The 72,089-nt window shown below is 41.2% G+C and overlaps 3 protein-coding genes across 3 annotated transcripts in view; 2 read left to right on the forward strand and 1 right to left on the reverse strand.

The window, feature by feature from the left end:
• Positions 1–9,218: 9,218 nt before the first annotated feature.
• LOC143280911 (sphingolipid delta(4)-desaturase DES1-like) lies at positions 9,219–19,081 on the reverse strand. Its single transcript, XM_076585690.1, has 3 exons — positions 18,864–19,081; positions 14,763–15,505; positions 9,219–13,197 (listed from the first exon to the last, which is right to left on the reverse strand). The coding sequence occupies exons 1-3, from the start codon at positions 18,943–18,945 to the stop codon at positions 13,039–13,041; spliced, it is 984 nt and encodes a 327-aa protein (XP_076441805.1). The 5' UTR covers positions 18,946–19,081; the 3' UTR covers positions 9,219–13,038.
• Positions 19,082–19,140: 59 nt separating this feature from the next.
• LOC143280910 (transcription factor YY2-like) lies at positions 19,141–38,101 on the forward strand. The gene is made up of 9 exons (XM_076585689.1): positions 19,141–19,623; positions 23,660–23,807; positions 24,471–24,528; positions 25,132–25,290; positions 26,683–26,852; positions 33,008–33,073; positions 34,040–34,069; positions 35,299–35,346; positions 36,409–38,101. Exons 1-9 carry the CDS (start codon positions 19,176–19,178, stop codon positions 36,452–36,454), a joined length of 1,173 nt encoding a protein of 390 aa, XP_076441804.1. The 5' UTR covers positions 19,141–19,175; the 3' UTR covers positions 36,455–38,101.
• A 9,605-nt stretch (positions 38,102–47,706) lies between these two features.
• Positions 47,707–72,089, forward strand: part of LOC143280912 (rab3 GTPase-activating protein non-catalytic subunit-like) — a 55,867-nt gene continuing 31,484 nt past the window's right edge. Inside the window, exons 1-18 of the mRNA XM_076585691.1 lie at positions 47,707–47,943; positions 48,955–49,152; positions 52,891–52,975; positions 53,398–53,445; positions 54,078–54,153; positions 54,444–54,545; positions 55,136–55,235; positions 57,358–57,459; positions 59,210–59,358; positions 60,663–60,742; positions 61,280–61,366; positions 62,138–62,277; positions 62,854–63,202; positions 64,050–64,132; positions 66,638–66,702; positions 67,732–67,822; positions 69,100–69,254; positions 70,963–71,019. Coding sequence (XP_076441806.1) covers positions 47,820–47,943; positions 48,955–49,152; positions 52,891–52,975; positions 53,398–53,445; positions 54,078–54,153; positions 54,444–54,545; positions 55,136–55,235; positions 57,358–57,459; positions 59,210–59,358; positions 60,663–60,742; positions 61,280–61,366; positions 62,138–62,277; positions 62,854–63,202; positions 64,050–64,132; positions 66,638–66,702; positions 67,732–67,822; positions 69,100–69,254; positions 70,963–71,019 — 2,091 coding nt within the window. The 5' untranslated portion in view covers positions 47,707–47,819. The remainder of the gene's footprint in view (positions 47,944–48,954; positions 49,153–52,890; positions 52,976–53,397; positions 53,446–54,077; positions 54,154–54,443; positions 54,546–55,135; positions 55,236–57,357; positions 57,460–59,209; positions 59,359–60,662; positions 60,743–61,279; positions 61,367–62,137; positions 62,278–62,853; positions 63,203–64,049; positions 64,133–66,637; positions 66,703–67,731; positions 67,823–69,099; positions 69,255–70,962; positions 71,020–72,089) is intronic.

Genomic DNA, 72,089 nt, shown 5'->3' on the forward strand with positions numbered 1-72,089 from the left:
CTGAACTCTGTCAAGAGTCAATGGGACGCCGCAAAGAACTGTTCACCAGATTCCTCCATGTCTGATGGTGTGTGGCTGTAAATGGTTTCCTCGTCCCTTCTGCAGTGTTCTTAGTCCATCGTGGTTTGTTGTTTTTGGGGTGGGTTTTTTTGTGTGTGTGTGTGTGTGTGTGTGTGTGTGTGTGTGTGTGTTATCTTCAGTTTAACGTCTATTCACTATAAGTGTTTTTAGACGGAAAGGAGTAAGGAAGTGGATAAAGGGAAGGGAATGCATGTGAATATTAGTGTAAAAAGTATTCATGTTATGTATCAGAGGAAAAGTATAATATAAGAAAAAGGTCTAAAGAGATTGTGTGTGTGTGTGTGTTTTGGTGGTCTTCCCCACCGTTGTTCCCTCAACAGTTCCTTGGAGAATTGATTTAGAATTAGCAAAGCCAGTGGATCTTGTTCGATGGCTACACCAACGTAGTATTCTTTTTCTAAACTGATGTCAGCTCTTCATAATGGTCCAGTGCGCTGCGTGATGGTTTGAGGCACTTGTTCATTGTTGATATGATCAGTGTATCTGATGTAAAGAATGTTTCCATAGCACCTCGTTCCCAGGGCTTTCCTTTTACTCCATTTTCCCACTGACATCTGTACAGCCTTTCGTGTGATTTTTTTTTTTTCGTGTGTGTGTGTGTGTGTGTTTGGGGAGGGAACCAGTGAGAGTGGCTAAGTAAATGACACAGCGGCCAGACAACCTCCCCCTGCCCCCCCCCCCCCCCCCCCCCCCCCCCACACACACACACACACCCCACTCCGGTGGTAGAGACTAAGTTGTATCCTTTTGCTCAGTTGTCAGCGGTGCGTAGACAAGTGTGGATTTGGCAAGGTCTTTCTCCACTGTAAACCTAACATGTAGGAAAATGTGGATATGGCACTAAGGCCTGTGTCTGATGGAGTCTCACGTCGGACCGACGGATGAGTAGGCAGGCAGGCTTATCTGTCGGTGTGTCCTCATATGGAAGAAGAGGCCGATTCTGGATGCGCAGCACTTCCCACAGGTGTTGCAAGGGAAAACGTCTCCAGAAGTTGAGCCCTGCTTCCTTCGCTCACGCTTCTCCTTAATGGCCAGCGTTCTCTTGTTTTCAAACGTCTTTATGCCACTAGAGCACAGCATCCTCCAGCGAGAGCGGTCAAGGGCATCAGTTTCCCAGGAAGCAATGTCTATGTCACAGGCTTTGAGGTTTGTCTTCAAGGTGTCCTTGAAGCGCTTGCAGGGTCTTCCACGTTCACGGTGGCCTTCCTTCAGCTGGCCATGCAAAAGCATCTTCGGGATCCTGCTGTCTGTCATGCGGACAAGAAGTAGAACTAACTTGTCGAGAAGTGTGGATATGGCAAGACCTTTGTCCGCTGTAAGCCTAACGTGTAGAGATGTGTCGATATTGCACGACCTTTGTCCAGTGTAAGCCTAACTTATAGAGATGATGATAATATGGATACTTACATAGCGTCTGTCCTCGGTCAGATACCAAGCTTTTGACGCTTTACACAGTCATGTTGCACAACAGGCTGCATACATGTATAGCTGACTAACAGCTGACACTGGGCGCTCGTCATTTATTTCCTGTGTCATTCAAGCAGGTTTCAGTCACGCACGCACGCATGTTACATTTTACGTGTATGGCCATTTTGTTTATTTACCCGCCATATAGACTCTGTTTTCGGGGGTGTGCATTCTGGGTATGTTCTTGTTTCCATAACCCACCAATTGCTGACATGGATCACGGGGATATTTAACGTGTATTTTTGAGTGTGTACTATTTACGATTGTGTGCTATGACTTGTGTGTGTGCGTGCGCGTGTGCTTGTGTGTATTGTGGGTTTGTGTGGGGGAGGGGATAAATAATTTTTGATAATGTTTGGTATCTTGTGATCTTTCTTTTCTCTCTCTCTCTCTCTCTCTCTCTCTCTATATATATATATATATATATATATATATATATATATATATTTCATATGTGTTTGTAAACGCCTAGGGCTTATTTTCAAGATCAGGCGTAAATGCTCATAATAATAATAATAATAATAATAATAATAATAACGTATGTGTTTCAATATCTGCGTGCGTATACGGCAAGGACTTTGTCCGCTGTAAGTCTGTGAGGTTAAGTATGAATATGGCAAAGCTTGTCCACAGTAAGCCTAACATATGGAGAAGTATGGATATGGCAAGACCTTTGTCCACTGTTAACCTAACGAGTTGAGAGGTGTGGACATGGCAGCGTCCTTGTCCGCTGTAAGCCTAACGTGCAGACAAGCGTGAATATGGTAAGGTTTTTTGTCCACTATAAACAACGTGTAGAGAAGTGCGGATATGGCAGGGTCTTTGTCCACTGTAAACCTAACTAATGTGGTGAGAAGTGTTCATAATTTTATGACAAAGCTTTTGTCCACTATAAACCAAACTAATATGTGGGTAAGTGTGGATACGGCAAGGCCTTTGGCCGCTGTAAACCTGTGTAGAGAAGAGTGACTATGGCAAGGCCTTTGTCCATTGCAAGCTAACGTGTCAAGCGTGGATATGGCATGGTCTTTGTCCACCGAAAGGCAAACTAACCTATAGAGAAGTGTGTTGAAATGGCAAGATCTTTGTCCACTGTAAGCTGTGTAGGGAAGTCTTGATATGGCAAGGTCTTTGTCCGTTGTATGCCTACATGACGGTGTAGAGAAGTGTGGATATGACAAACTATGCAACTAATACGTCGAGAACAACTATGTAACTAAAACGTCGAAAGTGTGGATATGTCAAGGTCAAAACTTACGTATAGAGAAGCGTGGATATGGAAAATCCTTTACCACTGTAAGCTTTATTACCGTCGAAAGTGTGGACCATGAAGCAAGTTTTGTCAGCTTTGTGATGAAATAGTGTTCTTATTGAAACAAGGGAGCCTGGTCAAACTTTGTTTTGTTCTGTGTATGGAATGCAAATACGTTTTTTGAAAGTCGCTTTTTTCCGGAAACGTGTCAACAAGTGAGGGCAGCTTACTGCGTCAACGGTGCTTCAGTCATATAAGATCGGTGAAACTACGGTGTCCACTGATATGGATCGAAAATGAGTTTGGATGGTTCGTTAATTCTGCCTTGAAAATCTGTTTTGAAGATTTTTTTTAAGCCAATGGAAGCAGTTCTCCACAGTTCCACCCACACTACTGCTTCCGACACTACCACCCATTCTCATCTACTCCAACCCCTACACATACTCTCTCTCTCTCTCTCTCTCTCTCTCTCGCTTGCTCGTTCGCTGTCTCTCTCTCTCTCTCTTGCTCGTTCAATGTCACTCTCTCTCTCTCCCGCTGACAATGATTTAATCGTGCATAAATGGCGCTCTTGCAAAGACGCCGCAAGGGAAAGACACACACACAAACACAGAGACACATACACAGACACACACACACACTGTAAAAATAATAATAATTATATATATATATATATATATATATATATGAGAAGAAAAAAAGAATAAACACTTTCAGGTTGCACAAGCAAGGCACAGAGCTGAAAGTCCTTTTCACACATCAGGGCGAATCTCGCTCCCAGCCTAGATATACAAAAATACTAAACAAGCCCTCAGACACACACACTTACTCCCCGATATTTAACAAACCCTTCTGTTATGAACATTATTATTAATATTATCCTGAACGCCAAAAAAAATTCATTGACGTCATCAGTACCACCGGTCACGCCAGAGTTACGGACAAAAACGACCGTGTTGTGAGGCGAATCACTATACTTCGTGCGTGAGTCAGCGAGCCTCGCGAAAGACCTATGTACGTGCGAATGAGGTCAGGGTTTATGACTTGCTCAAGCGGACTTTGCATTTCACACAAGCTGACTTGGCGTGAAAAGTGCAGAAAATAACCTTTTCACAGGTGTACACATACCTAACTGAACGTGAATGCAAACCTGCTGGTGGGGGTGGAGAAGGGGGAGTAGGGAGAGGAGGGGGGCGGGGGGGGGGGGGGGGGGGGCAGGGGGTGGTCGTTGCCTGATCCTCTCCTGTTCAGCGACTCATCGTTGGTGTCAGTGCATCAGCTACGTTTATTTGCAGCCAGATGGGCCAGCCAGTCAGTTCAGGATCAAGTTTACCTCCATGTAGTTATGATGTAGACACCACTGCTTTCATTCATCAGTATTTTTTTCATGTCAGTACTGTTCATGTTATAATGCCACTCACAAAATTTCAATCTGCAGTAGTACATTATCCATTTAATCTTTCTTTTTTTCCATATCCAAGATGGCATATTTTTGGGAAAATTCTTCATTTTATTTTTTATTTTTTCATCAATTAATAAACATGTGAATTTCCTATACATTTTGTGTGCGTGTCCCAACAACCCCCTTACCCTGTCCAACCCTAATCAACCTAGGTGTTTTTCCGTTTAATATATTTATGAACATTGTTACATTTCATTCAAATCATAGGAACATCAACACCACCAACTGCATTCATGCCATCACCCACATGACCTGGCAACCCTAGTGGCCAGAGAATGATCATGAGAAGTCAAATTTTACACTTCTCTGTTCAAAAAGATTTATGCCCCTAGTAGCCGGCACAGAGGTGACATTTCATGTTCCCCATTGGAACACACACACACACACACACACACAAACCCCAGCCAGGACCATGCCCTTCTTCAGACAGCCATCTGGAATGACAGGCATCCAGGACTTTGCTCTCTTGAACAACAAACTTTCACAAAACCAAAACCCCAGTATTGAACAACTTGACCATGAGGATGCAAGGTAATGGGTCGTTGAACTCCACTCTGCTCACTCTGCAGAAACAGAGGCAAGTGCCATCATAAGATGATACATGTGCACATTGTTGATGTGAAGCCCTGCTCATTTTTTTTTTCTTCTCCAGATTAAAAAGCTCATCTTCAGTTTTGACCCCGCAGTCTCCTCAACACTGCCTTCTGAACTCCAGGATTAGCTTCAACTCCTTAATGAGACTGCTCCAGATTTGACAAACTAGTTACTGAAACTGGGTAACAAGTAAATTTGAGCTTTTTTGATTCAGAAATATGTGTGCACAGTCTCTGGTAACGCATGGATGACAGTATGTGCCATAATCAGTTTACTGTATGAATTTCAAAGCAAGACCTCTGTTGTCATGTTATGTGAATAGTTGCCACTAATATTCTGTTTGTTGATAATTTACAGTTTAATTGCAGATATTGAAAGTGGCTTGGGTGGTTAGTGAGTGTAGCATAGGCTGAAAACGAACAAAATAAATCTAAGCATGTGTGTGTGTGTGTGTGAACAGTGTGTGTGAGCACATGTGTGCTAACAATGTATGTGTGTCAACAGTGTGTGTGTGTGTGTGTGTGTGTGTCAACAGTGTGTGTGTATGTGTGTCAAAAGTGTGTGCGTGCATGTGTGTATCAACAGTGTGTGCATGTGCATGTATTTGTGTGTCAGCAGTGTGTGTGTATGTGTGTGTGTCAACACTGTGTGTGTGTGTGTGTGTGTGTTGCTCCATGTTCCTTGAAAGACATGTTTGTCTTAATGTGTGTTTGTGTTAGGCACACACATAGGCACGAGAGAATGAGACCACATACAGGCAAAAAGCAAACACTTTGGTTGAGAGCTTGTCTGGATTTATTTATAAATCATAATAAGTGTATACAAGCATCACTAATAAATTAACACCAAATGGAAAACATTTTTTGCCCACAGGTTTGTCACTAAAAAAGCAGGGTTTTCTTTCATTAATGTCACCATAAAGGCTTGAAAGGGTCATAAGTCTACATGCTTAGTTTATGGCTGAAAATAAAATAATATGACAATATGAGGAAATGTATACAGATACAACTTGTTTTACTGGAATTTGAAAAAAAAAAATAACTGGGTGGTGGGGGGTAAAAAATGGGAGAAAGATAGAATCAAAGCATTAAACTGGAATGGATATTATGATTCATAAATTCCATTCACAGGTTCCATTAATTTTTTTTTCAGAGCTCAGTTCTCTGCTGCAGGCAAAACAAACGTATTTATAAGCACACACACTTATAAATGAAATATAGAGAAGTGAGTATTCTCTCAGCAAACACTTAAGTTCACATGGTTTATTTGTTGTCACCCCCATCCCTGTTTGTTTTTTTTAAGTTTGTAACAACTTAATCTGCGAGGCTTCATCTGTAAGTTCACACACATACACACTTGCACTCTCTCTCTCTCTTCTCTCACATGACTTACTCATTCACAAATACACAGACAAGAGTAAAATACAACACATATCATTTATCTTGTGGTTTCAAAAGAGTATTGTACATCATACCCAAAGAATTGTATAACATCATATTGAGTACATTTTTTATGTGACTTTTTCACTTTTACCTCAATAAAGTAGTTTATATGAATCCCTGCTTACAATTTTGACTGAGATTAAACTCCAGAAAGTGAATCATGCATAAACTAATAAAACAAAAAAGGTACATTTATTGAATACTAATTTACTAATTAACACAAACTCCCATCACAGTGGTAACCATGTGTATTACCCTATATACATGTAATTTAAGTTAAGTATGATTCAACACATAGCACGGTGTTTAAAAATTTGTCACATAAAAAAAATTCTTCGGTTTTCCTTTTCTTTAAATGAAATTAAACAGTATTATAACTCAGAACACATTTGAAACAGTCACTGCATGCATGTCAAATATACCGGTGGACTTGACAACAATCACACTATGCACTTTGCTTTGTTCAGTTATCAGAGATCTGCTTGTTCAGTTGTAGTGTACAACTATCATCCACAAAGACATCCACCTGTGTTAAATGCAGGCTGTTCCCACATCAGGAACAGTGCATAGCCATACTAGTGCCACCACTTTTTCTGAATGTGCATTTGTTCATATTTTTCATATCAGAGTGGAGTTTTCCCCAGAATTTTATTGGTCGCCTCTCATCATGGGCTCTCTTGTATGCGCTGTGTTCATGTGTGCAGCACAATGGATCTCACTATATTGCCTCACCTCACTGATATCATGCCTTCAGATGATCTTAAACAATGCTGTCAGTGTCATTTTTTCTCAAAAAGTTGAAAAAAGATCATGTTATCCCACTCTTGCTTCAAATTCATTGGTTGCCCATCCAGTACAGAATTCAGTACAAAATTGGCATATTGGCTTATCACCATTTTGAAGGTTCCCTCCCATCTTACTTAACTTCTGTCCATATTTACACTCCATCCCATTCTCCCAGGTCTCCTGGAGAAAAGCTCCTTCCAGGCCCAAAAGTCTCTTCGAAGAAATTTGGTCAAAGAGCTTTTCAGCATCAAGCACCTTCTGTTTGGAATTCTCTTCCCCTGGAACTCTGGCTCTTTCCAACTCTGTCCTCTTTCAAAAGTAAACTGAAAACCCACCTGTTCAAAATAGCCTTTGGATGTGACGAAGCATAGTTCTTTGTCTCTTCCCACCCTGTGTCCCCCCACGCCCCCCCCCAACCCCCCATTGTAGTATCCCTGTGGTGTGTGTGTTTGTGGGTTGGTGTTTAAGCGTGCGCACATGTGTGTGCGTGTGTATTCTGTGCCTTTTCCCTGCGATTATTAATATATCTGTAATTTGTAGTATTAGTGGATACAGACTTTGTTTTCCACTTCTATGTCTTCATGTGCTCTTGTGTGGTATAATGCACTGTTATATATGTACCGTTTCATGTGACGTGCTTATTATTCTTGATTCTTAGAGCCCAACTATGGGGAGTTTGTGCCATATAATTTTAATTAAGTAAAATATTCTTCTTCTTCTTCTTCTGCGTTCACTCGTATGCACACGAGTGGGCTTTTACGTGTATGACCGTTTTTACCCTGCCATGTAGGCAGCCATACTCCGTTTTCAGGGGTGTGCATGCTGGGTATGTTCTTGTTTCCATAACCCACCGAACGCTGACATGGATTACAGGATCTTTAACGTGCGTATTTGATCTTCTGCTTGCATATACACACGAAGGGGGTTCAGGCACTAGCAGGTCTGCACATATGTTGACCTGGGAGATCGTAAAAATCTCCACCCTTTACCCACCAGGCGCCATCACCGTGATTCGAACCCGGGACCCTCAGATTGACAGTCCAACGCTTTAACCACTCGGCTATTGCGCCCGTCAAAATATTATTATGATTATTATTACTAAAAGAACACTTACAAGCACACTTCACATATACGCAATATTGTTTATACAGTATGTAAAAAATGTACTTCTTTTTCTAAACATGTGTAGGGTCTGGAATACTTTTTTCTCTTCTCAGAGCTCAAGTCTCAAAGAGATGTACTTAAGCAGAAATTAATATATCACAATGTCAGTATAAGATGTCAACACACTGTAATTGTAAAATCAAGATGATGCAACAAAACATCACATGTGCTCTGTAATTAAGACTTTATCGACTAGCAGACCATACAATTCTCAGACCAGAAACAAATAAGGAGACATAAATCTTGGACTAAGGAAAATACTAGATACACAGTGTGAGGAACCAAATTATAACACAGTATGAGGCGAGGACACACACACAAACACAAGAAAAAGAAATCTGTAGAAATACATTAATTCTGACAAGCAACTTCATGGAGGCTTGGTTGTTATTTTGTTCTTTTTTCTTTTCTTTAATTGGTATATAGCAGTCATGGACAAAATATATATCTTGAAAAAAAAAGTTTTAAATCATCATTACATCTAGTCATGAAAAACAATGCAGTCATACACTATCTTTTTTTTTATTGTCAAATTTTTTTTATTTTTTTTTAAACATAAAAAAAAAAAAGAAAAAAAAAGAAAAGAAACTGTCAGCTGCAGAAAAGAAAAGTGGATTGACAAAGCATATTCACCGCAGACTGAATGCCCATTGTTGTTTTATCATGTTTTTGCTTTGATGTAAGGTTCTCTGGATTGTAAGGATGTTTCCAAAAGAATACCTTGTTCAGGACCACCAGAGGTGTGATAGAAATCATGGCAGTTCTGAGTTCCATGTGGATGCAGTTAGAACACATTTTCCACAACAGAAACAATGGCAACAACTGACAGGTTTCAGTTTCAAAGAGACATCAAAGCATGTGGACTGATCCATATATGCTGTGCCACAAAACAAAAAAAAACCAAAACACACACACACACACACACACACAATATATATATATATATATATATATATATATATATATATATATATATATATATATAACATATATATATATATTGGGTGTGGGGAACACATGCCTCACCTATGCATAAGCCAAGATGTTCGTCAGGCCATGACAGCTACCAGAAATGTATACATACATAACACATATTAAGTTAAAATAACAATGGCCACAAATTTTTCAAAGCTAAACATTCCACGCTGTTTCAGTATTTGTTCCTTAAACCATGCAAGATGTGGCGGTGCGACAAACGAACAGAACTGCCAAACTGATTGTACCTGTGTATGATGAAAGAACAGAACTGCCAAGGTGATTGTACCTGTGTACAAAGTGATTGTACAAGTATGCTACAACCTGTACATAAATGTATGAACATAGTCACATTACAGCTTGCAAATGAATTCAGCCAACTGCCAATTCGATGTACACATTTTCACCTTGAACACAACATTAGCCAACCCCAGAAGGTGGAAGGAAGCACAAGCTGATTTTAGACACGCACACACAATTACTGGTACATTCATACTATACACATACTTTTGTTTTCACTATCTTTTTAGACAAAATGTATAAATCATGAAAATCTGGTTTAATACTTCATAGCTGATCACTTCCATGCTCCCAAGAAGAAGTGACAAACATGTTATTTCACTTAAAAACTTGTTAATTACTACATAGTGAAGTAAGTGACTAGTTTTGAAGTAGCTCTGCTTCAGAATATTCCCTGCCCTTTCCCTATACTCCTTGAAGATTTCCCACAGGGCCATTGTTGCTTATTACACTCAGTTTCTTTTGTTCTTTTTTTAAAATTCCAGTAAGTATTCAGTTAAGACAGTTTGAAAAAGTAATGCACCTCCACACCTCACCCCACTTTGATTTGTGATGCCATTATTCTACATGTATACACATGCACCACCAGCAGGTCACAATATAAAACTAAATTCTTAAACATGTACCCTCTCTCCCTCTCTCTCACTCTCTAAAGAGAGGAGTATGCTAAAGTTAACCATTGCCTTTTATAACGCAAAGACCTGTTTGATGAGGGAAAAAGTTAATGCGATGATACTGATTCTAACAATGCCTTTCACACTGCTGTTCTTTGCAATTTACAAAGATATATTTCTGGACAACCACCAAGATGTTGTGGTGGAGGTCAGTTACCAAGTCAGGATTCAACTGTATACGAGTTGAACAATTTCCCCACTTAACCCCAGTTCCCCAACAGCAACTTTTCATTTCTATTTGGAGACGAGTGCAACAGCCGAGTGGTTAAAGCGATGGACTTTCAATCTGAGGGTCCCAGGTTCGAATCCCAATCATGGCACTGCTGGGTAAAGGGTAGAGATTTTTCCAATCTCCCAAGTCAACAGATGTGCAGACCTGCTAATGTGAACATATTCACGCAGAAGATCAAATATCAACATTAAAGATCCCTTAATCCATGTCAGCGTTCCGTAGGTAATGGAAGCAAGAACATACCCAGCATGCACTCTCCCCTCCAAAAACAGAGTTTATCTGTCTGCATACAAGGCAATGATAAAAACAGTCAAACATGTAAAAAGTCCACTTGTGTACAAACAAGTGACTGTGGGAGTCACAGCCCAAGAACAAAGAAGAAATAAATTTCATTTTAAGACTGGAAAACCAATAGATTTTGGCAAGAGCTGCATATGGTTCCAATGAAAAGTACTAAACCGTTGTATCAATAATGAACACACATGACGAAAAATCAACACAGCCCTAAAAAGGGATTAATTAAATTAGGGAAGACTGCATCACATTCGTGTATGGATTACAGACTCAGTGTAGCAATAACAAATTATGAATACTGCATCACAATGTATACTTCCAATTCCACTATTTTAGAGAATTCAAATTGAAACCGCACACCTGCACAGTATATAAAGTCACTGAACACGCATATTACCCTTGCACACATAATACATGTTTCACAGGAGCACCAGTTGCATCAACCTCACACAAAGAGATAGGTGTGGAAGAGGATGCAAAAAAATAAATAGATAATATAATAATAATATTCTGAAAGACAACAATATAATGCTTAATGTATGTCCTAAGTTTCTTACTAATAAAAGAAGTATATAGTAAGTGTTACCCACACAACATCAATTTGATGTGTGTTTTAACACAATTTTGACATTTAAACATGATACTTGTGCAAACTTCTAAACTCTTACAAAATTATCCATGTGGCAAACCTATCTATCAGGCATGCTGTTTGCGCACCTCCATCCCTGCCCGTTAAGTAATGTTGCAAATGTAGCACTAAACAATAATCATTAGACAAACAAGCAGTGATATATAACTGAAATAACAGTTTATGATGACATAAATAAACAAACAAAATTACAAAAACAAAATACTGTAACCAACCACATGCTTCAAATTAAGTACAGGTAAAAATAAAAGGAACACTTGTAAACACAGACAAATAATTCAACAAGACTGGACTCCCAAATTGTAATCCTAAAAACTTCTTACTCTTGAGATTCGCATAACAGAAAATTGCACACAGCACACTTTCATGATGTGGTTTGTAAAACAAATCTCACTTACTTTTCAAAGAGAATCTTACATATGAAATTCAATCACACAAACAGAAGCAGAAATCAAACTATAAACTTTTTTTTTTATACCAACATGCACCTACAAATACACAAGGTCGTCACATTACATGACACCAATACAGTACAAAGATTTTTTTTTTTTTTTTAATATTAATCATGCACATATTGCAATTTTCTGTTCTTTACCCTTTCCCCCCAACCAAAAATTCTATTAAGGAACCTTTTTGTAAAGATATAAAGGCACAATCTTCAAAGCCACACTTCATTCTAATCAAACGACAGAAGAAAACAAGTATAAACTTAAAAGAAATAAAACATCTTTTTTTTTCCCCTACAAATATGATAATCATAATTTATTTGAATAAAGGCATGTTAAAACTAGCAAAAAAGTAACAAGTTAGAATCCTTTATCTGCAAAAACAAGCTTTTTAGCAAAAAATCAAATCAAATAAATATAAATGAAATGTAGAATCTAATTAAAACTTTTCTCCAGCAGTATGTGAAATGAAATTAATATGTTTAGAAACTAAATATATATGAACGAGCATTCATCTGTAAAGAAAACCTTGCTAAGAGGTCTCTTCCCAAACATACGTGCCTGTCAATACTAATCGTATTCACAATTTCTTTGTCAATGCACCCATGGGTGTGGGTGTGAATGTGTGTGCGTGTGACTGTGTGAATGTACATGCACAAGTACGCTGACAAACTCCAATATGAATATGAAAGAACAAAAAAATCGCAGACATTGTATTTCTTCTTCTTCAAGTTCAGTAACCACAACCAATCTGCTGATTTATTTGCTACTTTTATGTGGAGGGATATTGTATTTTCCCTTTGCAATACAAAAACAAAAACAAGAAATCCAGTTTATAGTGCTTAAGTAGAAAATGCAATTTGTTGAGAACTATCCTAAATCAAGAACAGCAACAAAAACAAACCCTCACTGATTAATGCCTTTCTAATTTTATTTTTCTTAAATTCAGTTAATATAAGACAATATCAGTGTCAAAGCTAAGATCATCAACGCCTTTTTTGGTTTTTTGTTTTGTTTATCTTCTTTTCAAGAAACAGAAGAAAATATTGACATGAAACCTAACACCATTTATGCCTTTCTTGTATTGTTCTTAATATTCTTTCCACATAATATAAGATAATATCAGTCTCAAAGCATACATAATATTCTTACAGCCAGACTGCCTGTCCACATGGGGCTTAAAAAGGTTACTTAGCTCTCAAGTCTCTGCTCTCCGGGTCTCACATATTCTCTGTCTCTTTCTCAGCGACAATTTTGACAGGTCGTCGTATGCGGGAGTAGGGGCCAATGTCAGGGTTGACAACAAAGTCCCAGAGGACCTTCACCCACGAAGTGTGGCATGGCAGGTTGTCATAGTACTCTGGAGCAATCTTGCGCAGCTGAAAAAAAATTCACCCTCATTTTGACATAAACACACTTTGCTTTCTAGTACAGTCGTTGTAATGAAAGCACAGAACATCAGTCTCTCACTCTTACATGCACAAACACCTCTTAATAATTATTCTACTTAACAAGATAACTGGAATATATATTAAGCAAAAACAATACAGTCATCAAATGATAAAAGAATGAAATTTATTTTCTGATTAATTAATAAGAAAAATAATGGTACAAACAGTAACAAATATTTCAAACCTTTTTAAACTTAAGTTGACAAAATAAATTATGAAATAGTATTTCATCAAAATAAAATCTATGAAATAAAGATCTCAAATTAGCCACCTCACCCAAAATTCATGTCAGTGTACAAAAAAACTGTAAAACCCTCAGTTAATCCATATCTTCTCCTCATTCATCTGAGTTAATCTTTAAATCCACTACATCATGAACAACAACAAAAAAACCAAAAAACAACTATTAACACTAACAGCATCAATAAATTACAAAACACTAATACAATAACAGTGGCTCCATGTAGCATCAGTTTTTACACTGAAAGTGAAATTACAATTTTATATTAATCTATTTTAGTAGTCTGTCAGATATGTCAACCATGGTAATATACTTACACCTACACTACAGAGAGACCAATGAAAAATGCATTACCTTGCTGATTACAGGTCGCCTTTTTGATTTTGAAGCTTTACATGATATATGTATTAATTAGCAAGTTTCTGGAAGCTTTATTATATTTGCTACATTAAAGAACATAAAAATTAACACAGATAACATAACTTATTACTTAACGCAGAAATGCAATACACAGACCACAGCATTCACACCAGTGTGGCAAATATACAATGGGTAAAGTAAATTATTTGAAACTAGAAAAAAGGAAAACAATGATGTTGTTTTAATTTTTACATTAAATGCATCAGTTATTACACAAATTCTTAAGGTCACATCTTTAGGCTGAATGCCAGTTACATTCTCAGCAACATCAGATTCTCTCTTGTTATACCATACTCTAAGTCAAAGATCAAAATCAATGTTAGCATAATTCATGCCAATCATGTATGTGTCAAATACATTTTGTTGAAGGGTGTGGTGTATACGTCTTTCAGTTCTGCTCAGGTATTTCCAATACAAAGTGTTACAACTTCAAGTCTTCAAGGTGTATCTCTGATTATTCCTCTCTTTATTCCAGAAATAAAATTCACATTTGCAATAATCATATTATTCTACCTGGAATTCTTCAAGAAACTGTTGTGATGCAATAATAATAATAATAAAAAAGGTTCACTGAAATGCATGCCAATATTTATAAAGAAAATAACTGTAAAGTGTAAGTATGATTCTTCTTCTTTGTTTGTGGGCTGCAACTCCCACGTTCACTCATATATACACGAGTGGGCTTTTATGTGTATAACCATTTTTACCCCGCCATGTAGGCAGCCATACTCCGTTTTCAGGGGTTGTAAGTATGATAATACATGAAAATGTTTCTTTGGGGAGTTTCTAAATTCTGCCCCATATATACATAAAAAGCAGCTACCACCCTTACCTCTGGCAGTTTAGATCCAGCAATGTAGGGGAAGTCATGGTGCTCATTGTGGTAGCCCACATTCCAAGCCAGCAAGTTCAGGGGACCATAATAGGAGTAGGTCTCGTAGCCCTGGACAAACATGTAGTGCTCAGAAATGAAATGGCCAGCCATCGGATGGATCCCCATGGCCAAGAAGGTGCCGATGATCAAGTAGACAAGAGCCTTGACACCAAGAAAGTACAGGATGGCAGCATCAAAGGAGAACTGGATAATGATGTTAATCACTTCCAGGCCCGTCAGTGGTTTGGGGCGAATAAACAGCGGCCGGAACGCATAGAAGTAAGGCTGCAGGAACAACCAGATCAGCTTGGTCGCAGTGTGCTGGAAGAAGCGACACTCGAACTGGGAAGGAATGTCCACGTCTTTCTCTGCATCCCCCTGGTAACGATGATGCTCCAGATGATATTTCTTGAACGAAACTGACATGGGCAAACCTATAGGCAAATTTGCAAAGTATCCAAAGATTCTGTTAGCCATGGGCATGGAATGACCAAACGCCAAATTGTGAGCTGTCTCATGAATGGCCAAAGACAGTGAGTGGTTGATGGTACCACCTAAGCAATAGGCCAGAGCAATAACAGTGAACCATGCTGCATCACTAATGAGGTAAGCAGATACACACTGGACTAACACCATGGCAGCCACAATGTATTTCATTCGAGGGTCTGGTCCCATCAGCTTCTTCACCTCAGGATATTTCTCTGCAAACAGAAAAATACAAGAATTATTTCTAGACATTAATAACATTATATATATATATATATATATATATATATATATATATATATAATCTTGGTAGTCAATCTCCAGTTTAAAAAAACTGGACGCCGCACCATGACCTGTTTGGCTCATTAGATGATGCATGTTATGCGATTATAGATTAAATATTAAATCCAGGCCCAGATGTCTTTGTTATTTCATACAGTAATGAAGAACACAAAAAACCCCAGTCTTGGTTAATCTTTTAACCTTTAAAACTGTATTTTTGTTTGGGGAAGGGTGGTGGTTTAAAAAAGCTCTCATCTGCCTATATTGGTCCAATGTACAGTCTCCAAAAGGAAAGTTGGTTTGCACAGCAAGCGACAGCTGTTTTGCACTTAGAAGTGCTCATCGGGTTTGCTACCTGCTCTTGACTGTGAATCAGAGAGAAACCACTACTCAACTAAGGAGAAATTTCCAATTGCTCAGCAGGGATTTTTTTTCAATAAAGTAATTGTCTCTCAAGTGGAGTGATGGCCTAGAGGTAACGCGTCCGCCTGGGAAGCGAGAGGATCTCAGTGCGCTGGTTCGAATCGTGGCTCAGCCGCCAATATTTTCTCCCCCTCCACTAGACTTTTGAGTGGTGGTCTGGACGCTGGTCATTCAGATGAGACGATAAACCGAGGTCCGGTGTGCAGCATGCACTTAGCGCACGTAAAAGAACCCACGGCAACAAAAGGGTTGTTCCTGGCAAAATTCTGTAGAAAAATCCACTTCGATAGGAAAAACAAATCAAACTGCATGCAGGAAAAAATACAAAAAAATGTGTGGTGCTGTAGTGTAGCGACGCGCTCTCCCTGGGGAGAGAGCCCGAATTTCACACAGAGAAATCTGTTGCAATAAAAATAAATACAAAACAAAAAAAATACAAATAACCAACTTGAGCAACACGGAAAGTAAAAACCAGGCATATAGATAAAACAAATGTTCTAAAATTGTCGTAAAACCTGCACTTAGAAATTACAAGACACGGCTTACGGGGGCCAGTTACAATGGATAAAAAATCCACAGGGGACGAAAATAAAATCTTGGTAGTCAATCCCAAGTTTAAAAAACTGGACACGGCACCATGACAAAGTGTACAAACTACAAAGTGTACCATTAAATGCCATCTTCATAATATAAATGTACTTGTGCTAACATGAATGGCAAACAAAAGATAAGTTATACCCAATACACAACCAAATTTTTACTTTTTTAACTGCTAATTTCATTTCATTTAATACTTAAAAGTTAAATCTATGGATAAATTAAATTAAATTTACACCTAAAATTACTGGTAGACAAGACAAGAAAAGAAATTAAAACCCTTTTATGGATGAAAAGAAAAATAATGAGAAGCATCAAAAAGAATTATAAACTGTATAAGCGTTTCTTAAGAACAAAAACAGGTCACTCCTATTTATGTTATGTAACAGAAAGGAATAAGTGCTGTAAGTTCATTAAAAAAAAAGCTATAAAAATTTTTTTTTAAATTAAAATTTTTTTAAAAAAGTATGAAAGAAACATAACAAAAAAACTGTAAATATAGCCCAAGAATGTTTTGGAAGTATGTACAGGAAAGAACTAAGCTAAGAACGGGAATACGAGTACTGAAAAAAGATGGTAGTTTAGCAGAAACACATAAGGAAAAAGCATAAACTTTAAATACTTTCTTTGCAAGTGTTTTTATGAAGAGACTGTTACGAATTTACCTAACAATGGAGAAAGCTCCAGATTGGGAAATATTAATGTATGTGATCTAAAGGTCACCCCTATGGCAGTGGAAAATAAATTAAAAGCTTCAGACCCATATAAAGCACAAGGACCAGACCAAATACCTTCAAGGCTCCTAAAAGAGTTGAGCAAAGAGTTGGCTATTCCATTGAGCATCAGCTATAATAAGTCACTTGAAAGTGCTTCCATACCAAACAACTGGAATACGGCTGAGGTGACACCTATTTACAAGAAAGGGTCAAAACAAGAACCAGGTAATTATAGACCAGTGAGCCTATCATGTATAGTGTTTAAGATATTTTTAATCTTTTATAATATATTTATATACACTACAAGAATAGTCTGACAAATAGAACCTTTATTTTAATGTTTCAAAGTGTAAAGTAATGCACATAGCGAAAAAATATCCAAATAACAATTACCATATGAAAATAGAAAACACGACACAGAATACTGAGAAATGCCATAGTGAGAAAGACCTAGGAATAATGTTTGACAATAAACTGTCCTTTGATACACATACTGATAATAAATAAAGCCAATCAAATGACTGGTGTAATTAAGAGAACCTTCAATTACTTAGATAAAGATATATTTCTCAATCTATATAAAGCATTAGTTAGATCGCATGTAGAATATGGTAATATTGTGTGGCATCTATAGCAATAGAAAGGGCCCAAAGAAGAGCAACGAAATTATTAAAAGAATGCAAGAATATGAGATATCAACAAAGACTTACATACTTAAATCTACACTCACTAAAAAGTAGAAGAGTAAGAGGAGATATGACTGAAACTTATAAGATATTAAATAACATAAATGATGTAAATGCAAGACAAATCTTTAGAATGTCAGACTATGATAGAACAAGGAACTCAGTAAAGAAAATTTGTTTAGAACACTGCAACGCCAACATTAGAAAAAATTCATTGGTTAACCGAATTACACAAACATGGAATGCACTACCAACCAAAGTTAAACTTGCACAAAATACTAAAACGTTCAAAAATCTCCTTGACACCAACATCATTTCAAAAGAAATTATTTTTGATTATGATGAATAAAACAAAGTTTCTTTCAGAAATGTACTTGCGTACCCCGCCCAACAACAACAACAACAAAAAAAGAAGAAAATAAAGAAGTGAAGATGAAGATTAGATGGGGACATAAAAAGACCGAGAGGTCTAGGCAGATGACTTGCCAGTCCCTATACTACTACTACTACTACTAAAGCATTCCGAATGAATTGTGAAGCATGCTGATTGAAATACGGGTGGGATGGGGTGAGGGTTGAGAAGCAAATGCCTGATATATATATATACACACAGACCGATCCAAATGCTGCCCCTCCCCCCAACCTCCCCCACAAAGTCGACATATAAGGTTTAAATTTTTTATTTAAGCAGCGACACAACAAACTGAAAAGAACATTTTTAAATGCATAAATAAGACAGTAAAAGTATAATATCGTCTGAACACCCCGCCATCAGACTTGTACTGGTAACGTAATTTGTTCGTGCTTCTGGCGACTCGATTACCAAACTGACATGCATCATTTATGTAATAATGAGTCAACGGCCATACCTAGAATTTCCTTCCGTCTGGTTGCGTGAGGTTCTTCTGTGTACACCCATTCAAAGTCTGAACGTGATACATGAGCTCCCATTCTTGAACAACGGTTGCGGCCAGTCACAACTGTCTGAAATGATTAATCCGATCACCAGACGAAGTCTTCAAGTCTGAAAGTTCTGCAGACCCTCGCCAACGTACAGACGGCTATCAAAGACCGGCAACTCGCGCTGGAGAAGAAGGGGGCGAGCGGGAGGAGGGGAGAGGGTTTCCTACGTGACGTCACTGGCGGAAGCGGTTGTTATCTCAACGCAGTGGCAAGGCAAAATGGCGTCCGTGATCGGTTCCGAAGTGGAAATTGCAGAGGTGGAAGTGGAAGCTATTCCAGTTGAAATGCCTATAGAGGCTGTTGTTGAGACAGACGAAATTTCTGTTCAACCTATGATAGCTTTGCAGCCTTTACCTGAGCCTGCAGTTGAGGAAATAGTCTTACAAACACGTGAAGAAGTTGTTGGAGACCCAAATCTTGTGTACGCGGACAGTATCCCTGTTCCTGCTCCTGAAATCGAAATCTGCACTGAAGAATCAGTTCCTACCAAAAAGGGGAAGGGAGGGAGGAAAAAAGGAGGAAAGTCAAGAAACCTGGTCACTGCGACAGCGATACAAGGAATCGGTGACTTGGGACTGGATACAACCCCAGCCAAAAAATGGGAACAAAAACAAGTTCAAATCAAGACTCTAGAAGGCGAATTTTCTGTGACAATGTGGGCGTCAGGTTAGTCGTTGAGACATTTTATTTCTTAAGGAAATGTTTGTTTTACACGTTGAATACATGTAATGTAAACACCGGTTTCATTTACAGTAAACAAACGTCTGTTTCTTGAGGTATCAACCGAAAAAACACAAAAATATTGTTAGAAGTGTCGCAAGTCCAGTATGACGTCAGGTAGTGGTTTGCGGTATCATTACCATATTCGTGTATTGGTTTCTGTTCGTCATGTAAGTCATCCTGTGTCTGTTGTAAGACTTAAAGTTTGTTTTCAGATTTGTTTTGAAAGATCGTCAGCCATCACGAGTTGCATGGGCGCCGCCATATCGGAACATGGCGGTGACAACAATAATGGCGGTGTAGCAATGGCGCTTGTCCGCCATGTTTGCTCGCATGTGGGATAAAGATGGCTTCCAGAAAGTTCTTAATTTGGCAGCGTTGTGCCTGCTGCAACCTGTTTATGAGGTGGTTACAGTATTTTATGCTCGATTAAACTTAGTTTTAGAAATTTTGCGTTCGTTTTAGAGCATTTTATTGGCGATATCATAAATTATTCGGTCTTTCTTGTTGACCTTCCAAAATGACCTTGAGCGATTTTCTTGAGCTGACAAATCTTAGCAACCGCACCGGATTGGCCACCTATACCAAACACGTGACAATGCAGTATATGTACTTTCGCTTTCACATTGTCCTTTGTTTTCCTTTCAAAAAGCAATTTGGGGATGGACTGGTAAACAGCTTGCTTCTGCTGTTTACTGAACATGTGTTTTAAAATACTGTTTTTGGTGTACAACTGTTTCACTGCATATGAACATTTCTTGATGCATTCATATTTTGTACTGTTGAGTTTTTCTGTTCCTTTGAAGAATTTTTAATATGATGGTTTTGGGTGCTTTATTATTTTGTTTGGAAGTGGGTTGGCAGTAAGATAACGTCTTTTATGTTTGCTTCTGTTGATTTGTATATGTATTATGCTATTTATTAGGCATAGAGTGTTGGCCTAGAGGTAACGCGTCCACCTATGAAGCAAGAGAATCTGAGCGCAACAGTTCAAATCACACCAGCTGTCGCCAGTATTTTCTCCCCCTCCACTAGAGCTTGAGTGGTGGTCTGGAAGTTAGTTATTCGGATGAGACGATAAACCGAGGTCCTGTGTGCAGCATGCATTTAGCGCACGTAAAAGAACCCATGGCAACGAAAGAGTTGTCCCGGGCAAAATTCTGTAGAAAAATCCTATTGGATAGAAAAACAAATAAAATTGCAGGCATGAAAAAATACAGAAAAAATATGTGGCATTCTCAGTGTAGTGACACACACTCCCTGGAGAGAGCAGCCTGAATTTCACACAGAAAAATCTGTTGTGACAAAAAGAGTAATAAAATAATCCCCCCCCCCCCGAAGCTTAGTAAGGGGCTGTGTGGATGGTATTGGGGTCTTTCCACTATCCCTGAATTATTATAATATATATATTCACCTCTCTCATTGTTTTTGTCATGAGCAAGTATTTAGTGTGCTTTATGTTTTAGCTGGAAATAGTTTTTAGATTTAAATGTCTTTGCATTATTTACATCATTCAAAGCACCCAATAGACTCCACATGACACACTTTGGACAGTACAAAGGGAGGTCATTCCATTCAATATTTTTCATTGCCAAATGTTTTTTATGTTTCAAAATTAGAATAACAGGCTTCATAAAGCCTTTCCATTGGCTCACATGTATAATCATATTATTAATGCAAGACTGTAATAACCCTCTAGTTTGTATGTGTGTATGGCAAACTATAAAAAATATAAAAAAAATTATATGCTCTGGAAATACTTTGACATCATCAAATTTGGATTGAACATTGAAGAATGATAAATCTTCCACACATGGCAGTTAGTACAAGGGTATAATTGGTCTGTATTAAACCATTGTTCTGGATTGTGAATAGTTCATTTTGTTTAGCCTCCAAATCTGTAAGTTGTTCTCGTCCTTGGCACATTTTTGGCCGATTAAATGAGTGAGAGCTTTGATGTGTTAGTATTAAAAGTATTGTATTTTTTGTCTCAACAGATTTCTCCGGGTGAATTTTGAGATGCCCTCTCTGGAGAGAGTGAATACAACATTGCTTTTTTTTTCTTTTTTCTTTTTCCAAATGTGATTATTTCACTGTCAATGTGGATTTTTATCTTTTTTGCTGGAAACAACCCTTTCATTGCTATTGAACCTCTATTTTTTGTCTGATCGAAAAAGAGTACCCAGACCATCACTCAGATTCTAGTGAAATGAAGATTAATGACCCAGGTCCATAATATAGAACTTGAATCTGTAGTGTAGATACGTACTGGTTTTCTCGTTTGACCACCACTCCACAAATGCCCAGCTGAAGACATTGGCAGTCTCCATGAACAGCCGACCTTTACCCACCAGGCAGTACCAGGGGGAAAAAACTCTTAACCCCTCAAGTCAAGTTAAGTGCCAAAGTGTGTAATATGAACATACTTAGTGACATCAAATATCAATGAAGATATCAAAACATTTGATCTGGAATAGTACATCTCTAGATCATTATTTCAGTTTTCGTCTGATTGTTCTGGATATTGATTTATGACTCAACGCCACTTTCTACTGCTTTTTTCTTGGTCTTTTTGGGGTTAATAATTTAATCTATCTCTTGTCTGGCAGTAGCACACACTCCCAAGAATTGAATCCGACTTACTTCTGCCTGTTGTATCACACATGTTTTAATATTGAATTTGAAGCATATCTGTATTTTGCTAATGTATTGTACAGGGGTTTTTTTTCAACACTGTAACACAATGTTAATAGTTTGCAGTATAGTCATTAGTTGGGTCTGATGCATTGTATCAAACACACTGAATAGACTGCTCTTGGCTTTGTACTAACTCAAAAGTCTTTTCAGCCTGCTAATGCTACTATACCACCAGTAGTACTGACAGAAGCTGAAAGGAGGGAAACATATTCTTCATTTCTTGACTTTGCATTTTAGGGTAAAGACGAAAAATTTAGATACCTATTAAGAAGTATTGTCTTCAGCAGACATTACCAGGGATCAGGTTCGACATCGGTCATCGGTCATTGACGCATTTAATTTTGAAATGACCTATTGTTTTTCAAGTTGCCAGGTCACATGACTTATTGTTTTTATGACCAGTCGGTCAATCAAAGTAACCATCTCTCTCTCTCTCTCTCTCTCTCTCTCTCTCTCTTTAACGATCGCTTTGTCGTCTGCTCCTACAGGAAATGACTATAAACTGGTTTATTAAAATACGGATCCGTGACGAAATGAAATCCGAAACGAATCTTTATCGCTGCCTTTCGCGAGCTTCGGGGAAATCGGGCCTCTGTGGGCTCTCATGGCAGCCCATCACAGGGAGGACTTTCCCAATTTGATCAAGCTGGCTGCGCTTGCCCTGTGTTGCCCTGTACAGACAGCAGATTGTGAGAGGGGGTTCAGCGCACAGAATCGAATTGACAGCCCTCAGAAACAGGCTGAACCCCCTCACACAAAACAAGCTGCTCTCTGTCAAGGTGGCACCCGCAGATGCCCTCGGTGCATGGAAGGCTGCAAAACCAAGGGTTGTCCTTGCGTCATCTTCCCGCAAGGCATAATCGCCTGACAGCAGTAAATGAGCCAGTCGTATATGTTTTCTAGTCAACGCAGAAGACCAGAACATTGCATTTTCTTATCAGAAATCAATGACATTCTTAACTTCTTTTTTTTTCTAGTCAATGAATGACCAGAATGGCCAATGTATTACATTTTCCTTTTATTTGTGCATTATTAAAGTTTGAAAAAGCCCGGGACAGGTGATATTTGACCTATTGATTTTCAAAATGACCTATTGATTTTATGTTCTTCCGGTCATATGACCTATTGTCTATTGAATCCAACCTGATCTCTGCATTACTGTTCTTGAAACTTTGTTTATATCTGTTGTTGAGTACCCAGACAAGAGAGAAGCTAAACACATTTTATGGAGTGCAAAGCATTCCAAGCCTTTGATTTTATGAAGAGTTACCAGATATTTGTGCAGGTACAGACGATGGCAAGGTGGACGACGATTCACTTGCAGGGGACTCGGACGCAGACTTTACAGAGTACATGACTGGCAAAAAATTACCTCCTGGCGGCATACCTGGTTTAGATCTTAGCGACCCAAAGCAGCTAGCAGAGTTTGCGAGGTAAATGAGTTCAAGGTTCACATAGTTTTTTAACATTATTTTTTTATGCCAGTTTCTGTATACTATATTGTGGAGGAGTTATATAAAAAATACGTGTATATATATATATATATATGTGTGTGTGTGTGTGTGTGTAGACGTGCGTGTGTGTATACATACACTTGTTATTGTGTTGTTTATGATTTTCCCTTAGTGTTATTTGTGACTTAGCTTTTCTTTGTTTTTTTAGGTTTAAAATGACATACCTAACAATCTTTTGTGTAGTTGTGTAAATTCAGCCATTCCCACTGAGGGCATTAAGTAATGTTGAATGGATGATTTGCAAGTATGTTAGTGGCTGTTTGTAATTTGCAACATATGTTTTATTCTCTGCATACATAAGATTCAGACACTGGGTGAGCTTTTTTTTTTTTTTTTTTTTTTTCAGTATTAAGTAAAGTCAAGACAACCTGGGTTTCTTATTTTTTTAGAATTTGAAATTAAGTGATACATCTACTCACTGTGACTTGATTGAATATTTGATGAACATTTGAAAGAAACTTGGAATATATATTCATTGTTATTGATCAGCTAACCTGCTGTTCTGTTGTTTTGAGCTATTTTATTTAGTTATTGAATGATTATATAATAGAACAAACACTTTTTTTCCCTTTGGAACTCCAGGATAAAGCCTCGTAAGCCATCTGATGATGTACCCAGAACTGTACCATGTCCTCATAAGGTGAGAACATACTTCTGGAATATGTTAATTCATTAGAGTAATGGGTAGTTTTGTCTTTCACAGAGCATTCAGGACATGAGTTAATAAAAAAAATATGTTTGTGTATATAGCGCCTAATCAAATGATTTTGCTCCAAACACTTAACACTATATAATAACAGTTTCAATAGTTTCAATAAAAATACCATCCATAGAGGTATGGGTATGAGTATGTGGTAGCTGTATACCAGTAGGGAAAAAAATTGTCTGTGTGTGTGCACAAGGGTGAATGATTATTCTTTTATGAGGAAAAATTTTTTTTTTCTTTTAATAACTTTTTCAAAAAATTTTCCAAAGACATGTATGCAATACAAAGAACAGTATGAAACAAACAATATAAAACAAACAGTAGCATCCACTACAGAGAGAAAGACAAAACAAAAACAAAAAAATAATAATAATAAAATTAATGAGGAAATTTTGTTTTCAATTTGTATTCATTGTCCAAATTCTCCTTCTCTTAGGTATCCACCAAAAGGTGATCTGTAAAACTGCTGTACACAAGCTGATGAATTTTATCAAATTGTCAGTCTGTGTATTTAGAAGATGCAATTTTTGTGCACAGGGATGTAACAAAATGTTCCGTGACAACTCAGCCATGCGGAAACATCTGCATACCCATGGTCCACGTGTTCATGTCTGTGCTGAGTGTGGCAAAGCGTTTGTGGAGAGCTCCAAGCTCAAGAGACACCAGCTTGTCCACACTGGGGAGAAACCCTTCCAAGTGAGTTTGTTTTTCGTGAAATGCAGTCCAATCATCCATGATTATAATGAACTATTTTGGGTAAAGCTTGGATGCTGCTGGTTGACACAAAAAGAAATGGATTTGTTATCTTAGAATAATTTTCCTGTCCTAAGAAGGCCATTTAGCAACTGTTTAGCAGAACAGGCTTGGCCTGTCTGCATTTGCAGAATAATTCAAGCCCAGTAGAGTGGATGTTATGTAGACAGCTTGAAATCGCCTGTTAACATCTCATTTGTTGGGCATGTAACAGTGGATATACCTCATTTCTTCTTAATTGCAGTGTCACATTTCATAATTATAAATGATTTTTCAGAGAATCTTTGGAAAAAAGTCTCAGAACTGCACCCCTGGGTTGCATAAACAATCTTAGCAGCACTAAGTTTGCTTAGTGTTGAAAATTTTCCAAAGTCTATGTTAATTTTGTATAGTAAGGCTTAAAATTCCTAACATGAAGCAAACTTTGCACATGGGTGCAACTCTTGTGTCTGAGGACAGAAATCTGCTTTTAGATTTTCATTTAAAAAAAAACGGAACCGTTTTCTGGAGAGAGAAAAAAAGCCGAAAGTGCCCTTCTGTATCGTTTGTCAAAGACCTGACAAAAACAGAAACGGAAATGCTCCATTTGTTTAACTGATAGAGAAAAGACTGGGAAGAGAGGGGCTTGTCAGAGCGACTATATCATTGTCATGGGTATCCTGACAGTCAGTTGAAGTGAAGCCTGCAGTTCTCAAAATGCTGATGACAGGAGGCAGTCCTTCCATGGCAGATGTTGATGTCACTGTGAAAAGTAGATTATGCCAACACACACATGCATGTGCACATGTGAGCACTTACATATGCACTCAAACACACAAATGTGCGCACAAGTGCAGATACATGCACACCAATGCACATGATCACCATCCCTGTCGAGCCCCTTGGGTGGTGGGTACATCTGGCTGGCCCTCTGTGTTCATTCAGTAAAACTGCAAATAGTTGCCATTTTATGTAGCAACTTCATGGTGATGGTCAGTTTACTTTATTTAGATCAGGGATCTATAATTAACTGAATTGCCAAAAGCACACATGCATGCTCAGAAACAGTTGATTTTAATGCGTGCGCAAACACGCACATACACACAAGCAATGACCTGCACACTGACTCAGGAGGGAAATTAATGTTCTTGTTTATTAAGAAGTATTGAACTCTGCTGTGCAGACATTGGTTTAGGTCCTGTTTTATTATTTATGCATTCATGTATCCTGTAAGATTTTCTTGCAGAGCAAGAATTATGTTGTGGGTCCCTGTTTTTTTTTTGTTTGTTTTTTTGTTGTTGTTGTTTCGTTTTGTTTTAGTTGTAATTGATAGTGCATTTCGTTCTCTTTTTGCAGTGCACTTTTGAAGGATGTGGAAAGCGGTTTTCTCTGGACTTCAATTTACGAACACATGTAAGGATCCACACAGGTGACAGACCATACGTTTGCCCATTTGATGGCTGCAACAAGAAGTTTGCCCAGTCAACAAACCTCAAGTCGCACATCCTCACGCACGCCAAAACCAAGTCAGTTTGTTATGAACTTGTATGATATTTTGAAAACTTGTTTTAATCACACATACTTAACCGTGACCCAACTAGTGCAGACTCCGGCAGGGGTCTGACATTCCTGTCCTGTGCAAACTACTATCCGCCTATGCGGAGAAAATGAGAGAACTACGGCCGATAACCTCCCGGAAGTAGGTAACGTCCCCTTTGTCCCCCTGGTTATCGCCCTCTTTTTCCGGCAGCCATCTCGACACCTGTACCTGTGCACTTCATACGGCTAAGTTTTTCGCATTTTCTACCTGTCTATCGATTCTTTGGCGTTTCTGTTTTGTGTCCGATTATGTCTTCAAACAGGTCGCACAATTATGTAGCCCGATTGGGAGATCGGGCTAAAATTAAGGCACGATCACAATCGATTCGCGATCAGTCTGGGCCCTCTACCTCTGCCGCTCTCAGCAACGCCAACCCTACGCCACCCCCACTTCCTCCGCTACCTCCGGTCGACTCCAGACCACCACTACCCACTACGCCTCCTCCGGCGACTTCTACAGGTTTGCTTACCAATACACAGGTCAGTGGTGCCATTCACAATCCTTTTTTCGATTCGCGATCGGACTCGTCGCGATCCGCGATTTCTCGGCTCTGCCAGTCGGCAGTACCCGAGTCGACCTCCTCTATCCCTTTCCCCATGCCCTCAGTCTCAAGGGATTTTTGCACAAACCCTTTGGGGAAACAACGCAAGTCACTTGCTCTGGATCCGCACACTAGTCTGGGCCCTACGTGCGATGCGTCCGTGGTGGCGGCCGTGACATCGGATCACGAGCCCCCCACGCGGCATGCCTCGACCGTCTCGGATCCTTTGGCGACCGTGGCGTGTAGGGATGCCCTCCCATTGTGCAGGGAGGAAGGTGGACCACTAGGGGACACGCTTGCCCATACGCGTGCACCCCTCCCCTTGTCACGATTTTCCAATCCAAGGGAGGCAACTCCTGCTTCGGTCCCCTTATCGGTGACCGCCGCAGTTACTTCCCTTGCACCGTCACTGCCCCTTGCCTCCAGTGCAGGCGCGTGCACGGTTCCACCAAGCCATGCAGTGATGTCCACATCTGCCATTTCTCCAGCTGCTGCTGTTTCCCAGCCACAAACGGTCTCACAGCAAGCTGCTCAAACAAACAATCAGCAGCTCATTATCAGCTTGCTGCAGCAATTATGCTCCACTGTCCTTCCTGGTGCCACACCTTCTCCTGCTTCTGCTCCTTCTTCTAATGCAATACCACCACCCCCTGCCACCCACCAGCAGCTACCCTCCACTTCAGCAGGACACACTCAGAGCACCCAGGACAGCCACACTGGCCACGTGCCCAGCACACAGCCTGATCCATCACCCTATGCCACTGAAGAGACTTTTTCTGATGGTGACACAGACTCAGAGGAACCACCTTCAGAAGAAAACCAGTTGGTTTCCCTGCAGGAAGCACTAGGACACCTAGCTTCCTACACTCCAGACAGGGTGGAGACAATTCATGCACCGGGCACGCCTCAATCCTGCGGTGCTATGGAAATCATGGGCATCCACAGATCCTCCAATGGCCCTCACTATGCCCTCACACAGTCGCCCATGGTACTTGATGCCCTGCATAGTACGCTGGCACGCATCAGGGGCCAACCCATCAGCGAGGTCCCCTCTGATTCTGTACCCGATTTCCCTGCAGCAATGGGTCGAGGCAAATTCTTAAAAACCCAACCCAGACCCACTTCAAAACCCCCACTGTTAGCTCCGGGTCCTATCCCGCAAAGGCCCCTGCCTCTTTCTCAGGAGGACCTACTACTACTCCCAAACAATTCGCAGGCCAATCGCTCAGTCACAGTGACAGACAGATTCTTGATGGACCTGGAAGAAGCTGCAAGGTTGTCCCTTGAATCAACTGCAGCCATAGACAACTTCCTGGCGGGCCTTGCCACAGCACTGATGGAAACGCCAGCTGACCCACCAGCCGGCCTTGACATCTCGGTCTTCTCTCCCTTCGTACAGCAGATCGCCCAGCTCCTTATGCGCTCTGCCAATATACAAGCGCAGGCCTACATGAACGTGATTTTGGCCAGGAGGGACGCTGTGCTCGACCACTCTCCATACGTGCGTTCTCTGCCAGAACATGCTTCCCTCAGAGCGCTTCCTCCCGCCGACGGTTCCCTTTTTGGTCAAGGCTTCCCCACTGCGGCCATCAAACGCCGCGCAGACTTGGGTAGGGACCTTGCCCTCGGCGCAGGCCCTCTCCGCACTCAGGCACACCCGCGGCATGCTCAACGGCATCAGCCCTACACCTTAAGGCGTAGCAACATTACCTCCTTCCGACCGCGCCCGCGCCAATCCACAACCTCAAACGCCAGAGCACAACCCAGGCCACAACCCAGGGGTCAGCCCAGACCGTACAGGCGCCAGCCGCACTCACTCCGCCCTCCACGCAGGCCAGCAACCAACTCCACTCCGGCCCACCCCCAATGACTTGCCCCCGCCCTTCACCCGCCACTCGCGCACCAACAGCCAGCAGGAAGCCTGTCCAGGCACATGCCAGCGTGGCTGTCTCTCCCAGCATGCGAGTGGGTCCTCCGGGTGATAGGGTCGGGGTTCCGCCTGCCTTGGCTCTCCTCCAAGGCACCTCTCACTCTCTCTCCTCCTCCCTTCCCCCCCCCTCAGGGCGACACAGCCTGCTCAGCCCTGCGGGACGAAATACTCTCTCTCCTCCACAAAGAGGCCATAGAAGAAGCTCCTCCTCTCTCCCCGGGCTTCTTCGGCCGCATTTTCGTCGTTCCCAAAACATCCGGCGGATGGCGGCCAGTCCTAGACCTTTCGCCCCTAAACAGATATCTCCAGCACAAATCATTCCGCATGGAATCACCTGCGTCAATCAGGGACTCCATCAGACAAGGCGACTGGGCAGTCTCCATAGACCTCACAGACGCTTACTTCCATGTCCTTGTTCACCCCAGGGACCGCAAGTGGCTCCGCTTCTCATGGGAAGGCAAGTCCTTCCAGTTCAGAGCCCTTCCATTCGGCCTGGCTCCAGCCCCGTGGGTCTTCACCAGAGTGGTCAGGGAACTATGTTTGGCCCTCAGGAGCAAGGGCATACGCCTGAGGGTCTACCTAGACGACTGGTTGATCCTCGCAGAGAGCAAGGCCCTCTGCCAGCATCACCTCAACCTCGTCAGGACCCAGTGCCAAGCACTGGGCTTTCTGATGAACACAGACAAATCGGAACTGGAGCCCTCTCAACAGTTCGAATTCCTGGGTATGGCGATCGATTCGGTATCAATGACCATACGTCCGGCCATGCCTCGCCTCCACAGGCTACACAGCCTCCTTTCTCATCTATCACAGGCAGCCTCGGCGTCAGCCAGGGAGCTTGCCTCTCTACTGGGCTTCATGGAGTCTCTTGCTGCACTGGTCCCCTTGGGCAGACTACACAAACGCCCATTTCAGCGCCACTTCCAGAACAGGTGGTCCCAGTCTTCTCAGACGTGGGACACCCAGATTCCTCTAGGCACATGGTTCTCACAGTCGACCCAGCGCTGGATGGACATGCAATGGCTCAACGCCGGGGTTCCCATCTCGAACCCAACTCCAGATGCAGAACTATACACAGATGCCTCCAACACGGGCTGGGGTGCCCACATGGAGAACCACACAGCGTCGGGGACTTGGTCCCCACAGCAGCAAGCATGGCACATCAACAAACTGGAACTGGAGGCGGTCTCCCTTGCCCTCCAGCACTTCCTCCCCCACGTTTCGCGCAGGTCGATCTTGCTATGCACAGACAACACGACGGTAGCATGTTATCTGAACAAACAGGGGGGAGCTCACTCTCACCAGCTGTCCCTGCATGCGGAGACAGTCCTCCTCTGGTGTCAGGAGCACAACATCCACCTGACAGCACGACATGTCCCAGGCAAGCTCAACATTCTAGCAGATTACCTCAGCAGATCCCACACAGTGCTTCAGACGGAGTGGACCCTGTCACACTCAACACTTCAGCCGATCTGGGACCATTGGCACAAACCACATGTGGATCTCTTCGCCACAAGGTTCAACTTCCGCATCCCCACATACGTCTCCCCAGTCCCAGACCCGCAGGCCTGGGCCGTGGACGCCCTGTCGATCAGCTGGTCCAACCTTTCGGGGTACGCCTTCCCCCCACTGCCAATCATGGGAAAAGTCCTCAGAAAGGCAAGGCTGGAGAGTGCCGTCCTGATTCTCATCGCACCCCACTGGCCAGCACAGCCGTGGTTTCCCGACCTTCTCCACCTCACTCACGTCCCCCCACTCCGCCTTCACATCGGCAGACACTCCCTAGTTCAGCCCCGCTCAGGCATTCCCCACGGAAACCCAGAGGTTCTCAACCTACACGCCTGGCTACTGTGCGGGAATCTCTGTCAGCACTAGGCGCCTCTGATGACACAGCCGACCTCGTATGCAGGTCACATCGCAAAGGCACTCAAGGCGTTTACTCTGCACACTGGAATCGCTGGCTCTCCTGGTGCTCTACCCACTCAGTCAATCCCACACACCCATCCAACATGGACCTCGCCAACTTTCTCGCTTTCCTCTCCTCCTCCAAAGGCCTCTCCGCCTCTGCAGTACGCGTCCATCGCGCTGCAATCAGCTCCACTCTTCGGCAACTAGGCGGACCCTCTTTCTCAGATGACCCCCTGCTTAGGGCATTAGTCCGAGGGGCTTCCCTCAGCCACACACGTACATCCCCTCGGTCCCCTTCTTGGGACCTGTTTCTGGTACTACAATACCTCCGCAAGGCACCCTTCGAACCCCTTGCTATAGCTCCCTTCAAGCTACTCTCAATGAAGACACTCTTTCTCGTCTCACTCGCCTCAGGCAGACGTTGTAGTGAGGTCCATGCCCTCAGTGGCGTCACACAGGATATAGCCTTTGAGCCGGACGGATCTATCTCACTTAGGTTCCTCCCTGAATTTCTTGCCAAAAATCAGACTCCCGATACACCCTCTCCCATTCTTTTCATCAAACCGCTCTCTTCCATTCTAGCCCATGATGACGAGGATAGATTCCTCTGCCCGGTCAGGGCCCTGCGCATATACCTCAAAAGGTCGCGTCCTTTCCGAGCGTCCAAGCGACGCCTCTTCATTAGCTGGAACCTAGACCATCCACGTGACATTAGCAAAACGTCGCTGTCTCGATGGATAGTCAATGCGATCAAAGGTGCATATGCAGACGTAGGTTTGAGACTCGATGCCTCCTCAGCCAGAGCGCATGAAGTCAGAGCGTGGTCCTCCTCTCTTGCCCTGGCGCACTCAATACGGCTACAAGACATCTTAGATGCCGCCTACTGGAAAAATCCTGCCACCTTCATCGACTTCTACCTGAGAGACGTCGCACGCCTGCGGGATGATGGCTCAAGAGGCATCGCTTCTGTGGTAGTTGCACAGCAGGCTATCGCAGCACATAGACAGTAGAACAGGCTAGCCCGCCACCTTGTCGCGCTATTCTGCACTAGTTGGGTCACGGTTAAGTATGTGTGATTAAAAGGAAATTTTCTATCTAAAATTACGTTTAAATAACATACTTACCGTGACCCAAATTTAAGACCCTCCCGGCCTCCCCGCTTCCTGTTCTCCCTGCTCGCTGCGCTGCTGATGGCATATTGCCGTCAAAAGAGGGCGATAACCAGGGGGACAAAGGGGACGTTACCTACTTCCGGGAGGTTATCGGCCGTAGTTCTCTCATTTTCTCCGCATAGGCGGATAGTAGTTTGCACAGGACAGGAATGTCAGACCCCTGCCGGAGTCTGCACTAGTTGGGTCACGGTAAGTATGTTATTTAAACGTAATTTTAGATAGAAAATTTCCTTTGTCAGTTTTGCTCATTCCGTTTCTTTCATTCCCTATTCTTCCATTAATCTGTTCTTTTAGGTTGTTAGGAAGTTTTTCATTCCAAATTTGTGTGTGTGTGCATGAAATGCCTATGATATGGTTCCTTTCATTTTGTTTTCCTTCTCTGTGTCAACCTTTTGGCATTTTTTTTTCATGGCAAGGTCTATTTTTCATTAAATTATGATGACATGCATCAGTTCATAAAACAAGAAGATGTTTGAAGATGCATTGCACTGATTCCTGTACATTAAACACTGTATTGGTTCTGTTTTCAGAGTTGATCGATCATCCAAGACGATGCTGGTGTTCTCAGATCAAGGTTCATGTGATGGAGATCAGTGGTATGTGCAGTGTTCTAATGTTGTCCAATCAGTTTGTGTATACAGTGTAAATTGGGTTCCTGTTGATGTATGAGAGAACTATTGAGAAAAACATACATGTAATGATGTACATTGATTTGTTTATGTTTAGATGAAGCAACCAGATCTTTACATCAATATAAGCTTTATTGATCATTTTGATCCCCTTTATTTATGCAGGAGACATACTGTAAGTAAATAACCATGTCTAAAAGTGGAATTTCATCTCCCCTGCTGATGTGCATGCACTCAAAAGAGTTAGGAGTTGTTCGCTTTGTTAGAAAGGAAGAAAGTAATGTGAGGAGATACAGAATTATTTAGAACGAGTTTTTAGAAGGGCGAAGCAGCCGAATGGTTAATGCGTTGGATTTTCAATGTGAGGGTCTAGGGTTTGTACCTCGGTAACGGAGGTGATGGGTAAGCTACCGGGTGGAGATTTTTCCGATCTCCCAGGTCAACATATGTGCAGACCTGTTAGTGCCTGAACCCCCTTCATGTGTATACACAAGCAGAAGATCAAATACGCAGATTAAAGATCCTGTAATCCATGTCAGTGTTTGGTGGGTTATGGAAACAAGAATATACGCAGCATGCACACCCCTGAAAACAGAGTATGACTGCCTACATGGCGGGGTAAAAACAGTCATACACATAAAAGCCCACTCGTGTACATACGAGTGAACATGGGAGATGCAGCCAAAAACACAGAGGAAGAAGAAAGAGTTTTCCTTTTTCATTATTGAACTCTGTATTTTGTCTTGTTTCTTGATATTCAATATGTTTAAACCATAAAGAGAATTAATTCATGAAGAAAATATCTGTTATAGCGCTTATGAACTTACACAAGGATGGGAAATGGGGCGGATTTTCTTTGTAGAATAAGATCTTTTTTTATGTTTGTTTGTTTACTTCCTCACCATTGGGCTGCATATTTTTGTGTGTTTACAGGGCGCAGTCTACATACACGATTGGCACACCGTAAGTTGGTTGGGTTTTTTCTTCTTCATTTTCCAGGGATTTTTTTTTTTTTTTTTTTTTTTTTTTTACTGAATATATGTCTTCATTTAAATGATACAGAAAAAGGCTCATTCAGTGTACCAAGGCACTGAATTAAATTCTTGGGGCATTTTGCTATAATTTTAAGGGTCCATCAAGCAAATGAGAATATCATGGACATAGGTAATGTCTGTCTCTAAAAAGAGGCCATTTAATACAAATACTACAAAACACTGACTTTATCAAATCAACCAAATAAGAAAATATATTGTTAGTAAAGACAGAAAGATTTTTTTTTTTTTTCTTTTTTTTTTACTGAGCAAAACAGCAAATACTTCAGATCTGTGTATATTATTGACAGTTATGTGTGTGTGTGTGTGATACACTTATTTGATCGTTTTTCAAAGAATGAGAACAAAATAGATAAATGTAAATGTCATTGTGTTGATTTAATCACAAAATAGGGGACCAAAAATAGCGTTGGGCCATTAACATCAGTTTTGATATCATGCATTTTGGAGAGCAGCAGGATCCCATCAGACAGAAACCATTCCTTTAGGGCATGGATGCATGAATGGAAGTTTAGCAGAGTGGCAAAAACTGTTAAGATAAGTGTGATATGTAGCTTATGTTCATGAGGAATCAAAATTGAATTATAATCCAAACTCCCCATTTTGAGGAAAAAGATTTTCTTTTTGACTCACTTGTGTAAACAAAGTGAGTCTATGTTATAACCCAGTGTTTGGTTGTATGTCTCTTTGTCCATGGTAAACTTTCACATTGCCATTTTCTCTGGGAAATACTCTGCCAATACCAAATTTGCATAAATATAGTAGGAAAAAAAAATATTCACAGTCATATCAATAACAGGTTGTACGTGTCCGGAATTTAGCCATATTTCCAAATCATTAACAGTTTATTTCGTTGATGCTCGATCCAGATTCTGAAAACACTGTTACCCCTTTGCAGCTGCCCGAATAAAGACAGCATGTGTTGAGAAGACGCCATGACCTCGTTTTTCTTGTTCGCAGTTAAAAGCAAAGAAAAATGCAAATTCTGGACAGAACACATGCAGTGACACTAACTACCGTAAAGTTCGGTCTATTGAGCGCACTGGTATATAAGCCGCATCCACTAAATTTTGGAAGAAATTGAACATGAGTTGATTTGCATTGTGTAATTAATGTGACAACCGTTTCATCTGCTTTCAGAACACAAGGATTGACTTACGTCACTGTACCAGAGTCACCAAGCTGGGGGTGAGATATTTGTGTTCCCCTCTTATATTTAATAGCATCTCTTTTGTGCTGGGCTTTCTGGAATACAAAAATACAGGATTATTTCATGAAATGTAATCAACAAGGTCAGCATTGTTAGGATTTCCATTGACTTATCAGGCGCTTTCACTAGTTACAGTCCATTTTTCAGAGAAACTAACTTACCTTACCTGCCCCATAGAAGAGTGGGTGGGGGTCTGTGGACGCACAAATAGTGAAGGGGGCAGATGCTCTTACAGGACTTTTAGTGCGTCTTAAGTTTAATGGTGCTTCCTGCGGTCCATGACACCACCAATGAAACCCCCTGTTGATGACTAATTGCTTAGTCTCTTGAGTCAGGTTAAGTGAGGAACATTCCTGTCCATGTTGTCCTCTCAGAGTGGAGACCAACATGACGTCTCACCAGCAGCCAGCAATGACTGTTCCATCACTGTTGTTTGCTATTATGGATGTAAACTGCTTGGATTGAAACTCTGGCAGAATGCTCGATCATGACTGTGTGTTGTGGATATATGATGAGTGTTGAGAGAGAGTCTTTGGTAGGACTTGAAAGACAGGACAAGGAAAGGAAAGTATGCATTGGCATAGGGTTCTGATGATCTGTTTTGCCTGGATTGGTTTAAAGTGAAGCAGTGAATTATTTAACATATATATTTAGTTATATCCTCCACTCTTCTTGGATGAAGGAGCAAAAGGATTATAAACTTCTTTCAGCCTTCAGATAAATCTGCTTCTTTCCTCTATCACTTCCACCCACTCACTCTCATACACATGTGTGCATATGCACAGAGATTATTTTCACACACATGCATAAAATCTGTTAATTCACCAGTTTGTCAGAGTCCTTTGTAAAATGTGTCATGAACTTAAGAAGGGGCTTCAGATTTCACACAGCCAAAGTTATTTGAAATGTTTGTTCCCTTCCAGTGTGCAGCAACTTCAGCAAAATCAATTTGTATCTTCCATTTATTTGCTTGTTTGTTTTTTATTCAATGCTTTGAGGTGGTTATAATATATAATCATTTTTTAATCTTGTGTGTGCAGGGGCCAGGTGGAAAATCTGACATGGGATGGGGAAGTCACCATGTAAAATGTGCCATGCTGTTCAGTTTTCTGTTGGTCCAGTTGTGGTACTGTTCGGTGGTAGCCTGTGCTGTATAAATACATCAACTTACTGTTCTGCAGTTTTGGTGGGTGGATGCTTTTCTTGAAGGTGTGGAACCATTACAGAGCATGCTGATGAGAAGTGAATGGCACCATTTCTACAGTTACATGTTCTCAGGAGTTTGGGACTTCTGTGTTCAGTCAGTGGACAGTTTCTGAGGTTGCTAGACTGCTTTTTTTTTTTTTTGCTTTTTTTTTCTTTTTTTTTTTTCCCTTTAGCTTTGTTTTTTTTTAACTTTTCAAAAGAAAGTGCACACTTTTGGAAAGCATTCAGAGTATGGTTCAAGTATTGACTATACCCCCACAAACATTTCAACAGCATTTAACAGTTTCTGATGGTGTTGTGCCTATTCATTGTGAGAATGCAGATTTGCTGTTGAACAAGAGATGAGAAGAATGTTTTCTCCTTGAACTGAGGTGGGGAAGAGACATACAAGACTGCCTGTTGGAGATTTTACAGGATTTTATTAAAAACACTCATTCAGGCCGGACATCTTTAACCAGTGTTTGACTATTTTGTTTCAGTGAGAAAACACAGGTGGGTGAATGAATCATTGAATTAGTATATGCTTTGCATAAGAGAACTGATTGAACAAACTGTTTGATCAGAGTATTCAGCTCTCCTAAATGTTGCCATGAAAGCAAATTCATTGTGAGACATAATTATCATCCCCCCAAAAATTAAACCTCAAATGAAGCATGCAATTTTTCCAGCACAAATATATGCCGCATACACATGTTCAAAATGATGTAAAATGTTATCTTACATATAACAAAAAACGTTTGGATACGAATGAAGATGGAATCAGCGCTTTGGGTTTATGCAAAGGTTAGGTGTATATGGATCAGTCCTCACACCTTATACCACCTTGAAACTGAAAGTGATCATGGGAGTTGCAGCCCATGGATGCAGAACTATGGTTGAACAAGAAAGATGTTGCTAAGAAAGTTTTTTTGTGTGTGTTTGTGTTAGGAAATCAGAAAAGCATGCAGTTTCAGGGAACAACATGTCTTGGTCTCCACCAAGGGCATTGCCCAATGGGCCACTGCCTTTCATCCTCCACAGCTTTTTTCTAAAACACATACCTGACCAAAACAGATTTGTATATGTAAACACACAAACAAGTGAATCAGATTGAGTGTATTAAAAATATACATATTGCAGGATATTGAAGATAAATGTAAATGTAGGTTCATGAGAAAACAGGACAAAACAAGAAAGACTGATCAATGTGACTTGGTGGGTATACTTTTGGGGGAATGGAGGGGGTAAACATTTTGTGAAATGATGAATGCAACACTGTGCTAAGTCATAGAAGATTGTGCCAAGGAATACTCCAGGTAACTGACATTTATCTCCCTCTCACTGCCTCCTCTGCTTACCTCTGTGCTGTTTATATATGTGTGACTGTCAGTGAGTGGGTATGTTCATCCATTAAACTCCAAAAACATTTTTTTGTAGGTATAAGTAGTTATAGAGAATGTTCTAATGAAACTGTTCACATTGCACAGTAAATATTTGGAATTTGAAACTTGTGTGCATATTACAAAATAAATACCTTCAACACTGATATTCTCCGCATCCATATTTCTGGTAGACAACACAGTGTTTATGGGAGGCCTGTTTAGAGTGCTGTGCCATTTTAATGTTGAAAGGATCAAACAGTTGAAAATATAACATACTTCATGTTATGGATTTGTCATTTTTAAATCCTTGAATACAAACACCCACATACTTTTCTTGCATTTCTGATGTACTATACCACAACTTCAAGCCATTGCTGTTGAACATTTTCCATCAGCTTGCACAGATCTGATAAAAAAAAAATAAAATAGATGGTACAGAGAAATAAACCCAGAAATGTCGTTGGGAGCAAAAAAAAGGAAGTACCAAGCTTATACAATCATATCCTTCATTTGCTTTTTACACATGTCAACTTTGGAACTGTATCTACTCATGTTTTTCTCCCAGAAGCATTGTACTTACTCCTTTAATTGTAACCCTCTGCAACCAAAGACCCAAACTTAGTACCATTGGTAAATATTTCCAGCCACAGGCATGAGAATCTGTCCACTCCCATTCAGACAGAGGTGTCAAATATCACCAACGGTAAAGACTAACATGTCAATATTAAAACGACTGAACTATTCTGATTCAGACAAATCAGTTCACAGAAACAGTATCAAGCACGTTGCCATGTCATGTTGAATGCTTGCCAGATGCTTATTTGATAAACACAAGCCAGTTGGAGTCCTGTAATCAGAATCCAGACTAGGCAAAAGGCAAACAGCTGTTACCAATTTAAGTTATTCTTTGAGCTGGAAACTCTGAAAGGAATGAGAATCATGCCAGGACAATTTTAATGGTGTTTCCAATCAAAAAGGTTGGAAATTCACAATCTATGCACTTCTCAAAACTACCAGTGAAGGTTGTTATAATTGGGAAGAAAATAATAGTCAATATCTTGAGTCGATGGCAATAAAATTCTCTCTCTGTCTCCTGGCTTGCGCACTCACACACACAAACACCTAAGCATGCAGGCACACACTCATCATGCAGTACACTAATCACACTTAACACTCACATGAAGACAGGATCACATACACTGACATCAAAAAAGCTCCAACAGCAATGTCAAAGTGCACACTCATAATATGTGGCATACACATGTGAACTGCAAGCTGAACAGTCTGCCAGCTAAAATTTTCACTTGGAACTGGTACACAAAATCAGGCTGTATACGTAATGCAATATACTGGTCTTCCTCATATAAGATCATTCTTCAGACTATTGACCATGATCCAAGCCAGAGAAAAATTCATTTGATCAAAATTCGAACGAGAGATATTGTTTCCAATACATCTTTATTCATTAATTTCCAAATTTATCTTTTAGACCATCACAATAAAACGCCTATGACTCCACTCAAACCAGGAATTGAAGAGCTGCCACTCCTGTTCAAAACGGAACTACCACTACTATTACCAGCAATAGAACACCTCTCCATTCTCATAAACCAGAAACAGAACAACTACCTATTCTCATTAAAATTAGCCTGCAAAAGTAAAACCTATATCCTCTAAAAGTAAATACTTGTCAACCCTGACCTTGAGCAAATGCCAACATGTTAATATTCATCAACTCCAGCAAAGGAACAATGAGTGAACAATACTGATAGGTTATTAATATTCACTGATCAGCCCTGACTAAGAAACAATGGGCGAATGCTGAAAGGTTGTTATCTTCAGTTCATCTTTATACTGAAATGAGGAATGGGCTTGTATCTAGATCAGAAGGTTGTATGGTCAAATTCTGGATGCCCAGAATAATATATATAATCTGATTTTTCACTGCTCTTTTAATATTGGTGGTGAGAGCGTATAAAAAGGTTAACATAATTATGAACACAATGCAACGGGGTGTTGTTGTTGTTTGTTTGTTTTTTTTTTGGGGGGGGGTCTTTTTTAAATATCTGTCATCCAGAAACACTTTGACAACAGATTTCGAAGAAAACAAAAGAAAATATGTAGCTTTGGTTAAAATTGTGTGATAATGCTGCAGTCAGCATAAAGACCCTTGCAGGCATGGGAGAATATTTAAAGCAAACACTTCTCCAAAATTCACAAGTTCCATGAAAAACAAAAAATTCCCCAATCCATACACCCACAAATGAATTTCTATGTGGATAAGTAGATTATTTTTTATATGATTTGATATGAACCCATGGATACAGCACCAACCACAGACTATAGCGTCACGCCCTCACATGCTACACAGATGTCCTAATGCCAGGCAAGCTGACTGGGTCATTGTCCATGTCAGCAGCCTAAAATTTATCACTACTATTTCTCTTTGAAGCAGAGTTATTAACTGTAAGGTATCGTCCCTTTCAGTGGATGCTGTACAACGATCCTGGGATCTTTGGAGATACAAGTATTTCATCTGGTGCCCGTAAACGCTGGGACAACAGATCGATCAAAAGGCAGAACATTTCTGTAGTTTTCATATACATCTCTGACTGCCAGCATATCTGCCTGTCTTTGAATTTCCCCATCATCTCTCACACATCAACATGCACAGCCTGCACACACATACATGCATAAGCGGACATATTTGGGAGTACTGACACTTGTCCCTATTCTATTACTACCACTAAACCGCCCGCCGCAGGCCCTTGATCAAGTCAAGCATCGTCTATCGATCTGTTTTTGTACGCCAGCAGGAAACCGTCAATGTGTTGTGCATTACACATTACAGAAGATATTTGAGAATGATTCCTTCAAAGCGTTTCAATTCATAACTGGTATGGGTGCAGTGTGATGGTAATCACCAAGAGGTCGGTCAGGCTGCATTCTTTGGAACAGGACGCAGGCTTCCACTGGACATGTAAGTCCTACAGGGCATCGTTTTTAAGAAGCTACAAGTAGAGAATACAGTGGCTGAAAATACTGGACAGCTGATAGGCATCCTATAAATTTAGTGGGGATATTCAACCGACAATGATCTCGACTCATGACTTTTTTGCCATGGTCTTGCTTCCAGACGTGAAAATGGATATGTATATATACTGTGCTCTGGTGCTTCCATAATGCATTGTCACAGTGCTCATCGGCTCCACCCCATCTTGTTTTGCCAGTTCTAATACAATACACGTTAATTACTTGTCTCTTCCACTAAATTCTTACGTCAAAACATGACTGATGTGCTATAAAATCCAGCTATTAAGCTGCTCGGAAATGGCCGAGTTTGTTTGTTCCACTATATTATTTTTTTTATAATTATGATTCCGGCGGCCCTGACAATCATGTTCAGTGTTGTGCATAATGTTGTTCAGTACTGGTGTTTTATGTGTCAGAACTGTCAGCTAGGTCCATCGATCTGCTATTGCTCACAATCAGAATATATTGACTTGTAAATTACATTGTTATTGAGGTGCACTTCGTAATTAGAAAGGGCCAATGGACGCCTATACGTCAGTGAAGACAAGGAAATGTGTGAATCGAAGACAAGAGAAATAGTAAACAATGAATGAGTATGATCTATTGTTACTTTATCAAACAAAGGTGGCACATCCTTCAAACCACTGCTCACCCTTCTTACATGCAGTGTCTGTCTTCGTGCTGATGGTATGAATAATTTGCACTCCTGTTCCTCCGCCGGCGTTTTAACGGGGATTCACTGGACATGCAGCAGTTCAGTTGCCGACAGTTGAGTTTACTGACTTGCAGGATTGTGCCCAAATTAAAGGTCAAGCTGTTCAGTGCTGGGGTTTTGATGCCGGGGTTTCACTGTTCAGCGAGCGTGGAGTCCTGAGAGTCTGTGCGGGTGTGAGGTCCACTCTGTGCCATGTTCCAAGGATACGGAGGAGCCCTGGCTGTGCTTGACTTGACTCGATTTGCTCGTGGTTGGGGCCTTGTACTATAACGGTGCGGCTGAGGTCCTGGTTCTTCGTCTGGAGTTCCAAGTGGTAATCCTGGCTGTATGAAGAAGGGTGCAGTCATGGCTGTACTTCTGGCACTCCAAGGGGAACCGAAGTCGATGCTCGCAGCAGCTTTGGTTACATTCGTGTTTAACGGTCGACACTGTCACCTCAGTTGATATCAGTGTCAGCGGCCGACGGGGACAACCCATCCCAGGAAAATGGGGGAGATGACCTGTCTAACATAGTAGTGTGACACTGACACTACCAGAACGAAACCACGTTAACCTTCACCGTACTTGGTTATTTTCCCACTTATCCATATTTCGTGGGTCTCACAGACCCACACTCGCTAAAGAAGGAATCCAGAGCTTACCCCCTATTCATACATCGTGGGTCTGACAGACCCATACAAATTAATGTGGGCTTTTCCAACTTCAATAGACTGAGCAACACGTTCCTGTCATCAGATCTTTTCCCACCCCTCTTCCGGCCAATCAATAGCAGCCTCTGTATGTGTGTGTCTGTGTCTGTGTGTCTGTGTGTGGCAGACTCTGTATGTGTGTGTGTGTGTATGTGTGGCAGCCTCTGTATATATATATATATATATATATATATATATATTTGTGTGTGTGTGTGTGTATTTGTGTGCGTGCGCGAGCGTGTAAGTATACACGTCAGAAGAGCTCTGTGCGCGCGCGCATGTGTGTGTGTGTTCGTGTGTGTGTAGAGGATGAGGTATGTGTGTGTTTGCATGTGTACTGTAGGAGCAACGGAATATTGGAATGTGCGGGTGTACACACACACACACACGCACACACACGCACGCACGCGCACGCACGCACGCACGCACGCACGCACACACACACACACACACACACACATATATATATATATATATATGTCATCGTCAGGAAAAGGGATAGGCAAGATGTACGTGTAACAAAGACCATGTGCGGCGCCGAGTGTTGGACAGACCATCGGCTTGTAGTCTCGAAGCTGAATATTCGAATCCAGCCCAAGAGACGCCCCCAAGGCCAGAAGGCTCCAAAACGGCTTAACATCGCTAAGCTGAAAAACATCACCATCAAACAGTCCTTTGTGGAGCTGCTGGAAGATCGTCTGGAATCCGCCTCTCTGGACAACCAGAATGTGGAGTCTGACTGGAGGACCCTGCGTGAGCTGATCTATAGTACAGCTTCAGAGACCCTGGTACCCATGACCAGAAAGCACAAAGACTGGTTTGATGAAAACTGTGATGAAATCAAGCAGCTTCTGGATGAGAAACGCCGTCTGCATCAAGCCTACCTGAGCAACCCAAAGTCCACATCAAAAAAGGATGCGTACGATGCCATCCGCAGGACTGTTCAGCAAAAGTTACGCCAGATGCAGGATAAGTGGCTGAGTGACAAAGCTGATGAGATCCAGGGATATGCTGACAGGCACGATATGAAGAGGTTCTATGATGCCTTAAAAGAAGTCTACGGCCCCACATCCTCAGGATCATCCCCCCTCCTCAGTGCAGATGGGAATACCTTGATCACCGAGAAGGAGAAAATTATCGAACGCTGGGCTGAGCACTTCAACAGTGTCTTAAATCGCCCTTCCTTCATAAATGATGAAGCCATAGACCGTCTCCCACAAGTCCCCATCAACGAAACACTGGACGATCCGCCAACACCTCTTGAGACCCAGAAAGCAATCCATCTGCTATCCAGTGGCAAAGCACCTGGCTCAGACTCCATACCAGCAGAGGTCTACAACGATGGAGGCACTGTGCTGACTGAGAAGCTCCATCAGCTGTACTCACTCATGTGGAAAGAAGAGATGATCCCCCAGGATTTCAAAGATGCATCTATCATTCACTTGTACAAGCGAAAGGGGAACCGGCAAGCCTGTGATAACCATCGGGGCATTTCCTTGCTCTCCATCGCAGGCAAGATACTTGCCAGGATCCTACTAAACCGCTTCACAGCACACCTTGACCAAGGTCATTTGCCTGAGAGCCAATGTGGATTCCGGAAAGAGCGCGGAACCACCGACATGGTGTTTGCTGCAAGGCAGCTGCAAGAGAAATGTCAGGAGCAAAATGCTGTTCTGTTCTCCACCTATGTCGACCTCACCAAGGCCTTCGACACCGTGAGTAGAGAGGGACTGTGGAAGATCATGGCCAAGTACGGATGCCCTACCAGCCGCCGTGGCGAAGTGGTTAGCGTCGCGGACTGACGGCTGGGAGGACGCGGGTTCGAATCCCAGCGGAGGTGGGTTTTTCGGCCCGTGGCCGGCTCCTACCCAGAGTTGAGTGTGCTGTGGGCTTAAATGGGGAGACTGGGACCACACAGTCGAGTGTCATCCACTTCAAGGATGCGTCTTTGGGTGTGTTGCTCTAATTACCTGACCAACACTGCAAGTGTCTGTATCTCTCGGGCCTGGTTAACGCCGGGATATCATTATGACAGGAAGCGTAGAGTACAGCCTTGTCACGCAGTCCCAAACCAAAATGGACCTCCATAGCAACATCGTCATCATCATCGTCATCCTCCTCCCCCTTCATCGTCATCAATATAAACAAAACAGTCTCAAAGTCTGTGACCTTTCATGCCCTGCTCTCATGGTGACCTCAGTTTCGATACCCCTCCACTTCCGTGCTTTGGGTGAGTCCTGTCAATGTCGTCAGTGTCGGCAGATTCATGGGGGGGCTGTTGTTTGAGGGACGTGGTGGTGGTCTCCACTCTGGGAGAGACGCTCGCTCAGTCTGGCTCCGCGACTAAGCCATTATTGTCGTTAGTAGGGGGCTTAGTAGGTGGTGTCCTAAGTACGTTAAAACAGAACAGGCACCACTGAACACCACTGAAGTGACTCAGCAGCAGTGCAGGGTCTCCTCTGGTGTGTGGCCTCCAGGCGACCTAACATCGATGGTTCCCTGTGGACTGCCGACGCTGGGACTGCGACGGACGAACCCGGGTGTGGCCGTGTATGGGGGAATCTAAATGAGCGGCGTGGGAGTAATGCCACTGAAACGGCGCAGATGATGGGGCAGCAAAAAAAAAAAAAAAAAAAAAGTACGGATGCCCTCGGAAATTTATTTCCTTGGTCAGCCAATTCCATGAAGGCATGCAGGCTCGAGTCCAGGACAATGGCGAAACATCTGCTCCTTTTGCTGTCACAAATGGTGTCAAGCAAGGCTGCGTCCTGGCTCCAACGCTGTTCAGCCTCATGTTCTCTGCAATGCTTACTGATGCCTTCAGAGATGGCGATGTTGGAATCGACCTAAAGTATCGAACAGATGGCAAGCTAACTTGATGGCAATTAATAAACTTGATAATCATCAAAATATAACTTGCCTGAGGCAATGACACCGGTAGCCTGCTGTACTGTTGTGTTCTCCGTGAGAGCCGGATGCGATGTGCCAGCCAACTACAGAAGCAGTGAGGTAGCCTATGTGTCATCAGTCACGTACGCACAATCACTTCGTTCCACGTAGTTCAAAGGGATTATTGGTTTGTTCCCTTCTTTTGCGAGTATGGGTCTGAGAGACCCACGAATTACGAATAAGGGTACTTAGTGTTTTCTCTTCTTTGGGGAGTATGGGTCTGTAAGACCCACAACGTAGGAATGCAGGTAAAAATTTTCACAATTACGTAACTGATTAACTAATCAGTTAAAGTGTACAGTAATTTACTAAAATGATGCATATGTTGTGACAACAAAAGTCATGAAATTTCAAATTAATCGGACACCAAATATATTTTAAAGGCATTTTTTAAGGCAAAAATGGGTCTGTCAGACCTACAAAGTACGGTGAAGGTTAAGATGGGCAGCGAAAACTGATGCCAATTTTCACTGACTAATTCGAACTCCAGCCGAACAACATTAGGACTGTGAGCTCCAGTTGGCACTCTACCAAAAGAGCTAACCAGGCCCCCAACAACAGCTGTCGCCAAAGGATTTGTGTGCTCTTGATCAGCTCCACGTCCTGTCCCTTACAAGCAAATATTTTCTAAACCATTTGCAGGCTGCAGGTTGTACAACAGCAGTTCAGTGCCGTTTGTTTTCAGTCGGATTTATCTGGCTCAAAATAAACTGTATTGATAAATGAGCAAATTTTAAATGATAGATAGTACATAAAAATATGTTTTGCTCAATACGCACTGCAAAACATTTTGAAAAAACTTTAGTATCTGGCAACAAACAAAAGGGAAATGGTGTTGACGCATTTCGTAAACAATACCGTGACGACACGCAAAACTACATTCTAGCAACAACAAAAAAAAAAAAAAAAAAAAAAAAAAAAAAAAAAGAAGAAAAGAAGAAGAAAAAAAAGAAGAAAATTTAATGATCCCTTCAGAAAACAAACAACCTTGACTATTAAACGGTTGAGGCACCGTCATGGGCCTGTTCGTCGTCCGAGATCTATTAAACTTATGTGCATGCGGCGTGCGGGCAATGGCAAGTACAATGGTGGTTAGCTCTGGCAGGCAGGAACATACACTGACAGAAGGCAACTCCGAAGTCCAGTAGCTGCCCGGGCGGCTTTTAAAAGAGTCAACAGATGGTGCTGTCACCACAGAGTTTGGCCGAAACTATTCCAGATGTTAACAACTCTTTCAGAGAAGTAGTTTGCTCTGATGTTAAGACGACACTGGTGTTTTTCTAATTTCAAAGCATTGCTTCTCAAAAGTATTTTAATGTTTCAAAGTGTAAAGAAATACACATAGGAAAAAAAAAATCCAAATAGCAATTACCATATGAAAATAAAAAACACGACACAGAATATTGAGAAATGCCATAGTGAGAAAGACCTAGGAATAATGTTTGACAATAAACTATCCTTTAATACACTTATTGATAATATTATAAATAAAGCCAATCAAATGATTGGTGTAATTAAGAGAACCTTCAATTACTTAGATAAAGATATATTTCTCAATCTATATGAAGCATTAGTTAGATCGCACTGTGTAGAATACGGTAATATTGTGTGGCACCCATACCTTAAGAGACAATCTATAGCAACAGAAAGGTCCAAAGAAGAGCAACGAAATTATTAAAAGAATGCAAGAATATGAGTTATCACTGAACAAAGACTTACATACTTAAATATGCACTCACTAAAAGGTAGAAGAGTAAGAGGAGATTTGATTGAAACTTTTTAGATATTAAATAACATAAATGATGTAAATACAAGACACATCTTTAGAATGTCGGACTATGATAGTACAAGGAACTCAGTAAAGAAAATTTGTTTAGAACACTGCAACACTAACATTAGAAAAAAAAAATCATTGGCTAACCGAATTGCACAAACATGGAATGCACTACCACGTAATACTAACACGTTCAAAAATCTCCTTGACACCAAGACCATCTTCAAACAATTTTTTTTTTTTTTTTTATTATGAAGTGTACTTCGGCTTGCGTACCCCGCCCAACAACAACAAACGAAACCCACTGGTAATCTTCCGTTCATTTTTTTTTATAGAACTGACTCGAGTTGACGAATGGTTTCAGCAGCGAATGCAGGTTTTCAGTAAATGCAAGACAACAAACAAAAGAAGAAAAAAATAAAAATAAAAAATGAAATGGACGAAGTGAAGATGAAGATTCAATGGGGACATAAAAAGGCCGAGAAGTCTAGGCAGATGACTTTCCAGTCCCTATACTACTACTACTACAAAGATAATGTTTCCCACACGGCAGCTGGTCGAAAGAATCGAAAGTAGCTTTCTCCCAATGTCTTCCGGTGTGAACACTCAGTAGGTGACGTCATCTGTCATGGCTGATGAGTGGTGGGTGAGCTGTGTGTTTACAAGAAGCATTGTGGCCGTTTTGTTTACCCAAACTTGAACTTTATAAGTGACTGAAACCAGCATGTCGTGTCAGTTGTCAGTGTTGTCAAGATTCCAAGACCTGACTGCAGTCAGGCGTTTCTTGTTCCCGCATCTCAAAGACAATTCACCCAAACCTGCTGGGGAGCAGCAGACGCCTGATGGAGGTACTGCTGCTTGTATTTGTGCTGTGTGTTGGAAAATACGATACAAGAATTTAGAACCTTTTCTGTCACTACTTCATTGACTCGACTCATCTCTCTGTGTGTCTTGAAATAAAATCCTGTTCCTTTTGTTTCGTTTCGTTTCTTTCAATCTCGGCCTGTCTGCTCACGAATGAAGCACGCAGTCTCTCTCTCTCTCTCTCTTCTCTCTCTCTCTCTCACATACACCACACCATGATTTGGTGACTTAGGGGTTGTGGGATGGTGGTTGTGGCGATTTCCCCTCATCCACTGAGGAAAAAATCAAAAACAGAATCATGAAAGTGCTTATAAGACTAGAACCATATGTCATGTGGAAGACACACACACACACTCTCTCCGTCCCCCCCTCTCCCTCCCCCCTCAACCTCCTCCCTCCCCTCCTGTCTCGATCCTTCCTCCCCCCTGGCCCCTCCCCTTCTCTATTCCTCCCTCTCACATGCACACACACTCACAGTGACAAACATCATCAGTGTGCTATGCAAAGGTCAGGCATTTCCATTAAAAATTTCTTTTTTCTTAAGAGAAGATGTGGTGTACCTGTAGTGTATATATGGATCAGTCCACACTCATTGACACCTTGAAACTGATATCACTCACACATACACACACGCACGCACTCACTCAAACACACACACACACACACACACACACAAATATACACACAGACACACACATGAAAGAAACTGACAGTGTCAGTGTGAGTATTGGGGGTACATGACAATTAGTTTGCAAGTTGAAACTTTGTCGAAAGCAAGCTCAAAGAAAACTGATGAACAAATTTTAATTAGTGACCAAAACCATATGCATAACAGTGATGTGAAGGGAGTCCAGTGATGAGCGGTGTTTATGGATGGGGAGGGGTGGGAAGCAGGATGTGGGTGGAAAGGAAGTGTTTTAGTTATAAAAAGGAATTATTGACTTATCGGAAAACACACGAAGCAAACACATAGTTATCTCAGTATCTGTCAACAGATGCAGAAGAATGGGGCGATGATTGGGGATGGAGCATTGATGAGAACACAGGCGCCAGCCTGTCGAATCCTGTCCAGACCAACGTGGAAATGGTGGATGATGGAGTGTACAAGTGGCTGCAGAACAGCATTGTGTCTCTGTCACCAAACAATGACATCATTGCCGTGGCCAATGACGACAAAATATGTGTGCTGACACGTACGTTCATTCTCCTTCATAATATTTGTTATGAATTTGTATTTATTTATTAAGACTTCTTGCTATAGCGAATATTCTTGAAGCCCTATGCGCTTTACAATAGCACTAAAAACATTCACTCAAACATCCCCACACAAACATATGCATATAATTTGAAACATAGGTAAGAGAGAACAATTAAAAGAGGTCATGTCAGTTGATTAAATCAAGAAATGCAACAGGTATATAAAAAAAAAAAGAAAGATAAAAATGAAATAATGATAACAACAAAAAAATAGTTGAAATTGAAAGAACACAAGCATGTGCGCATACGTATATACGTAGGTACATACATACATACATACACACAGAACACACGACGTGTATGCGCACACACACAAGCGCGCGCGCACATGCGCACGTGCGCTTGTACGCACGCACGCACGCATGCACCAACAAACACAAGCCACATACCCAGACACACTGCTCACGCACTCACTCAATGACACACACACATACACACACCTACAGGCGCATACAGGCGCATACACACACGAACACAGATCAACAATCAAATAATGCAAACTACTACGACATTACATAAAAAATAAAAAAAAGTTCCTGCATAGCATTTCCCTGAAGAAACAATCCACATAACATACACAGATCAAAACTAGAAAGATGAAGCAAATGTACACACACACACACACACACACACACACACACACACACACATGCGTGCGCGCGCGAATGACAAACATTTGAAACACATAGGCTACAACATTACATGATAAGCAATATTCATCAAACATTTCTAGTAAAAATGTATGTACATTATTACATTTATGAAATTAAACCTGAAAATGTAAAAATGTACGTACTTGTGAAAACACTCACACCTCTACCCCGCCCCCGCCTGTGACCTTGGAAAGAAAAGAGAGATTGCTGACAGGACGATAGTTTTTGAGGGTGTTTACATTGAGAGTCGGCTTCTTGAGCAGTGGTGTTACAAGGGCTTTTTTGTACACATCTGGGAAAGTGCCTGACTGAAGAGAGTTGTTGATGATAGAGGTCAAGGCTGGGAGGAGCACATCAACACATTCAACCAAAAGGGATGTGGGGATTGGGTCAAGTGCACATGTTTTGGGGCTAGATTTTATAATGACTTGCTAAATTTCTTCCTCTGTGACAGGATGAAAACTGTTGAAAGGCGAGGAAGAGTGGGGTTTGTCAGCAAAGAGAGGATCGGGTACAGACTGGCTAAATGTTTCGAGCTCATCTCTAATTGTCTTTATCTTGGTAGTGAAAAAATCAGCGAAAGCATCAGAGAGGTCATTAGGAGGAATGTCAGTTGGTAGGATGAAGTCTCTGCTCCTGCCAAGGAGGCGGTCACTGGTTAAGAATAAGTTTTTGACAGATGTACTGGCTTTGATCTTTGAGCTCCAGTACTCTTCTTTGGCATTCTGAACAATATCAGTGACTAACTGTTTTGCTATTAAAAAGATCTGACTGTCCACTGTCAGACTACTCTTGCACCTCTTCCTCTTAGCACGTGGCGCTCTTTCTTGGCGTCACGCAGGATGTCGCTGACAGCTGCGTACCACAGGGACGTGTGGCCTGAAGGCACACGCTTCTCTGTAGCTGGAGCATGTCTGTCGAGCAGTCCGCGCAGGCCATCATCCAGCTGTCAGGCGGAGAGGTTGGGTCCAATGTCATACAGCATGTCCTGGACGTCAGCCTTGAAGGAGTCCCTGTCGATGGCCTTGATGTCCGGCACTGTGCAGTAGACAGGCTTCCTCTTGGGGTGGGACACTTTAAGCCTGCAGAGAACAGCGGCATGGTCAGAGGAGACCATGTGGTTGAGCTGGCAAGAATGGATGAGCTGATCAGCCTCTCGGTGCAGGACCCAGTCAAGGATGTGGCCGCTTCTGTAGTAGGTAGCCTCCTGCACACCCTGTGTGAAGTCGAACCTCGACACAATGTCCAGCACCTTGGAGGTAAGTGGATCGGCGGGCACGTCATAGTGCACATTGAAGTCGCTGACCACCACTGACGTCCCACATAGGAGGTTGCAGTAGTCGAGCAGGTCTGGCAGCTCTGTCAGAAATGTAGAGTTCAGAAGTTTTTTCTGTTTGCTTGGCAGTGGTATGTACAGACAGAAGAAGTGGATGTGTTGGGGTGCTGTCAGTGTGAACTGAATCAGCTCACAGGAAGTGAGAGTGAAGAGGAAGGTGGAGGTGATAGTGATGGGGAGACAGGTCACGGTAGAGGACAGCAAGTCCCCCACTCCGTGTTGCACGAGGGAAAGACCTCAGCTTGTAGCCTGGCGGAACTAAGTCAGCACATTTGTTTTCATCGCCACTAGTTTTCAGCCACGTCTCTGTTAAAAATAAAACATCCATATTTTCATCCTTGATGAAGTCCACAATCTGTGTCCACTTTGACTTTGAGCCGACGGACTGCGTATTAAATAGGCCCACAGTCATTCTGGTGTTTTGATGCCAACCATTGATGGCGATGACGTTGCCCATTTGAGTGTGCCTGGAGTCCAGTAAGTGTGGTGGAGTAGCTTGACCGTCAATCTTATTTGATGTGTTGATGCCCTTAATGGCCTGTATCGTGCGAGGTCATCAGCTTGGTGGTGGGCTGCAGAGCGACAGAAAACATCCACTACAGTCTCAATTCCTCTGCTCTCCATACTGATGAGCATGATGGGCTGAGGGGGGAGACCGTTTTTCACAGGGTACAGAGGAAAATATATTTAAATGCTCAAAATTCTGGTAAAACTCATGAGTTCTGTTAGTTTAATAACTTTTTGTATGTAAATAAAATTTAACGACTGCAGGCGCCTGTGTTCAATGACGCTTGTTTCACTGACTGAGTGCACGTGCGCTGCAAATAACATGTGTTTAAGCATGCTCATGTGAGGAGTTCAGCAACATTCGATAAGGTCGTACTGCAAACGTGCCTACGAAAAACTCGTGCAGCAGACACAGAACAAAATGAACATCTGTTGACCGTCCTTGAGTGGTGTTGATATTTTGTTCCCTTCTTCAACAATAGTAATTAATAAAAACAGTAATTGTGGACAATCTACCAACCCTCTGATACAACGAAAAACTCTTTCACTTTCACATACCGTCCATCAGCATCAGTGTAGTTCTCTTTTACTTTTTCTGTGTGTCTGTGTTTGACATTGTACTAAAGAAATATTACAGGTGTGTGTGTGTGTGTGTGTGTGTGTGTGTAAACTTTTGTACATTCTTTTGTGAATTTGGGTTCTGCTTAGATCAGAAACCTTCTTTGCTGTTTTCTTTTCAAGGAGGGTGTGTGTGTGGGTGTGGGTGTGTGTGTGGGGGGGGGGGGGGGGGATTCAGTTTATTAGATTATAGAAATTCAATTTTTGAATTTGGGAACAGATTCAAAGTCTTGTTTTAGATCCTTTTTTTTTCTTTTCTTTTTCTCTCTCTCTTTAATTATTTACTTATTTTTTATCCTTTCGGTCTTGCTTTCTTCCCTGTGTGTTAAGAGTATTCACTTGAATTGAAAATGGAATCAGATGAATTATGACCCTGGATAAGTATTGATTTAACTTGTCAGTTAAATTTGTGTATTATCTCTTGACTTATAAAATGAAACATTGACAAGACTTATAAAATGAAACATTGACAAATGAACTGTTTGCATTTAAGGTTATTTTTATACGGCAAGATTAAGCCATTGTTGCATGTGATGCATAAATTATATATGGTTTTATAGAAAAATGGGACCCACAAAAGAAAGGGGAAGAAATAGACACCTGGCTCACCACTGCTTGGGAAAGTAGCATTGCCCAAGATGAAGGGTAAGAATATGTGCACGTGAAAAGGTATGTGTGTGTGTCTGTTCTGCATGTGTATCACTGTATATGTATCACTGTGTGTGGTGTGTGTGTGTGTGTGTGTGTATCACTGTATGTGTGTGTGTGTGTTTATGAGTGTGTTGGAGTATGCATAAATAATGAATAAGCATGTGAATATTATCAAACATGTGTGTATGTTTCCAGGTTTATGTGTGTAAATTATGTGAATGTATGCATGTGTGTGTTATTTGTGTGTGTGTGTGTGTGTGTGTGTGCGTTAAAAACCTGACTGCATTTCTAATGAAGAGATCAAAGTAAATAATCAGTTTGTTCATTGACATTACTGTGTCAGTTTGTGAAATAAAAAGAAAGAACTTTACACTAACAGGTTCGTAACTGTGTTCTTCCCTTTTTGCGTCGTGCAGGGAGTTGATAACTGACATCCTCTGCCTTCCTCTGGCTTCACAGAAAAGGTGTGTGATCACTGCTGTAGTTTTGTCAGATTGATTCATGTTGCAGGTCATTGCTGTGTTTTCCATTTCGTAAACGTGTCGTTGCATTTTGATTATTACAACTACTTTTTGTACGTGTGCATCATTTGGTAAGCTCTCAAAGTCTCACCAGGATGCTGAGTCTGTCAGTATCTGTTTTATGGATCACCTTTCATATGCGTTCAGTAAGTAGAATCATACAATTTTTTTTTAATGGTTTTAAAAACTTTGCTGCTTTTTGTCATTTTGTGGGTTGTTCAGCCCCCAAAAAGGTAAAATACATATGAAAAAAAAAGTTCTTTCGGCTGATGTAAAACAGAGCAAATAAATTGTAAACACACATAGGCAATCTTAAGTATGAAAAAACAAACCAAAAAAAAGTTTAAAATAACCTGTTTCTTTGCTACACATGCTGCCAGGCTGTGTGGAATATCCACACAGCACAGGTATAGAGTTGTTGAGTGAAGAATGTACTCATCATTTAAAGTTTAGATTTGAAGAAGTTGAAAGTTACGACAAAAGCTATCATCATGTGGTAGATGACATTGTACAGTTTAAGCTGAAGATGGTAGTGTCAATACTTAAAACAGTTTCTCTGTCTGTGTCTTTGTCAGGAGTACCCAGGGTGCACCGGACTGGACTTGTGTAATTGTGGGGTTTACATCTGGCTACGTTCGAATGTACACAGAGGTAAATAACAAGGATTTGTTTTTTCCCCAACAGTGCTTTGTGATTGGTTATGTGTAAAATGTCATTTTCAAGTGTACTACAGTGGTAGTGAACATTTAAAAAAGTTTAATTTTTCTTTTTTCTTTTGTTTATAACTGTGATTTTGCAATGTGGGTTTAATGATGCAAATACATGTAGTAGGCAGGTTTAGTTTTAATGTGTGTGTGTGTGTGTGTGTGTATCTTTCACACCCAAAAAGGAGCAAAATGACTAAATTTCTTTGTGTCTTTGTGTGGTTTTTTTCCCCCCAGACTGGAGTGCTGCTGCTGTCTCAGTTACTGCATTTGGAGCCAGTGCAGAAACTAAAGTGCCGCACCTACGAACCACCCCGCTTCCTTGGCATGGGAGAAAAGGTTTCAGTGACTGAAAACTAATTTCTTTGAATGTTTCTGTGCCATTTGAATTTTATTCCCAGCGATGAGTGACAGTATCAAAAACATGAAAGAAGGCAACAGGGGACAAATACAAAATACAAGAATACAGTATTTTCTCAAAGTGATGATTTGTTATGTTTGCTGATAAACCAATTTCTCCACAGTTTTTTTGTTTTGTTTTGTTTGTTTTATTTTGTTTTGTTTCTTTTTACAGAAAAATTTTGAGGGAATAATTATGAAATTACGGATTTTTTTGGATGCTGATTCTGGACATACAGTATCAAGGTGTATGAAATTATAAAGGGTCACTAGTGTGTGTGTGTGTGTGCATGTGTGTGTGTATGTGTATGTCTGTGTGTGTGTTTGTACATAATTTATATCTATGGTTGTATGTGCTGTGTGTGCATGTGTCTGTGTGTGTGTGTGTGTGTGTGTGTGTGTGTGTGCAAGTTCTTGTTAGTGTGTGTTTATGCACGAGTGAGCTGATTTCGCTGTGAAATTGTTATTTGTGTGCGTGCCTCAAAAACGATTGATCACAAACAGTTGCGTATGTTATTGCTAATGTGCAGCATGAAGAACTGATCATCCTGTACAAGAAAGCGGTGGTGTCCATCGATGGCTTCAGTCTCATTCAGTCGCTCAGAGCCTGTCGGAACCAGGTGGCCAGAGGTAGTGACCACAGAGTGGGATTGTGTGTTTGGATTTTGAAGTATGTTTTTTGGGTTTTTTTTTTTTTTTTTTTTTTTTTTTTAGGAGAAATCAGAGGATGCGTTCAAGTTCTGCAAATGTGCAGGGCTATCTCAGCATCCATGGAAGATTTTCGTTGTTTTTTTCGTTTTTTTTTTTTTTCTTCTTTTTCTTCTGTCATCATTTTTCTCCTTTCTTTCTGTTATCTTTTTTTTTCCTCTCTCTTCTTTATTTTCCTTTCCTTTCTTTTTTCCATTTCCTTATAACAGATCTTCCATCGTCTTCAATATCATGCAACACAAAAGAAGAAAAAACATAAACATGCACACAATGACCCCGCACACAATTACAGTGTCTGAAAGAGAAAACTAGGCTCTCTCTCTCTCTCTCTCTCTCTCTCTCTCTGGAGGCACTATAACTATGCAAGAACAATACGTGTATGTTTGATGTGACCACCTGGTCACTCGTTTGTTTTTTTGTTGTTGTTTTTTTGTTTGTTTGTTTTGTTTTGTTTTGCTTTAGTTTTTGTTGTTTGTGTGTGTGTGTGTGTGTGTGTATTTTAAAATATGTTATTGTGTTGCATTGTATATTGCATTGTATTGCACTGCATTGCATTGCATTGCATTGCATTGTATTGCATTACTTTTTGTCACAGTGGATACCCTTTTGTGTGAAATTGAGGCTGCTCTTCCCAGGGAGATAGTCGTGATATGGTCCTGTGGGTTTGGCTGGACTGTAAGCAGCACATGTAAAATGTCCCCCAGAATGAGGGTGTCACCACAGTGAAACATCTTCCTTTTTCTTTTTTTCTGTCTGCAGCTAGTTATCTGCGAAATCCTTTTCACCGTTTGCTTGTTTCAAAGAGATATAAATGTTTAGTACAGTATTCTGTATATTTTTTCAAATTTTAGCTGCCAGTACTAACTGTGCATACGAGTGCATTTGTTTTAGTATCAAAGCAGATTTTTCTTCAGATTTTTGTCAGGAACAACCCTTTGGTTGCCATGGGTTCTTTTACATGCACTGAGTGTATGCTGTACATGAGACCTCAGTTTATGCTCATCTGAGACTAACTGCATGTTTGTTGCATATCTGTTATGCATGTGTGTGTGTGTGTGTGAATGTGTGTCTGCATGTTATACATTTATTTGCTTATTTGTCATCATTAGTGTCTTTATATTTCTTATTTTATTTTAAATTTTTTTAAATTATGTTTTTATTCATTCATTTATTGATTTTTAAAAAAAATTTTTTTAAAACGTTTTTGTTTTTTGTGTGTGCTTACAGTTGATTTCATCAAGACTTTGTGCCTTATAGATACCATAATTATAATAATTCTTATTATTATCTTTATATTTTTTTCTATTATTTTTATTTATTTATTTTATTTTATTTTAAAATTTATTTTATTCTTTTTTTTTTCCTCAAGGCCTGACTAAGTGCGTTGGGTTACGCTGCTGGTCAGGCATCTGCTTGGCAGATGTGGTGTAGCGTATATGGATTTGACCAAATGCAGTGACGCCTCCATGAGCTACTGATACTGAAAGACTAGCACCCAGACCAGCACTCAAGGTTTTGTGGAGGAGGGGCGTGAAAATCCTGGTCTGTGTATGGGACTCGGAACTTGTGGACACTGGCTTCTCAGTTGTGTCATTATCAAGAGGAGATGCTGGCTGCAAATGTTGAAATGTCACTCTCTGTTACCTGTATATTTCTCTTGCCTCTTTCCTGCAAAGGCTTGGAACAAAGCACAGCAGACAGTTGGAGAAATCTTTACACTTTTCTCTACTTGTAAAAAAAAAAAAAAGTATCGTGCAATTTTCAAAAAAGAATTATTTATGAAAGGAAGGATGCATTTCTTGATGCATGCATATTTTTTTTTTATTGGGTCTGTATTACCGATAATTATTGGATATTCATTTGTTCTGTTATACTTGAAACAACATGAGCAATTTCTTATTCATTACTGGATGGTATTTTAGAGAAACGAAAAGGCAGTTTTGATTTTTTTGAATTATTTAATTTATTTTGTTGTTGTTGTTTTAGTCAGAGAAAAGGTGTTGCTGCTGCTTGAGAGATGTTGTATGTTGAGATGATGTTCCAGCGACGGCCAGTGGAGGGGAGGGCTACGTGCAGCCCCCACCCCTTGCCTACAAGAAGTGGGCCCTCAGCGACCAGGATCGCATCACCGATCTGGTCAGCTGCGGTCAGTGAAAGAGGATGTTTGTTCTCTGGTTGTTTGGTTTCCTTTCGTCACCCTAGGGTCTTTGTTGACCTGCAACCACTTTTTTTGTTTTAGGTCCACACTTTATCAAGTTGATGTTTGTATGTTGAAGAAGAGGGAGATTGTTTTAATTTGTTCTTTGACTTTGTATATGTGTAAGTGTGTATGTCCATGTATGCAAGTACATTCCTCATTTTTGTGTGTGCGTGTGTGTGCGTGAGAGAGGTCGTGCATGCAGGGGTAACATGCTGTACTCACACTGGGCTGTATGCTCAGTTCAGGTGTAACATGCTGTACTGACGCTGAGTTATATTCTTATTTCACGGGTAATATGCTGTACTCATATTGGGTCGTACGTATACTTATTTCAGGGGTAATATTCTGTACTCAAACTGGCTTATGTACATATTTAGCATACAGAGCTTCTGCTGGGTTATAATCTTATTTCAGCGGTAATATGCTGTGCTCATACTGAGTTGCATACTTATTTCAGGAGTAACATGTGGTACTCACACTGGGTTATATACTTACATCAGGAGTAGCATACAGAGTTCACACTGGTTGTATACTCATTTCAGGAGTAACATGCTGTACTCACACTGGGTTATATATTTATTTTGGAAGTACTCACACTGGGTTACATACTTATTTCAGGAGTAACATGTGGTACTCACACTGGCTTATATACTTATTTCAGGTGTAACATGCGGTACTCACTCTGGGTTATATACTTATTTCAGGTGTAACATGCTGTACTCACACTGGGTTATATACTTATTTCAGGTGTAACATGCTGTACTCACACTGGGTTATATACTTATTTCAGGTGTAACATGCTGTACTCACACTGGGTTATATACTTATTTCAGGTGTAACATGCTGTACTCACTCTGGGTTATATACTTATTTCAGGTGTAACATGCTGTACTCACTCTGGGTTATATACTTATTTCAGGTGTAACATGCTGTACTCACACTGGGTTATATACTTATTTCAGGTGTAACATGCTGTACTCACACTGGGTTATATACTTATTTCAGGTGTAACATGCTGTACTCACTCTGGGTTACATACTTATTTCAGGTGTAACATGTTGTACTCACTGTGGGTTTTATACTTATTTCAGGTGTAACATGCTGTACTCAACACTGGGTTATATACTTACTTCAGGTGTAACATGCTGTACTCAACACTGGGTTATATACTTATTTCAGGTGTAACATGCTGTACTCAACACTGGGTTATATACTTATTTCAGGTGTAACATGCTGTACTCACACTGGGTTACATACTTATTTCAGGTGTAACATGCTGTACTCACACTGGGTTACATACTTATTTCAAGTGTAACATGCTGTACTCACACTGGGTTATATACTTATTTCAGGTGTAACATGCTGTACTCACACTGGGTTATATACTTATTTCAGGTGTAACTTGTGGTACTCACACTGGCTTATATACTTATTTCAGGTGTAACAAGTGGTACTCACACTGGCTTATATACTTATTTCAGGTGTAACATGCGGTACTCACTCTGGGTTATATACTTATTTCAGGTGTAGCAAGTTGTACTCAGACTGGATTATATACTTATTTCAGGTGTAGCATGTTGTACTCACACTGGGTTATATACTTATTTCAGGTGTAGCAAGTTGTACTCACACTGGATTATATACTTATTTCAGGAGTAGCATACAGAGCTCACACTGGGTTGTTTACTTATTTCAGGAGTAACATGTCCCAGCCCTTTCGACCAGCTGAAAAGGGCATCGATGGAGCATGGGTTCAATGCTCAGCCTCGTGTCAGTCCGCCCGCGGCGTCCTTGTATATCACTTCTGGAGCCTCTCCTTATGTGGGCTTCTTTTACGCTATCGAGGTGGGTCGGTCACGGTTTTGTGGTTATTGGTACAGTTTATTGTTATGTCTTTTATCTGTATTTCTTCTTCTTCTTCGTTTGTGGGCTGCAACTCCCACGTTCACTTGTATGTACACAAGTGGGCTTTTACATGTATGACCATTTTTACCCCGCCATGTAGGCAGCCCTACTCCATTTTCAGGGGTATGCATGCTGGGCACGTTCTTGTTTCCATAACCCACTGAGCACTGACATGAATTACAGGATCTTTAACGTGTGTATTTGATCTTCTGCTTGCATATAGACAGTAAGGGTGTTCAGGCACAAGCAGGTCTGCACATATGTTGACCTGGGAGATCGGAGATCTGTTTATATTTGATTCAGGTCTATCATCTTGGATATTGTTTATGTTGGGTTCTTTTTTGCTATTGAAGTGGGTCGGCCACCTTTTTTTTTTTGTGGCATTGGTGTATGTTATTTCTTTGTCACCTGTTTTTTCTGTAAAAAATCTGGTCCATAAACCTATACTGTATTTATGTAGGCTTTTTCTGTGCTATTGAGGTGGGTTGGTCACATTTTGTTGCATGGGTACATTTTATTGTATTACGTGTTTGCAGTAAGATCTGGTCCATGAACCTGTACTGTATTTATGTAGGCGACTTTTATGCTGTTGAGGTGGAATGGTCACATTTTGTTGTGTAGGTACATTTTATTGTTGTGTTGTCCGTTTGCAGTAAATTCAAGTCCATCAATCGATGCAATATTCATGCTGACTTTTTTAGGCTATTGAGATGGGTTGGCCATTGTTTGTGGTATTGGTAAATTTTATTGATGTGTCATCTGTTTGTGGTAAAATTAGGTCCTTCAGCCTCTGCTATATTCATGGAGGCATCTTTCATGCTATTGTGGTGGGTTGGTCACTGTTTTGTGGAACTGTGGGATTGGTAAACTCTGTTGTAGTGTTGTCTGTTTACAGATAACTTTTGGACTATCCTGTTCTGTATGTAAGACAGAGCGAAAACCTGACAAGATGGCGTGGAGAGCCTTGGCCAAAGGAATGATTCAGCACTTATAGCTGTTAGAGGCGTTTGATTGGCTAAGAGCGGGCCAGACAAAGAGGGGCGTCTTTTCACTGTTAGCCGCGCGAAATTTGGCCAAGCAGAGCAGACCAATAGGCCTAGTTTGCATCAGTTTGACATGGTAAGTATATGTATCACCAAACATGGATTATAATACGAACTCCTCCTTTCTGTTTACTCTAACCTCTGGGCTATTGCGCCCATCACCGACTGCAGGGATGATGGGATGTGTGTGTCTGTGTGCAGGGAAACATGCAGCCGATACTGTCTGAGGTGGCAATGGCCATGGCACACAAACTGAAATCGGCGCTCATGTCAGCAGCAAGGTGAAGATACTTGTTGCATCTTTGTGTGTGTGTGTGCGCGCGTGCATGCGTGTGCACATGTGTGTTCTTTTATCTGACAGAGGTGTTATTGTAAAGTGTTTTTGAGAGGTTTGAAAGTGCCCTATAAATGTATTAGTATTATTGTTGTTATTATTATCATTGAGAACAAGAAAGAAAGGCATATTTCTGAGAGAAGATGTAGCAGGAAATGGAGGTTGTGGGGGGGTGGGACGGAAAGGGAACAAGAGAAAGATAATGGGGAAAATAGGTATGTGGCGGAGGGGATGGAGAAAGAGAGAAGGATGAGAGGAAGCTTCATAAAGAGGAGTTGAATGTAATGTGTGTGTGTGTGTGTGTGTGTGTGTGTGTGTGTGTTAGCTAAGAAGGATTGATGATGGTAATAATGTGTGTTTGTGTGTACATGCTTGTGTTTGTGTATATTGCCTGTGTGTATCAGCATTTGTTCCCGAATGCATGAAACTGTGGTTCGTTTATTTGCTTTTCTGAAACATTTTCTTTGTTTGCATGTTTTTGCAGTGGCTGGCTTGGTTTTGGTGGCAGACAGAAGGATGAAGCCAAAGAGAAACCTCCCAAAATTGAGCCAGCAGCACCTCTGAACCTCAAGTTTGTACATTGTGTTACTTGTTCATGAATGTGTGCAAAGTGTGGGATTTGTGTTGATATTAATTTCATAAAGTGTCACAAAATGTAGGGTGTGTCTCTACACAGCATGACACAGAAACGTCTCAGCAGTTGTTTTAAAAAGCGTTTTATTTGAAAAAAGATCCAGTGAATTTGACAGGACAGCAGGAAAGTCTTGTTTTAAGTACTGTCATACTGTGCATACCTTCAGACACTAAGCATGTGATGGATGACTTCAGGTTGACATTTATGCATTTTAGCATTTATCATTAACAAGAGGAACAATACAGCTGACAAATTAATAATGAAAAGGAGACATGTGGTGGAGAGAAAAAAATGTTCATCAGTGCAAAAATAAATCGTGTTTTGTATGAGCAGAGGTGTTTATGGGACAGTATTTACTGCGTTTTGCTGAGTGCTGGCTTTAGATTGCAAGGTGACAAACAATCACAACAAGGTAATACATGCAGTAGGGACACAAATGACATGATAGCTCAGCAGTTGAACATTGCTCATTGTAACAAGACACAGTGTGGTACCTCTCTGCTGCAGAGGACTTGTCCAGGTGTTCCACCAATCTTGATAACTCCTTCTTTCCCTGCTAGGCTGTCAATGTCACATGCAAAACGAAAGTTAATGATTGTTTTGCATCTGCTGCTGACTGTTCTTTTGTGTTCTTCCAGAGCATCTGTCCTGATCCTTCCAGTACCAGCCTGTTGTCATTATTGTGGTGTGTGTTGTTGGTGTGCGCAGGTACGGCTTGCCTGATTTGCGCCGATCAGGGGACAGCATCGTGCTGTCACCCTGCAACAACTACATTGCCACCACAGACAGCTTTGGTCGCGTCATCCTCATCGACGTGCAGAAAGGGCTGGCTGTGCGCATGTGGAAAGGTGAGGGTGATGCCTGTCTCTGCTGCTGATTGTCATGATTTGACACATCACCGTGTCTGTCACTCTGTCTCTGTTTCTGCCTTCACTCAAAAGTTAACTGGACCTAAAATCAAAGTCGGAAGTGTTGTCTTTTTATCTGTAATGAAGGATGTTTATCAGCATTGTATGTCACCTGGAATGAAAGTTTTGTCTGTCTTACCTGTGCTGAATAATGATGTTCTGCATAAACTGGTTCAAACCACAAAAAATGTTAAAGCTTCATAAAATTACATTACTAGGCAAGAAGTTGGCTTGAAGATTGAATTGACATTTGAGCACTTGAAAAATGTCACAGAGATTGTGTGATGTGAGTGATGAGCCTGTGGATGCACAAGTAATTTCCAGTCAGATGAGTAAAGATGTACACTAGGGAATTGTTGGATAGTACCTGCAATAAATATATTTGTTTCCTCAGCTCGCAAAATGGATGTGAAACGGAATGTACCGCTTGATGCTGGGGAGAGGGAGTGGCGACGGAAAAAACGACCAGGTGAATGGGCAGCAGGTCTTGTGGCACACACTGCATGCATTTTCCAGGTTACAGGGACGCGCAGCTGGGCTGGGTGCAGGTGAAGGAGGATGGGGGAGGGGGCCACCACCACCACCACCACCACCGGCACAGCCCCAGCCAGTCGCGCGTGGCCCAGTTCCTCATCATCTACGCCCCGCGGCGTGGCATCGTGGAGGTGTGGACGGCGGTGCACGGGCCCCGGGTGGCGGCCTTCAACGTCAGCAAGTACTGCATGCTGGTGTGCCCGTCCTATGGCCTGATGGGGCTCAACAACGTCACCTACCGCGGAGTCCGCTCCCGGGCCTTCCAGTGCGCCCTCATCGACCCTGACGGCTGTGTGAAGACGTTGGACATCCCCTTCCACCTGGCCCTCAGGTGAGGGTAGCTGGGGAGGTGTGGGTGTGGTTGGTTGATATGGGTACCGTAATTTTCCGCAAAACACAAGCTTTTTATGTATTGAGTGTAATTTCAAAATGTAATGTTTAAGATGAGAAAGATCAGTTTAAAGCAAATTAAGCTCCCTAGGATTAATTACATATTAATTTCCCTTTTTTTGCTATCTGCACCAAAGACATGCCAAATAAATATAACTTCCATGCTTGGCAAAAGAAGTTCCTGTTTGAACAAAAAATGATAAAAATGACTACTCTTGTTGTGTCAGAATATCAGATCAAAGTGCTAAGTTTAGAGAATAAAAAAAATAAAAAAATATAACAGTAAATTCAGTTTGCATATAATTTGGCTTCTTTTTTTGTGCCCATCCCAGAGGTGAAATATTGTTTTAAACAAGATGACTGGAAATAAATTGAATTTTTCCTATTTTTATGCCAAATTTGGTGTCAACTGACAAAGTATTTGCAGAGAAAATGTCAATGTTAAAGTTTACCACGGACACACACACACACACATACACACACACAGGCAACCGAACACCAGGGTTAAAACATAGACTCACTTTGTTTACACAAGTGAGTCAAAAAGGGAATGGGTGGAGGAATGCAAGAGGGCATTTGAGAGGGGAGGTGGGGGGTACAGGAGAAAAAGGAGAGGGGAGAGGAAGTTGTGAATGCGTGTGTGTGTGTGTGTGTGCGCGCACGCATTTTGTGTTCCCTTTTGTCTCCTTTTGAACATAGTCAGTAAGGGTCTATAATGAACTTCCTGCTATGTTTTCACCCAACTGTATTCCATCATAAAGTAGGTGAGCCATGGCTATCTTGTGCAGTGACAAGAGCAGCAAACGAGCCAGAGATCTGCACTTGCTGAAGAAACTGAAGACCTCATTGAAGGAAGCAAGCAAAGAGACAGGTGCGTTATTTTTTTTTATCATTGACAAGTGATTTTCTTCTGCTGGAGAAGTAAGAGAGATATTGTCGTTTATGTGTGCTTTGTACTGAAAAAGATATTGTCTTTTTTTGTGTGTGTGCTGAAAAAGTAAGAAATATATTGTCATTTGTTTATTGGTTATGATGGCAAGGTGAACTTTAGTATGATGATTACATGATGGATTCCTGTTTCATTTACATAGAAAGGGCACTTCACTGCTTAAGAAATATATCGTCATTTGTTTATTGGTTAACATGGCAAGGTGAACTTTAGTATGATGATTACATGATGGATTCCTGTTTCATTTATGTTTAAAGGCCACTTCACTGCTGTTCAAAGAATGAACAAATTAATGCTCCTGAGATTTATATGTGCTAATTTTTAAAGAAAACATAAACGATGAACAGCTTTGTTTATGTTAATTCCAAGGTGAAAGTCAAGAAAGCATGGGTTGTATGCATTGATGGTGGTTGTGTGTGGTGAGATCTCTGCTGTGGGGTCAGTGGTTCAGTTGTTGATTATTTGTATTTGTATTTCTTTTTTTTTATCACAACAGATTTCTCTGTGTGAAATTCGGGCTGCTCTCCCCAGGGAGAGCACGTCGCTATACTACAGCGCCACCCATTTTTTTTGGTATTTTTCCTGCGTCCAGTTTTATTTGTTTTTCCTGTCAAAGTGGGTTTTTCTACAGAATTTTGCCAGGAACAATCCCTTTGTTGCCATGGGTTCTTTTACGTGCGCTAAGTGCATGCTGCACACAGGACCTCGGGGTTTATCATCTCATCAGAATGACTAGTGTCCAGACCACTACTCAAGGTCTAGTGGAGGGGGAGAAAATATCGGCGACTGAGCTGTGATTCGAACCAGCACGCTCAGATTCTCTCACTTCCTAGGCGGACGCGTTACCTCCGGGCCATCACTCCGCACTGGGAGCAGCATCTGTTTTGGTTTGTGACATAAGATTTATATAGCGGGGTGCCCTGGTGGTAATGTGCCCGACTAGGAAGCAAGTGTCTACAGGTTCGATTCCCATACACGGACTAGGACTTTTTTACTCACCCCTTCATTAAACCTTTGGTGCTGGTCTGGGTGCTGGTCTTTTGGATGAGATAATAAACCAACATCCCCTGTTGAGCATGGGTTTAGAACACATAAAAGAACCCACAGCAACAAACGATTTGTCCCTGGCAAAATTCTGTAGAAAAACAAATAGGCTTGTAGATAGGGAGATACTTCCAGACTGGGGGGAGCAGGCTGAATTCCACACAGAGAAATCTGTTTTGACAAAAGTGACACAATGTAATACAAGTTTTAACCTGAGGAGTTGACGGGCGCAGTAGCTGAGTGGTTAAAGCGTTGGACTGTCAATCTGAGGGTCCCGGGTTCGAATCACGGTGACGGTGCCTGGTGGGTAAAGGGTGGAGATTTTTACGATCTCCCAGGTCAACATATGTGCAGACCTGCTAGTGCCTGAACCCCCTTCGTGTGTATACGCAAGCAGATCAAATACGCACGTTAAAGGTCCTGTAATTCATGCCAGCGTTCGGTGAGTTATGGAAACAAGAACATACCCAGCATGCACACCCCTGAAAACGGAGTATGGCTGCCTACATGGCGGGGTAAAAACGGTCATACACGTAAAAGCCCACTCGTGTGCATACGAGTGAACGCAGAAGAAGAAGACCTGAGAAGTCACTACGTTCTTTTATTCTTCTGGACATAAGTGGGCTGCCACTATTTGTGCATATTTGCAAAAGTAGTCATGAACATGTTAGGGATTTTTTTTTTGTTATATTTTTTATTCCACCACTTAGAAAGCCTTACACCATTTTTTTGTGATTCCATGACTCGCCAGATGCTGTTGTGGAGTTCAGGTGCCAGTTGCATTGCTTGGTTCTAACTTTTTGACAGTTACACGTGACTAAATGCCAACGTTGACCGAACTACACCATTGGTCAGTTCCATACGACACAGTTAGTAGCGGGTCACAACCATACTAGGCTCTTCCGTCCGAGCAATGCAACTGGCTCCAGGATTCTCTTATGTATTTTGGCCTGAAATATTGCATGTGTGTAAAAAAAAAGAAAGGGGGTTTTACATAACAAAACATCCAGATGCCCCACCCATCTTTTCCCATTCAGTGTGTGTGTGGTGTGTGAGTGTGTGTGGGTGTGTGTGTGAGTGTGTGTGTGTGTGTGAGTGAAAGTGTGTGTGTGTGAGTGTGAGTGTATGTGTTTATGATTGTGTGTTTGTTAGTGTATAATTGTTTCACTGTGTGCATGTGTGGGTACTCAAGAGTGTACATATGTTTAAAGAGTATGTGCCTTGAGTTTTTGTTGTTGTTTTTTCGCCAGTTTGTTTTGTACAACGGTTCATCATAACAGTTGGAAAGACAGTTGTCTTTTTTTATGTGTTTTGTTTTACATTTCAACAACAATTTTTTTCTCTGCTTGTGTGTGTGTGTGTGTGTTTGTGTTTGTTTGACAGAATCATTGAAGAGTGCAGCGAAGGAAATATTTCTGGACATACGTATTGCTAGCATTAGTCACCAGGTGAGCAGCCGATTTTCTAGTCATTTACTTCAGATCAATAAGAACACATACACATTAAGAACACATGCACGTGAACACATTGACACACACGCATGCACACACATGTACATGACGCTTACATACTTTTGCATACATGTGATCAAACACATGCATTCATACAAACATACTTGCATATTTTTACACATGCATGCACATACACACACAAATGCGATTTTTCACACACATGCAGGCAGGCATGCACATGCACACACACATATTCACACACACATGCTCAGTGTACACAAATGCACTCGCAACATGCATATACATACTGGCATGCACTTGTACACTTTTGCTCGCATGTACATACCCACTCATGCGTACACGTATATGGCATGTACATGCATTTACACACATGTACAAACATGCATACATGCATGCATGTGCATGTTCACACACATGCATGCACACACACACACAAAATAGACACTCATTCAGGCAAGCATGTACATGCATACTCACCCACACATACACAAACATGTTCAGTGTAGACAAATACACTCACAACACACATACATCCAGGCATGCACATGCACTTTTGCTCTTGCTTACTCACACACACACACACACACACACACACACTGATAATCAATTTTTTAACTGCACAAACTACTCTGCACCACATATCACACCACACCACAATAGGCTGCACACTACTCTGGACTTCACCACACCACACCACACCACACCACACCACACTACACTACACTACACTACACTACACCACACCACACCACACCACACTACACTGCACTACACTACACTGCACTGCACTACACTACACTGCACACACTACGCTGCACACACTACACTACACTAACAATGTGACACTGTAAAAAAAAACCCCACAAAATCCAAAAACAAGACTTCTACTCGTACACACACACATGTCCATGAACACACACACACACACACACACACACACACACACACACACACACAGATAAAGATATATGATCACACCTTTTACCATGTTGTGCATACCCTCAGGCGCTGGAGCGAATCCTGGCCACACGGTACCTGTCAGTGAATTTCATGCAGGACGTGGTTCAGGCATGCATTGCTCAGCTGTCAGCCAAAGGTCAGTGCAGAAAACATGCATGTGTTTTGGGGTGTTGTTTTTGTTTTTTTTCTTTTTATGACCATGCATGACACTCTTTTTTCTTTTTTTTTGTTTTGTATTTTCGGGGAGTGGCATAGAGATACAGATACTGGGGGGCTGTTGTTTGAGGGACGTGGTGGCGGTCTCCACTCTGAGAGGGATGCTCACTCAGTCTGACACCACGACTAAGCCATTATTGTCGTTAGTAGGGGGCTTAGTAGGTGGTGTCCTAAGTACGTTAAATCAGAACAGGCACCACTGAACACCACCGGAGTGACTCAGCAGCAGTGCAGGGTCTCCTCTGGTGTGTGGCCTCCTGGCGACCTAACATAATGGTTTCCTGCAGACTGCCAATGCTGAAATTGTGACGGATGAACCCAGGTGTGGCCATGTATGGGGGAATCTAAATGAGCGGCGTGGGAGTAATGTCACTGAAATGGTGCAGATGATGGGGCAGCAAAGAAAAAAAAAAAAAAAAGAGAGATACAGATATATGCATTTGTGATGTTTAATGACCATTGACTGTTCCCAGTCTTCTTATCTGAGACCACAGCACACACAGCTCAGGAAAGGAGCCGGCCACAAACCAGAAAAACCCACCTCTGATGGGGCTCGAACCCACATCTACCTAGTTGTGAGTCTGTGATACTGACCACTTTATTGCAGAGGCATCACAAGCATAAAAACATGTGGTATGCTGCGATCGCTGAGACTGCGGCAGACAAACCTGGTTGTGGCTGTGTGTCTTGAACTGAAAATGAGCAATTGTGGGGTTAATGCCATTGAAACGGTGCAGTTGATGGTGACCAAATGTGTTTATTTTGTATTAGTTACATAAAATACATTTTTATATACCCCCAGTGGGTTTCCTGAAATAAACATGTCTTGTCTTGACTTATGTGATTGTGGAGTTAATGCCACTGAAGCCGTGCAGATGATGGTGTCCAAATGTGTTTTGTATTTTGTGTTAGTTACATAAAATATGCAACATTTTCATTTACCCCCATGGGGTTTCCTGAAATAAACGTGTCTTGTCTTGACTTCACAAGCACCTCTGAAAACAGAGTATGGCTGCCTATATGGCGGGGTAAAAACGGTCATACAAAAAGCCCACTCGTGTACATACAAGTGAAATTGGGAGTTGCAGCCCATGAATGAAAAAGAAGACGACGACTTGACACGCAAAATAAATAACTAATTTTTTTCTTTTTTGAATGCAAGCATGTGGTGATTGGTGTTTGTGGCTGGAATGGCAGGTGAAGACAACCTGGACATTGACAGCAAGATGCTGCTGCGCTACGCCCACATGCAGACGGGGTTGCTGGAGATGTACGATGCCATCCACACCCTGTCTACACAGACACCTGCCACAGGGGCTGATGTGGCAGCGGCTCAGCCCTCCCACTCTGAGGTGAGTTTTTAGATGGATGCTGGACAGTCAAGCCCTCCCACTCTGAGGTGAGTTTTTAGACAGACGCTGGACAGTCAAGCCCTCCGAGGTGAGTTTTTAGATGGATGCTGGACAGTCAAGCACCCCCACTCTGAGGTGAGTTTTTAGACATACGCTGGACAGTCAAGCCCTCCCACTCTGAGGTGAGTTTTTAGACAGAGGCTGGACAGTCAAGCCCTCCCACTCTGAGGTGAGTTTTTAGACAGACGCTGGACAGTCAAGCCCTCCCACTCTGAGGTGAGTTTTTAGATGGATGCAGTCAAGCCCTTCCACTCTGTGGTGAGTTTTTAGACGGATACTGGACAGTCAAGCCCTCCCACTCTGAGGTGAGTTTTTAGATGGATACTGGACAGTCAAGCCCCCCCACTCTGAGGTGAGTTTTTAGACAGACGCTGGACAGTCAAGCCCCCCCACTCTGAGGTGAGTTTTTAGACAGATGCTGGACAGTCAAGCCCTCCCACTCTGAGGTGAGTTTTTAGACAGACGCTGGACAGTCAAGCCCCCCCACTCTGAGGTGAGTTTTTAGACAGACGCTGGACAGTCAAGCCCTCCCACTCTGAGGTGAGTTTTTAGACAGACGCTGGACAGTCAAGTGGTTTGAAAGCGTTGGTCTTTCCATCTGAGGGCACTGGATTTAAACAGTATTTTATTTGGAAAATGTCACAATACAACACAGTTATCGATGAACAGGACAACAAGAAAATCTTATATAAAGTCCTGTCCTGATACATGTACATACTGAATATGTGACGGATGTTATCATAACTAGTATAGAGTTAAGACGTGATCATACATGAGGTCCTGGGTTTGAATTCCTGGATGGTTATTGTGCCTGTCATATATAAGATATTCTTAGTCTTTTTTTTTTCTTTTTTTTATCAAGGGGTGATTCATATCTCTAATATTAGATAATTATTGTCTTTTTGGTTTTTAAGATCAGGGAGTGATTCATAATTCTGACATAAAATAATTATATTTTGTTTGTTATTGTTCTTGTTTTGTTTTTTTGTTTTTTTATTATCAAGGAATAATTGATATTTCTGACAGAATATTTGTGTGGTAATGTTTGGTCAAGGGATGATTTTTATTTCTGACATGAAATATGGTCTTTTTTAATATTTTTTATCAGGGACTGATTCCTGGATCTGACATAAAGTAATTACCATAATTTTTTTTTTATCAAGGGGTGATTCATATCTCTGACATAGAATATTTATGGTCATTTTTCTTTATTGACTCACTTGTGTAAACAAAGTGAGTCTATGTTTTAACCCGGTGTTCGGTTGTCTCTGTGTGTGTGTGTGTGTGTGTGTGTGTGTCTGTGGTAAACTTTAACATTGACATTTTCTCTGCAACTACTTTGTCAGTTGACACCAAATTAGACATAAAAATATGAAAAATTCAGTTCTTTCCAGTCATCTTGTTTAAAACAATATTTCACCTCTGGGTTGGGCACAAAAAAATAAAAAATGAAGCCTAATTATATGAAAACTGCATTTGCTGTTATATTTATATATTATTTGTATGCTCTAAACTTGGCACTTTAATCTGATATTCTGACCCAACAACAAGAGCAGTCATTATTATGAGTCTTGAAGGCCTTGCCTCTCTTGTTTTTTTCTAGGGGTGATTGATTCTCACCTTTTCTCTTTTCCCTTTTTTACTACAGATGCTGCAGTCAAGCTTGGCCATCAACAAAGAAGAGGCAGCTCACATTTCTGAACAGGTAAGTTGGTGTATTTTCAACAGAAAATTTTTATCTGAGCCAAGAATTAAAGAAAATTTTTTTAATGGTTATATTAGACTGATATGCATGATAAAAGAAATGTGCAGACCAACATATGTGATATGATAAATGTTCATCAGAAATTTTTTTCTTTGGGTTTTCTGTTCAGAAACATTGCTTATTCTAAAAAAAAAAAAAAAATAAAAAATGCCAACGATATCAATTTAATAGAAGAGGAGCTGATTCTAAAAACTCCTCTGTCAGAAAGTAGCTTCCTTGAGTTTTCAAGTACTGTCATCAGTGGAACAGTTGTCCTTTAAATGTGTGTGTGTGTGTGTGTACACATGCATATGTTCATATGCCTGCATGTTTGTGTGCACATACACATACCTGTTTTTGCAAATGAGAATCCGTCATCCTATTTGCTATGATTAAAGAGATTTAGGGACATAGAGGGAAATTTTATGACAAAATAAAAATAGAATGTCGCATGCATGCATACACACACACACACACACACACACACACACACACACACACACACACACACACACACACACACACACACACACACACACTCATGCACACATGCACAGAGGGTATAGTCCATCCATGTCTGATTTCCTTCTAAAAAAAAAAACCCAAACAATCTGTGTTTATATCATATTGCTTGATTTTTTTCTTGGTTCCTTTTTGACTCACTTGTGTCAACAAAGTGAGTCTATGTTATAACCTGATGTTTGGTTGTCTGTGTGTCTGTGTCTGTGTTTATGTCTGTGTCTGTGGTCAACTTTAACATTGCCATTTTATTTGGAAATACTTTGTCTGTCAATACCAAATTTGGCTGAAACATAGTAGAAAAAAATCTTCACAGTTATACCAATAATAGCTTGTAAGTCTCCCAAATTAAGTTGTATTTCGAGATCAAGAACGGTTTATTTATGATGAGGCTGGTTCTGGAATCTGAAAACGCCATTACCTTGTCCCAGTAGCCAGAACGCTTGAAAAGGAGATGCCATGACCTCATTTTTCTTGTTAGCAGTTACAAGAAAAGAAATACAAATTCCAGA

This window comes from Babylonia areolata, chromosome 4 (assembly GCF_041734735.1).
Source record: "Babylonia areolata isolate BAREFJ2019XMU chromosome 4, ASM4173473v1, whole genome shotgun sequence".
Lineage (NCBI taxonomy): Eukaryota > Metazoa > Mollusca > Gastropoda > Neogastropoda > Buccinidae > Babylonia > Babylonia areolata.

Excerpts from the sequence above, each read along its gene's own strand:
- LOC143280910 (XM_076585689.1), top strand. The coding sequence starts at position 19,176 with ATGGCGTCCGTGATCGGTTCCGAAGTGGAAATTGCAGAGGTGGAAGTG. Across the intron at positions 19,624-23,659 it reads TGTGACAATGTGGGCGTCAG|GTACAGACGATGGCAAGGTG; the intron begins GTTAGTCGTTGA and ends ATATTTGTGCAG. Across the intron at positions 23,808-24,470 it reads CAGCTAGCAGAGTTTGCGAG|GATAAAGCCTCGTAAGCCAT; the intron begins GTAAATGAGTTC and ends TTGGAACTCCAG.
- LOC143280911 (XM_076585690.1), bottom strand. The coding sequence starts at position 18,945 with ATGGGAGCTCATGTATCACGTTCAGACTTTGAATGGGTGTACACAGAA. Across the intron at positions 15,506-18,863 it reads CAGACGGAAGGAAATTCTAG|AGAAATATCCTGAGGTGAAG; the intron begins GTATGGCCGTTG and ends TTCTGTTTGCAG. Across the intron at positions 13,198-14,762 it reads CTGGATCTAAACTGCCAGAG|CTGCGCAAGATTGCTCCAGA; the intron begins GTAAGGGTGGTA and ends ATTTTTTTTCAG.